Below are 63,521 nucleotides of genomic sequence, written 5' to 3'. Positions count from 1 at the left end.
GGTAGTAAATCTCACGCCAAGAGCTTCAAAATTAGTAAAATCTCACGCATTGTAAAAATAAATAGTTGTCCCTACTCCCACACTTCTTAGATTCTTGAGCGCTGTGGCTCAAATAATCATGAGTCAAAGTGAACATTGTAGTCGGCAAACAATAATTTCATCCCGGTACGCCTCTGTTCGACAGTGTCTCATGCCAAGCAATCCAAAAAGTTGACAGCCCTGATTTGGGGTGTATCGATTTTAACTGGAATAGCCCATGAGCATTCAGGTCAGAATGTAGTTAGACATTTTGTTTGCACTTCGCAGTTGTCCAGCTGATGATTTGTGTGAAGAAAATTAATCACAGCTGAGAACCAAAAATAAAACAGAACCAAAAATGGTATCATATTATAAGATTGTACATTGTGGCTTTTAAGCAGTAATTTTTGGTCAAAATTATTTGAATACATTTAAATATATATAACAAAAATGTCCATCTTCCATCAATCAATGTGAGATTGAATTTTGCTTCTACCCTGAAAGTATTGATGTCAAAGGGAGATGTTCACATGTGGAGACATATATAGTTTCCCATAGCACATGATAGCAAATATATAAAACAGTGCATTTTGTGACCAAAACTTGTACAACATTTGCTCATATATCCTGATTTTTTTGCTACTTCCTTTGTAATATGCTATCTACACAGGTGTTGGCCCTGATCATTTATTCGTATATCCGCCATTTTGGATTTTTGCCATTTTGTGCATTTTGAAACCAAAGACCAATTTTTTCTTCATTTTTTAAAGTTCGGCAGAGTGCAACACTATCGTAAGTGCAGTAGAATGCAATAGCTGCCATTTGCAATGTACATACTTTTAACTAATTACACTAGAAAAAACACCCAACTACATGTAAAGGTGATATCTTGGGGTTAGCTTAGTGGCCATCAGAAAAGTATACAGAACATCAACACTTTTCAATGAGCATGATGAGGGGATTGTGCTGCAAACAATAGGTATTTTACAAAAGGCAGCTATTTCATTCTACAGCACTTATGATAGTGTTGCACTCTGCCGACGACATGCCTCAGAAATAAGGTGTGTCAGGGGAACCCCAGAGATGTTGGCTTATTTCGAGGCCTGGTGACACTTGAGTGAAGTGCACTCACAATGTAGTCGGAGTTCTCCCCTACAATTTCATTGCCTACCATTAAGTGCACTCACAATGTAGTCAGAGTTCTCCCCTACAATTTCATTGCCTACCATTAATACCACCACAGTTTATATAGCCCCTATCTTATAATATTCACATAATAGTAGTCGTAATACTACATTACTTATAACTCTGTACATTATTAAATAACAAGCAAAATATATTGGTCGTCCATCTCTTTTCTGATTTGAAAAAGACTTTGAACAGTTAAAATGCCCTTCTACAATCCCGGTCAAAATTGGTGGAATATCAATTACAATTGAACACATGGTTTAAACAGCTTTACACAAGTGTTCCAACTACTTTTGATCACAATTGTAGTTATTCTCTATAACTTGATAGTTTAATAATGTTGTGATTTATACAGTGCCTTTCAAATCTGTCAAAGTGCTTTAAATTTAATCCGCTGTAGTTAGAAAATATCAGCTGCCATACAATGCCCAAGGCATGCTCATACCTTTGGGAGGTGTTCAATGGACAATACTCATAACAGCTGCCCATTTCACCCTGGGTAGAGAGTGGCAAATGAGGTAAAGCGCTTTGCCCAAGTGCACAAAACCACGGCATCCTCCAATTGTGAGCCCTGTACCACTGTGCCCTATAGAGGCTGTCAGCCTTTTCCACGGGAGCCGCCATCTTGTGGGTACTGCCGTTCTGCATGTCATGCGTTAGACATTACGCCCCAATTACGCGGAAGTCGCAGCGGGTGATGCACCTCTTCAGTCAAGTGTCAATGCGGTGATCTTAGCAACAACGCACTCCGTACCCACAAGATGGCGGTGTTTACGCCACGATGACTACCTCAATACAGTTTGTCCACTCAGAAGTACAAAGTGATAACGTGTGCGTACACAGCGCGTAAACAGTGCGCAGTGCTGTATCTCTGCTGCAGGTATGCATGCCTTCAAAGTTGACACAATGTGTGCGTCCGCATCGGTACTTTGTACTTCAGACTAGACAGACTGTAGTTTAAAGAATAGGCTGTTTACCTGCTCCTTGTAATGCATCACATAATACTGATTTGAAACTGTCATATTTCTCAGTGTTCCCAATTTCGAGAGATTTATGTCTCAAAAGACAACATCTCAGGTCTAATCACACAGAATTATGAGATTAACTGAAAATGTCAATTTCCGTGGACTATATACCAGTGGCGTGCGCAGCACATTGAAAGTGGTGGGGCCAGGTTGTTCAGTTCCCCCGAATGGAGTCTGATTAGGAGCAAATTTGGATGTTTTTAACGTTTTATCGCCGAATCCCCCGAATAACCAACAAGAGTGGGGCCATGGCCCCCCTGCCCCCCCCCCCTTTGCGCACGCCACTGCTATATACACCACATATCAAGAAAGAGATGGATGATCCCTAGAATATCATAACATTTCTATCATCTACAAGGCCTGTACTCCTGTCGGTAATCTATTCTTATACATGCCAGCCAATGATAACGCAGCACTGTAGATCATTTGTCTTCTAGAAACACCTGTAAAAGCTAAATGCCAGTCCGAGCGATGGACACCGGGGGTGCCCCTCTCAATGACCTCACCACAGGTCACAGCAAGTCCTGACCACCTCAAGTTGTAGTCAGGTGGTGTTTGTTCTTGCGCTTGCATGATGAATTCACTTGGTATAGGTGTGGCTTGGGTGAAGACTTCAAGGGATACGTTGTTGGAAGGATCTTGGAGAACAATGCAGCCTATGTCAAACCACCTGTGAGAATAATAGGAAAGATATTGTCTTTTGTGTACATTTTGTAACTACTTGTATTCATTTTTAAGAGTTAAAACTCTTGCATATTGTTTGAAACTTAATTGATGATCAAGGACTTAGTACACATTACAAAATTGGGATAAGCACAATTAAGGTCCTTAATTTGTATCATAAAATGATTGATTGGTTCATATTACAGATCTAATGCCCTGAAACTACACTAGGATCCACAACATGCTCATCTATAAGGGGCACAGTTCTTTAACCCCAACATATGTGTACATTCATTGAATGACCTTTGAAATTTTGGGTACTAAAACTCATACTCTGCAACTTGACATTGTGATGAGGCCATTGTGGTCCATTATAGTGCTACCTCAAAATAAGTTGGTTAAGTGACTTTGTGCATGAAAGAGGCAATATGTTAGTATTCACATGTCAATTGGAATTGTTTAAGACAGCTGTGCACTCTCAAACATGCATATAATAAAAGTGCCATAACTTGAAGAGCACAATACACACTTTATAATCTGGATAAATCTGGATTTTCTTTGCTAAGTATTTATAAAAAACATTACAAAGTTCATACATATCAAAAAAGCTCAAATTCTCGAAAGAATCAATGTTTAGAGTACACAGCCATGTTAAAGAGACTCAAAATAGTGCCCAAACCATTCAGCTCATATTAAGACTCTCTATTGTGTAAATGATAACAAACCATGTTAATTCAGAGACCTGCTGTTAGCTCACTTATTATTATTATTATTATTATTTCTATACAATAATACATACTTTTCCGGTAATATCTCAGCAATGAAACTCTCCACAGAAATAACAGGTTGCCTCTCCCCCACCAGACCATTTCTTCTCAGATTTTCTATTCTCTCCTCAGCTCCCTTGAGTCCCGCGGCATAACCTTCTGGTTGTGGCGCAATATTAGACTGCGCTGCCTGACCTACGACTGTGGCTTTGCCGAATATCTTCTGGAATGCGTCCCTGATTCCGCCTACTTTGACTTCTTTGTCGGAGGCTACTACAATGTATATGTCACCACCGGAATCTATAGCAAGCAAAGAAACAAAAGACTTCATAATGTAACAACAACACCATTTGCACTGTGGGTTCATAATGAAGTTACTCATTGTGGCACTTATTATTTGTGGTGAGTCTGATGTCCACATTTTTAATATTCATAACTTGGTTTCACTGAAAAACAATGTTTCTATCATCACCTTTTGATGTGAACTTATTCAAAGTAATGAAATTACGTAAGAAATACTGACACGTTCTGCAAACTAGAATTTTTGACTTCTAACACGGGGGGGGGGGGGGGGATATTTGAAAATTACATTGGTAGAGTATGGTAAATCTGCAATACTATATGCCCTGTTACAGCTTACTCAATTATTACGAATCATGAAATGCATGTAGGTGCATTGTCAATGGGTTGATATCAGGGAATTGTTTTGACAACTCATTAGAACAGCGGTAGAATGGCTATGAACACATATGGGTACCAAACGCACAATATGTCCTATACATGGATCCTGTGCTCGTCCTCAGGAGTAAAATTGACTTCCTGAGGACGAGCACAGGATCCATGTATAGGACATATTGTGCGTTTGGTACCCATATGTGTTCATAGCCATAATTCATAGATGCTCTAATGAACAAAGGTAAAACAATTACCACTGTTTGGCAGGGTTCCCGTTAAGGTTTTAAAAATGTGCGTCCGTAATGACGCAAGTTTGCTGACGAGGTTGCAAAAACTTGCGTCCAGACAGATTTTTGTGCGTCCATCTGAAATTCACGATTATGACGATACACACGTACCCCGGGTCTACACCTCATCAAATGTTGATTGTTAAAAATAAATAAAAGTGCATTTTCGCCGTGATATTCCATCTGCATTCGCTATGGTAATTTTTCTCATTTCTGTGTCAGTTTTGGTCCAAACGTGGTCAAAAACAGGTGCAAAAACATGAGCAAAGTCTGTCAATCTTGAACAAATTTTCGTTCGTATTTTACTTCCGTATTTCTTTTAAAAAAATTAACGTGGTGTTGATGCTACAAAGCTAAAACTAGCGCGCTGCCACAAATAATACGAAAAAGGGTTATCATTTGGATTTTGTCTTTAAAATTGCTTTTATTCATCGTAACAATAATACTAATAAAGGAAACCTAGATTATTTATGAGAAAATAAACTTAAAATATTAAAAATTGAATATTGTCAGGTTGTGATAAATAATTAAATAAACATTAACTGCACGTATTTTCGTAGAAGTTAGCGTCACGTGTTCAGTCCAGCAAGCTGGCTTGTAAACAAATCAATCGGGACTTCCCCAGGCCATCAAACATCGATCGTTCGGAAAGCATGCAAAAAGTGCACGATTTCCTGACGTTGCATTTAAAAATATTGCAGAATTTACTTCAATTCTTAGCAGGTGGGTCAACATTTTGGGGCTTTTATTATCTTAAAATATAAAGGAATAAAATTTCTTATTTTTATCATCAATTAATGATAAAATTTGAAGTTTTGTCTGCGTCCACATGATGTGACATGGACGCAAAATACTTGATTAGCCATGTGAACTTGCGTCCAAATTTGTAAAATACGCGTCTGGACGCAATGACGCACACTAACGGGAAGCCTGCTGTTTGGTAATGATTATACTAGAGATTATGCTTGTTCAAGTAACTTACGTATAATAGGAGCCATTCCAGGGTCCAAGGTTGTGATCATTGTATCAACAGAACTCTGCAACAACAACAAAACAATGATGGTAAAGCTATCAAAAGTGGCTAATTCATACAAACTGTTCTCTATGCGTAAGTCCATGTACATAGTTTGTATGGACCCTGCAACAGGTCTTCTGTCATCTAAGGAGTGCACCTGAAATACATGTAAGAGGCAGCAAGTCCACCATACTACTATTACTTCTACTACATGCCTCTCCTCAAATCACACAATAAATATCGTACTATCAAATGACCTTTTACTTGGATCACTCATCATGTTAGACATTTGCAAAAATCTACAAGTACATGTAATGACACTTCATGCCTAAACAAAATACAAGTTTGTTTCCTACATGTAGCTGCAAGGTATAGGGTCCACAACTTAGGTTCCCCCTAAATACTTTTCAAAATAAATCCAAAAATATTTGACGAAATGCACACCTGTCAAAAAGTAGCCTTATTTGTTTTACACATATAGACCAAATTATAGCATCACATGTCATTGCGTTCAGTCACAATGGTTCATTATGTGAATAAAGACAGTTTTCAACAGTGTTAACAGTTGCATCTGAGTCCATAGGAGTCAACTCTCAAACAATACAGTAAACCAGGTCTATTCATGTGTTTGTTAAAAAAAACCCTGACTGCTATGGACTCAGGAGCAACTTTTAAAATAGCCTCTTTTCTTACACAACCATTGTGACTGAATGCAATGATGTGTGATGCTATAAATTGGTCCATATGTCTAACACAAATAGGGCTACACATACATTTTGTAGAATATTTTTAGACTTATTCTTAGTTGTGGACCCTTTAATACAATCCATTATAATCATTTCAGCTTACGAGCGATTTCACTACATTCAGTTTCTGTTTGTTTTTGAGAATGGAAGAAAACAATGCCTATTGTTTCATCCTAGCATGCATACAGGTGAAACCAATGAAACAAATCTGTAGTGCTTTCCATTGTCATTGACATTTTCTTTCTACCATATTTTATGGTTAAATGCAAGAAGGAGGTTAAGCCTGTGGTTCTCAACAAGCTAAATCCAGCCTGCCAACAACTGATATGTGGCCCTTGACCAAGTCATGTAGAAAAAAGTGGTGTAGCTGGCCCTCAAGCCCTCAAGTTTGAAATGTTTTGGCCACCTTGCAGTCCTTTGAAAAATAAAGTTACCAACCCCTGTCATAAGTATTTTGTTTCTAAAACTTCTTGCATTCAACTAAAGAATTTTAATTCTTAAAATTTTAATTCTTAAAATACTTATATGAGCAACAAATATTGTCATGATGCAAAGTTTGATATAGTTTACCTTTGTTTTCTCCACTACTTTCTTCACAATACTGCTGCCCCATCCAAACAACAGACCACTACCACCTCCCCCAGTATGGTATTCCTGATTAGTGGACAGCTCTGTAGGATTTGCACCACTGTCAAATGGAACATTGATGGCTGAACTGCCTGGATAAGAACCCTGCTGCATTCCACCCTGGGGAAAAAATGTAAAGATTTGTTACAGAATACAATGATGATAGGCCTTCATGACTTAGGGCTCATATTGAAATTCCCTTACACAGGAAGGTGTGCACCATCCTGCAGCTTTCCTGTGCTAGCGTTCTTTTGTTAAAATCCTGGGCAGGGTGTATCACTGATGCATATAATCCATCCGTTTTATGACTGAGCTTTCCTGAGGTGCGCGCTTAGCGAGGGGAATCCTGCCTTCTTTCTGTGTGAAAACGTGGTAGGGTATTTCAATATGAGCCCTTAGGACCACAGGAACAAATTGGACTTTGATGGCTGCACTATCTGGATAGGATAAGGGTCCTTCCTTCCACCTGGACCCTAGGAAAAAGAAATGGAAAGAGTTTGTAATTGTTATAGATTACGATTTATCATAATGGAGGTGATCAAGCAAAATCAGTTGGAACTAGGAAATATGAAATTTTCAGTTTCTTATAGGAGAGTGAAAAGCATTTGCAAAGTTGCATTTTGCAGAAAACTCCACTGAAATTGAACAGCCAGTTCCAAAGATATGAGCAACTAAATAGTTTCCAAAACAAAAGGAAAAATATTGCCTTTGTTTGGTTATATCTTTGGCTATACCCTGGGAAGGCAAATAGAAAGAGTTTGTCATAGAATACGATTTCGCATATATATGTGATGTAAAGGGGAAAAGTGAGTTGCAAAGTGAGTTGCAAATTTTAGTTCCAGTATTAGATTTAATTTACAAAATAAAGGGGAAAAAGTTCATTTTGGCATTTGGGAGAGCAGCCAGGCAATTATGCTAAGGCCTGCTACGGCACCAAGGCAATCACATGCCAATGAATACATCTAAAGTTAAACATTTTGTGGGGCACCAAGGCAAAGGCATGGGGCACCCAAGGCAATTGCCTTTGGTGCCTATGGTTATTCTGTTCCCTAGATGTGACAAGCTAAATGACTTGCTTGTTACCAAAATTGATTTTGAGATACAGGATAAAATAATAATAGTGTATTTAACTTCTTCTGTATTTTATTGTTCTGAGCAACACTAACATTACCATATCTCTGGATCCGTAAGTCCAATTGTGATGACAATTTCATCAAAATAAAGCTCTGACACAGTATGAAATTATAAACTGCATTTTGATTTTCCCTGACAAAAGATTCATTCTGTTTGATCCCATCACATATGATTATTGATAAGTCTTCTGGACCTAGACCACTGGTGGAACAAATGGGACTTTGATGTTTGTACAACCTGGATAAGGACCGTGCAGGGCTAAGGATACATAACAGCGCCCCTCCAATTCCTGCAATAATTACGTGTGGAGCGCGCAAAAATTTGCACAAATGTCACTAATTAATTTTGGTTACAATGAAGTTAAATTTTGGTCGTAAATTGATCTTTCAAATGACTATCTGTGCTGAAATGACTTTCATCGCTTGGAGGGGCGCAGAATCGATGCTGAAGAATTGGTCAATTGGGTGCCCCCCCCCAAAGGTGTTACAAAGGGTATGTATCCCCCCGAGACGACACTTCTTGCTACATTTAATCGTGCGGTGAAAAAAACAATGCGATAACATACAAAAGGATTTCAAAAACATAAATGATTACAGGCAACTGCATCAAACTCTATTACAACTCTAATACAGATAAGCACTAGAAATTAAAAAAAATTTTAGCAGAGTTTTGAACACCCTGACAGATTTAAGGTAGTACTACACCCCTAATAAATTTTGTGACTAATTTTGCATTTTTCTCAAAAAATAACTACACACTGGTAACAAAAGTTATTTATTATAGGGGCAAGGAATCCAATTACTTCACTGAAATTTCAATGATTCAAGACAAGTGGTTCATTATATATGTTAAGAAATGAGGTACATTCTAGCGTTACCTCTTTTCTTATCATAAATAACGTACCGCTTGTCTTGAGTCACTGAAATTCCAGTGTAGTAACTAGATGCCTTGCCCCTATAATAATTAATATACATAACCTTTGTTACCAGTGTTTTATTATTTTTTGAGAAAAGTGCAAAAATAGTCACAACTTTATCAAGGGGTGTAGTACCACCTTAAAGGCAACTTATTACAAAGCAGAGTTGCAGCAAGAGAAAAGGTACAGTCACCATAAACCTTTGTTGAAGCTTGAGTAGTGAGCAGAATTGACTTGAAGATCTTAAAGTCTGTGATGAAATCTAATGATGAAGCACTTCAGACAGGAGAAAGACTGTGGCTTGCCCCAAAGACACAAAATGAATTTTGTATATTTGAATAAAGACAGTGTAGTGCACTCAGGTGATCGATGTGATCGCAGAACACCACCAAATTAGGCATGCGTTTAATAATTTACCATATTATATGCTAGGTCTACATGACTTGGTCCACTGTCAAATGGAACATTGATGGTTGTGCTGCCTGGATAAGGACCCAGCTGCATTGCACTTTGACCCTGGCAAAGAAAAAATGGGAGATTTCTGTAGAACGTATGATGACCTTGTACAATTCTGGAGGGTCTAGGCTATCTTTTAAATTGCAGAGTACTGCACATACTTGAAGATATAATAGATACATAAGGCTGTGGAAAAAGTTCTTAGGTTAGACTTGCATTCCGCTCTAAAGTAGGGGCAGTCACCGTAAAAATATGTTATGTTAGTGATTTTGTGTGATAGCAATGCAAGCTATATGAAACTTGAATATTAATAGTTCCTGCGACAGGCAGTTGTGATATCGCATTTTGGCCCGCCACTTGGGCTGAAAAGTCTGGCAGGTTGCAGGAATGGGCTGTTCCAGTTTAAATCAATATACCTCCCTATATAAAACATTTCAATCTTCTACACAGGGAATAATGTGAATTGCAAAAGGAGTTACGTGCATGATTCCATTTCAAATCTACACCCCCTGTGTGGCAAATATAAAGGTTATGTTATCCATAGGGGGTGTATGGATTTCAACTGGAATAGCCCAATGCTCACTCTCGCATTGGGAACAGACCTGCAACTATCTGGACATAGGACCTACCTGTACTGGGTACTGTGGTGCTCCAGGTACCATCCCTGGCACATCGTGAGCATGTCCATGACTGTGAGAGTGACCGTGATCATGGCTATGACCGTGATCATGACTATGACCATGGCCGTGATCATGGCTGTGGCCGTGAGGTTGGTACATAGGCACATTGGCTGGTTGCTGCTGAGGAGATGGCTCTAGTTCAGGCTCTTCAGCTGTCAGTGGTGATGGTGTAAAGATCTTGATCCCTTCTGTCTGACCAAGTGATGGGGGTGTGTATAACTGAGACTGAGGAGCTGCTGGCGGTGGCTGGCTGGAACTGGCTGGTGCTGGATCTATTGATCCTGGTGGTCCTGTGGGGAAGGTAGACAAAAACATGAAATGTCATCAGTTATACTGTGCATTTTTGTTAACAGGATTGAACAGGGATTATCATAGTTCAACTGTTATTTATTGATTAAATAAACCCCTTTTTAATAAGTACTTTCGAGGATTTGAAAGTCCACTTAGTCCCAGTCAAATACCATGAAATTAAGAATTCCAAAATGCGATTTTTTAAAAAATTTTATGGGAATGTCATCTTTAAAGGCCTCTATACTCAAAAGCATGTCTGGTGACTTGTTCCAGGTTTTGTTGGAGCTGGTCACATATTATTACTCCAGAATCCTTGAGACAAAACCACATCGTATCAACTACTCCCCATTCCAGAATAATACAGAACTAATTTTTTGGATTAAAAAATATTATCCTGTTTTGCCAAATGAAACATAGCTAAATCCTAATCCTTTAATTAGTACCTGGCTATAAAAGTCAAATTTTAATATTTTTGCAATTTCAGGGGAAATGGTCCAAAAACATGCAACTTTGCATGTTTTCTTACAATTGTAGTTACAAAATTGTAAGACTAAGTCTAAGCATACAAAATCTTAAGTATTGGCTAAGAATTTTTCATAATTTTTTATATTATATGTTATTTTTGCAAATTGGTTATGAAAAAGATTGGAAAATGTGTTTTACAAAAATTAGAATGCATAACTTGATTAGCTTTTGGTCAAGTCTTTGGGCTTGATTATCACAGAATAAAAAAAAGGTCGAAAAAAGCCCTAAAAATGCATGTTTTGGGCCTTTATTTCCAAATATTAAAATTTTACTTTCATTGCCAGTTAGGACTAACTAAAGGATTAGGATTTAGCTATGTTTCATTTGGCAAAATAGGTTAATATTTATTTAATCAAAAAAAATTACTTCTGTATTTTTCTGGAATGGGGAGTAGGTTAAAGTTCATAGAGTTGCCAGTTGCGCCTTGAGTTGCACTGCACATGAGCTCTGATTAAATGATCAACTTTCTCTTGCTATTGCTCTGGGATAGACAAGTATTTTACATCATTTTACTTGGATAAGCTCCAGGATCATTCTGAACCAGTTTTTGATAACTTATTTTTCTCATCTAATGAGGAATATTTGTGGACATTTTGATATAGTGGATATCATATTTCATCACACTACTACTAGTATATCTGTACTGTGCTACTGAGTATTGATTGTGTTTCACACCTACCAAACTTGTACTCTTCATGGCTGGTATATTATTGTCTACCATTGTTGTCTCCTTATTGATTGAGACTGTTACAATGTCTCCTCTTTCCTACACTAGAGAGGAGTTACTACAACTTAACTGTAATACATCTATCAACAGAGTTCCCCAAGATACCTATTACCAATTAAGGAACTTGGGTATATGTAGTGTTAAGCCTACAAAGCGTGGACATCGATGCGTTAAGCCAAACAGCAAACCTCCATTCCTACGCTAATTACAGAGCGAAGGCAAACCATCCCGAAACCATCATCCTAATCGAGGGGTAAACTTGTCAAATTTGAAACAACTGCCTAATTTGTACACGCCCCCCCCCATATGTGTCAATGCTTGTCTTTGGACCGTCCAATCTGCTGCAAATAAGACTACGCAGATTGCTGATTATATTCAAGAACATGATATTGATGTATTTATAATGACTGAAACCTGGCTTCATGATTATGATGCAGTCATCATTGGGGAACTCACCCCTCCGGCTATACTTACCTCAACGTACCTCGCCCCTCCGGTACCCGTGGTGGTGGAATCGGCGTTGTTTTCAAAACACCCCTTAAACTGCGTCAGATTCCACAAGAAATTCACACTACTTATTTTGAACATGTTTACATCACTGACTTTACCAAGCGCCTTACATTGGTTGTAATATACAGACCTCCTCCTTCTCGTGACAATGGCTTTCGTACATCTGACTTTTTAACTGAATTTGACTCCTTTGTTGATGATATATCTGTGTCTCCCAGAAAATTACTGCTTGTTGGCGATTTCAACATACACTGGGATGAACAAAACAAATGGGATGTTAAAAAGTATGTCTCCATCCTCTCCTCTGTTAACTTCCAACAGCATGTTGACAAACCAACCCACCGATCTGGACACATATTAGACCATGTTTTGTCATGTCCTGATGATGAATTAGTGAGTGATTTCCATGTCCATGAGATGCTTGTGACTGTTCACCACTGTGTCCTTTTTAGAATCAATCTTCCGAAACCTTTGCCACAAAGAATTACCCAGACTGTTCGCAATTACAAGAGTATTGATGCGAACAATTCTCTCACACATTGTCTAACAAACTGAAAACTGTTCCAGTAGTCGACAATGTTGACGATTTTGTACAACTGGTACAATTCATGTACAGTTGATGTCGTGAGACCAATTTGCCCCAGCTACTACTCGCACCGCGCTATAAGAAATCGCATGCCATGGTATAATGATAGTGTCCACGCTGCTCGCAGGGAAAGACGAAGAGCTGAAAGGAAGTGGCAAAAAACTCGCTCTGATGAAGATCGTGATCGGTTTTTGACCATAAACAGTTCAGTCAATGTGTGTATCTTAGAAGCAAAACAATCATATTTCACTGACAAACTTGCAGATGCTGACAATAAGACCGTTTTCAGCACTGTGAATCATCTCCTTAACAAGCAGGTGCGTCATCTTCCTGCTCATGATGACCCCAAGGTGCTAAGCAACAAATTTTCCAAATTCTTTGTCACAAAGATTCGTAAGATTCGTGATGACTTGCATGCAGGTGTTTGTGACCCAGCTACAAAATGTAATGATGTTCCATGTGATAATTGTCCCCAATTCGCTCAATTCCATCCTTTAACGGAGGATGAAGTGTTGCACGTGATCTCTAAGTCATCTAATGCCTCGTGTCTGCTTGACCCTGAACCAACATGGCTGCTTAAGGACCATATTCAATACCATCTCCCTGCACTGACAGCTATTGTCAATGCATCCTTAACATCCGGTGTGTTTCCTAAAGCTGCCCACTCTGCTGTTGTTTCACCACTAATTAAGAAACCTTCTCTTGATAAAGACAATCTCCAAAACTACAGACCAGTCAGCAACCTATCACACTTAGCTAAAGTCATAGAGAAATGTGCTTCTGCTCAACTTGTTGAGCACTTTAATACCAATGAACTCACTGATCCCCTCCAATCAGCATATAAAGCTATGCATAGCACAGAGAGTGCACTGATCAAAGTCACCAAAGACATTACTTCTGAGATTGATTCTAAGAAGGTTGTTTTAATGGTTCTGTTAGACATGAGCGTGCATTTGATACTGTCGATCACAAAATCTTGATAGACCGCCTCAATAAGCGTTTTGGAGTTTGTGGTGTGGCATTAGAGTGGTGCCGTTCTTATTTACAAGGATGGACAAGTCAAGTCAATATAGGTGGCCATCTATCTGATCCCGTCGTTGTTGAATTTGGAGTTCCTCAAGGATCGGTACTCGGTCCTTTGAAATTTACCATCTATACTACACCAGTTGGTGATATCGCACGCAAATATGGTATTCACTACCACTTGTACGCTGATGACACCCAGTTATATACGTCTTTCGATCCTCGTATCCCTGGTGAACTTGATTTAACTCTTGCCAATCTAACATCTTGCATTGATGAAATTCGATCTTGGATGGCCTCCAACTACCTCAAATTGAATGATTCCAAAACAGAATTCTTTGTTGCCGGCTCTGTCTACAGCCTCAGACTTCTCCCATCGCTTACTCTCACCATAGGTACATCCATGATCACACCATCTCAAGTAATCCGCAATCTTGGCGTATTTTATAACCAGACAATGACTTTCACTAATCACATAAATCACCTTCGCCAAACTATCAATTTTCAGATCAAGAATCTGTGGCGCATCCGTAGTTTCATCGACTTTAACACCTGTCATCATGTTGCACGAGCCTTAATAACATCAAGGCTTGACTACTGTAATGCTCTCTTTACTCATCTATCTGCCACAGACATCTGTCGACTTCAGCGTCTCCAAAATGCCGCCGCAAGAGCCATCTTTGCTGTCGGTCGGAGAGTTGATGCTGCCTCACTGTTGGTCAAATTGCACTGGCTCCCCATCTCTAACGCATTACTTTCAAGCTTCTGCTATATGTTTACAAATCTATGCATAATCTCGCTCCAGTGTACTTATCTGACTGTTTCATTCTATATGTTCCTGGCCGACCTCTCAGATCATCGGGTGATACCACTCGCTTGGCAATTCCCAAAGCAAGTATCACTGCCTTTGGTGAAAAGCGTTTTCACATCATTGCTGCCCAAGCCTGGAATGAACTCCCCATTACAATCAGATCAGCTCCATCCATTGATTCTTTCAAGAGACTGTTGAAATCATATTTATTCTGATGTATTTTGTATTATGTATTATGTTTTTTATGATATTTGTACACGCTATGGTACTTTTGTGTATAGCGTTCTAAATGCAGTGTATTATTATTATTATTATTATACCTGATGGTGGAGGCGCTGATGAAGCAGATACTGCCACTGGTGGTGGTGCTGCTGCAGCTGCTGTCGCTGGTGCTGCTGCTGCTGAAGATTGATCATCACTTACTTCCTCCATCATATTGACAATGGCTTCTTTGTGCACACTTGTTCACTGCAGGGATTCAAAAAATAAATAATTAAAGTGCCTTCCTTGAGTGCAATTTTTAAAACATCCAGCCCTCGAATTAAGGATCTGAAGGGCCACTGCAACTTTTTAGGGGAAGTTAATAATTGCCATGGATTTTGACTGAAAAGGCCAGGCAGCACGGCAGTTTGTAACATTTCAAGAGGGCATCATGGCAACTGTTGAAAATTTGAGAAGGACACCAAGGCAATTTATCAAAAGCGAAGAAAACACACACAAACAGTCTGATAGATGATTTTATAATGAAGGGGCAGAGCTGGGGCACCGATGCAAACTTCATTAAAGGGCACAGCAATCGATGCTGTGATCGATAAAGGACATATTTTGAGGGCATTACGGCAGTGGGGATGGGCACCCACGGCATTATGCCGTGGGTGCCATGGGTTAATTCGAGAGCTGATAACATCCATTGTTGTAGATAATTATTCATCTCTGAAAGTTAATGATCGAGAAATTAAAATAAGCAAAATAATAGATTCAGTTGATAGGAATTTAGGAAACGATTGGTTGGTGATTTGTATGTCAAGCGGTATACTTTTGCTGCAGGGCTCTATATCAATTGATCAGCTTGATGCTCGGAAAACAGAAGTAAACATTGAGCATGCGTGAGAATCGCTTTGGATTACCGAAGCATTTTTTGGGCAGGATTGGGTACCCGAAATTGAAAAAAAAGAATTTTTGCATCATGATGAAGTGTCGCAGCGTGGTATGACACAAATGAATTGATATAGGCCTACTGCATCTTTAGAAATGACGGGCGATTGTACATACATACTCATGCTACATACGCTTCGAGAAGCATCTTCCATGATGACGCAATTGCTGCTGCCGTCTACCTAGTCCGAATAATCAGACCCAGAACAAAATATTAATTTCTGACATGATCGTGTTCTGAGTCTGAACTGTTTCCATTCGAAATCTTGATGCCAAATTGGACAAAAGAAGCACATGGTCCTACATGTGTACTTCACAATTTTTTTTTATAATCCCCTATTTTTCATGTTGCGTGAATTCGTGAATCACTCTATTGTGGACCATCCTTTTGATACTAGAGTATTTGGACAAGCGGAACAGTTTTGACAGGCCCTTTGTCTACCTCTCTGTTTGTAAACAAACAAGAAGGTCGAAATTGTCCTCCTCGGCGAATACGAAAGGCAGCGTAATAGTACGGCACTACCGTCTACCGTGGGATAGATACCAATGCAGAAACCAAGAAATTCAGCACCAAAGCTAATGCTGGTTTCATGCGCTTCATCATGTCGCTTGCACTTGTCTGCAAGCGGAGCGGCACATCGCTGAGCGGCGCGACTCTGAAAGCCACTCTTGCCGCTCAGCACCACTCCAAAATCATATTTTGTTCTCATACATCAGAGTGCCGCGACACAAAGCGGTGGAGTGATCGATATATCGGCTTGCCGTAGTCCGAATAATCAGACCCAGAACAAAATATTAATTTCTGACATGATCCTGTTCTGGGTCTGAACAGTTGTAGTAACTACAAATTTCGAACGTTTGAGGACTTGTTCTCAAGTTGTAGAAGGTGCCATAGGGTGGCTAGAGTGTTAATTATTTTCATTATAAATGTCGCAAAATATTAATATTGACAATAACTAATAACCTGTTTCACCTCTCCATATATTCATACATTGCTCACCTGTGTTTTCATATCATATTTTGTGGTGAAAAATGAATACAAATGTGTAATTTGCAATCATTTTTGGAGCAACAATTTCTTCGAACCGATGGCTAAGTGTGTATGTGAATGCACATTAAACGCATACAAACACATACACAGCACCTGTTGGAACTCCCGGTCGGAGCCGGGAGTTTCAATTATTTGAACTGGGGTCTGAACTGTTTCCATATGAAATCTTGATGGCAAATTGGACAATAGAAGCACATGGTTCTATGTGACAGCTTTTTAATGCCTATTCACGTTACGTGAATCACGCTATTGTGGACCATCCTTCTGATACTTGAGTGTTAAAACGGGACGGTCTTTTGTCTACCTCTCTGTTTGTAAACAAACCAGGAGGTCGAAATCGTCCTCCTCGCCGAATACGAAAGTCAGCATGGTCAGCGTAATAGTATACGGCACTATAATAAAATTAGGCAATTCTTGGCCAAACTGGAACATGCGCGTTGCGTCCATGTAGTGTACTAAGCGTGTACGCAGTGTAAGGCGCGTACATACTTTCTTCTGTACCGCGCTATATTCGCGTGTGTTTATCGCGGAGCCACTAGCGTTCAAAGTGTTCCAGTTTGGCCAAGAATTACTCAATTTGATTATAGGCTTGCCGCTGGTCACCGCTAGCGTTTCTGAGGCGACTGCGCAGTGAAGTAAAATCATCTTCAGAGCGGCAAGCGGCAGGAAAACATGAAACCAGCATAAATCATAGCCACTGACTATTATGACTATACTAAAATGCAGTAAACCTTTGACGAGCGCGTATTGTAAGGATACATCGCGTATTTACTGCGTTGCACGCACTTGTCTCTGATTGGCTGCTAAGGCGATATGTTGTTGCTGAGTGGAAATTTATGAATGAACTGTCTGTGCGCCGTACGCGTTGTTAGCGCCGAATTTGCAACATCACGGTTAGTCCGGTGCTCTGACGATAACACTCCGATCGCCAGGCAATCTACGTTTGTAGTAGGCCAGTGGGACAACGAAAACGCTACGTGAACGAGCTACATCACGGTAGTCGCGATCGTCAAAGGTTTGCTGCATTTGACTATAGAATCATGCATATCAGAGAAGATAAATCAGCCATGTGCATGTCTTCCGAATTCTGTACCAAGTTTACAATCCAAGTTGTTAAACCACGTAACAAATTCTTTTTTTGACTATCAGAAAACGCAAACCCGTCAACAAAAACTATCAAAACTAGTTAACTCCTTATCCAAATAAATTGCATTATTACTTACCGAAATGTTTCTAAAATGAGATTCTTGTTCGATGTTCTACTTGCTTGTACTTGCTCGATACACGTACACGACGGCTGCTCGACAAAATGACGTCATTCATGCCACGTAACCCGACCTTTGACCGTAAACTTCGCCAGGGATTCCCTTTTGTTTTTGTTTTGTACAACTTCAAGAGGGGGATTCCCCTGCTATATGCTACAAAATTCTATCTCATGAGATCAATTTTTGAAGATCTACAGATCCCGGCTTGAGATGAACAATGACTTTGACCATGCATGGGAACTCTTGCATGTTTTTCTCAAAAAGAGACACAAGATATATTGCTGAAAAATAATGATGTGAAACTATTATAAATTTCAACAAAATGATGTGAAATGGCTATGAAATGAAATGATTAGTTTCCCGTCACATTTTTTCAGTGAAATATGAGGTCATGATTTCATTATTCATTATTTTGGAAAATTTCATTATTTTCAAAACTTTCAATTGCATGGCTATTACCTATTATTGTTTTTTTTTAATCTTTTCAATATTACCTATATTGTTGATGAAAGACCATCTAAAAACAGGTATTATTATATTAAACAGACATTTTGCAACACTGAGATTGAGAAAAGATTTGAATTTGTTTTTACTAGCGGTCACCCATCTTTCGCAGTTCGTAATAAATGCAATTTTACAAATGCATCGTTACCCTCCGAGGTATTGCGAACAATTTTACCCACAACTCCCTAATTTATAAGCTCTCTTTTATATACCGATTAATCAGTCATTTCATTTAATCATTTTAATCAACTTCTTTGTTTCCCCCAGACCCCGTGTTGTCCCATATCGTCCACTTCTTTCACTGCCCCGTCCCCCGCTCATATACCCTCTTCTCCGCTCTGCCTCTTATCTGTCCCTGGTCACCCATCGCAGATTGTTAAATAATATCGCCAACCCATGGCACCCATGCACTCTCCTCACTCATTTTGATTTGATAACAATTCTGATCCCCCAGGATAAAATGCTTACCCCCTCCCCCGGCCTGCTAAAAATTGATTCCCCTTTCACCCTGCTCAAAAATATCCCCCACGATGCCAAATTTTTGAGATCCCAATTTGCAAACGTTAAAATGGTCTAATGCGAGGGCAGTGAGCAGAAAAATTTGCATACTTGGTTCCCTACTGTTTTTCAACAGTTTATTTTATTTTATAAAGATGCACTATGAATTTAATTCAGCTTGCCAAAAATTGCTTTTGCCAAAATTTTCTTGCAATTGTATCCTCTCCAGGGATCATAATTAGTGCATAGCCCCTTACAGTATTGGTTAAATAATGGAACTAGGAGCAAATTGTTCTTGAACATTTCCTTCTGATTCACTGGGATTTTACAAGAACTTGGAGCAATTTCTGAAGAAACAGGAGCATTATTTTCAAATAGAAAATCCTTTTCTGCATATACTGTCAGCATACCAGCACTACTACATCAAGTGCAAAATTGGAATCAGGAGCAATTTCTTTTAGAAAATTGCTCCTGGTTCATGTGAATTTTTGCAAGGACCCAGAGTAATTGATGGCTTTATGAGGGCAAATTTGCTCCCTGCGCCCGCTTATTTCAAGGCTTGGGATGTGTGAAAAAAGAAGTTGTGGGTTTTGGTCTAGACCATGGATTTTCTTGGTCTAGACCACATACTTTCCAATCATGTGTCCCTTACAGACCAACTTAAAGTTTGTTTGCATATAATAGGTGAAAGAAATAAGACTCATAACTTATCCTTGTATTGATTAGAGGTTAATGACTGCACATCAGTTGTTTTGAGGGTATTGTGAAATATCTAAACATTGTGCTTTGGAACCGAGGATATTCCGAGATAATAAAAGTTATTATCTGTGATTGGATCGCACTTGCTGCGTATATTAATGAGGTTATGAATATAGAATGGTGTGGACGCAGTGGGATGCAGCACTTACGCTAGTTGCGAGTTGCATGAATGGCGCATACTATGTGAATTTACGCGAGCGCGAGTTGGGACTTTATTGATGCACGCAGTAACAAAAACCTTTATTTTCACCTATTATAAGCCGAACAAACTTTAGGCCCCATTTTTTCCACTGTTTGTCTTGATCCCAGATCTAGGTCAAAGGTCATATATAAAACAAATAAACAAATGAAGACACACCATGGTCTTGGAACAACTCCTGTCAAGTCAAGTATAGCAGCCTCAGGCCCCATGCTTGGCAGGTGAATGATAGCCTGGAGGACACTTCATAATTATCTGGGGAGTCTTGGTTGACCGTAAGTCAAAGGTCATAACAAAACAATATGAACATGTTTGAACACCTCTACCATGCCAAATATAACAGCCTCAACCCAGGGTCTATACACTGATCACCTTGTAATATGCAGGACTCATAACATCATGAATTGATATAGAATGGTGTCTACACAGCTGGGCGCCTATGCAAACTGCGCTTTGTGTATTGTGTGACTGATGCGCACTTTTGTGAATTTACTCGGGCGTAAGTTGGGACTTTTTGACTCACGCAGTGACATAAACAAAATAATTCTCGCCTATTCCCAGCTGATCAAAGTATAGCTTGACCAGTAATGCTGGTCTTGTTCAAGTCTTGGACAGAAAATCAATGCAAAATATGGTGGTGCATGCATTTCTAAAATTCTTAGTTCACAATTTGAAATAAAGCAACAAATCTGAACAATATTATTGTTAAGAGGAGCACTTTTGTTTTTCATTTATTTTATACACAGATTTGTTTCATTGAGTAACACAGTACATACAGCTAAACCAGAAAAATATAGAAAAGGAATGTATTAATACAAATAATGATGTCAGATGATGCGCTGAGGTATGTCTGATGCCTGAAACACTGCAAATTAAGTTATACTGATGATACATCAAGTACTTAAATGAACTTAATACTTTGATTTGTGTGCAAACGTATTATACCCAAATATTAGCGACTCAAAATTGCATCATACATAACACCAAATAGTAAATCATTTACAACTCTTAATTGCCACAGGCAAGTGAAGTGTCAACCCTTTTGAGAATACAAGAATGTCATTAGTACCTTAGGCTTCCATTGCCACATCAGTGGTAGCACCCCCCATTTTTCCAGGAGGGGGGGGGGGCATTGGTGGGAAAGTGATTTTGGGGGAGTTTCAACATGTGTCTAAAAATGAACATTTTAGCACAAAATCAGGCATGAGACTGCTCTTTCCTTTAAAGAAAATGAAAATGTGTGTGAAATTGGGCAAAAAGTACAAAAAAACAGGTTGAAATTAAAAAGTTGCAAAAAATGTGACTATAAAAAAACGGAATTCAGTTTTAAACCTGAAAATTCTCGCGTCTGACAAAATAGTGGAATATTTAACCATGGGGGGGGGGGTCAGAACTTGGTCCAATCCCATGGGAAGGGGGGTACAGATGCTCCATGGTGCCACCTCAGTAATATACATGTTTCTTGCATTCTTCTACAATCTGGCCAAACTGTTTCAAAAGTTGTAAAGAAACTATAGTCCTTTCATTTGGAAATTGCAAGATATTTGACACAGTCTTTTAGTATGTTACAATGCACGATCCCTAGTGCCTCATACCTAGAACATCAAAATCAATATAACACTATATCACATGAAATATATCCTAACTTCCGGTCACTACTCCATTGTCTGCATATAATTAACATAATCATACCAAAAAATAGTAATACTATATCCTAATTTCAGGTCACTACTCCATGTCTGCATATAAACGACAAAAACCTCCATCCATTGTGGCTAAAAATAGCTTTTGATAACCACACCGTTGCATCAAAACAACAAACTTATCATATTTGGGTGTGCGTCACATAGAACCTACGTTAAGTTTCCTATAAAATTACTATTATTCAATGGGCCATTCCATTTATAATCCACAGTCCACACACACACCCTTGTGGAAGATAATATTGCTGTCTCAATCCCAGATGCGCTGTATGTTCGAACCAGCTGGTAATGCTGGCAAGTAAGTTATTCAATAAATTCCAGTAAAAAATGTTCAAAACATCCAGCATCAGTAGACTCAACATAGAAAATGTATTCAATTCCAAACACCTTCTACACCTTTTCCACTTTATCAGGATGAAAATGTGGAATTATTCAAACAGACTGTTAAATTTGGTTGGAACCGAGTCTTCCTCAGTGGTGGTATGGATTACAAATTAAATTAGCCCAGTTTTACATAATTTGTAAAATTATTTTAATGGGAACTGAAGGAAGTGTGAAACCTTGATGATCTTCATTGTTTTGTATAAAACTCAGAGCATTGCCACAGTGTTTGGTAAAGCATTTCAATTTTTGCTGCCAAAATGATTTACTTCACCTATTGAATAACAATTATTATGATTTTAAAATATACTTCCTTCTACCCACAATAGATCCCTCTCTACCTTAGACGTCGTCTACACAAGGCATTATATTATAGTCTTAATATATATTCACATGGGATTCATGGGAGAGGAAATGTTGCTACATACAAACACAGCAGGTGGGCAAAATAAAGTGGGGACTTCTACTTGCTACATACAAACACTGCAGGTGGGTAAAATAAAGACAATGCTGTACATGTGTTGCTACCAAGTAAAATAAGTCTGTGTCTCAATTCTGTCCCATAACACACAGACGCACACAAAATCCAACAACAACTCATGTTGACTTATATAGTTATTATTATTATTGTTTAACCTTGGGAGGGTACGGTCACCAAGCACCACCTACGCTCCGATAAATTGCGAATTATTCATTCTCTTGATAATTTGGCTAAGTTGGCTTTCACCAAAGAGATTATACGGGAGAGTACAAACCCCATGCGTAACGCTATGGGAAATCTGCCATTTTGGATTTTCATTCTTGGGAACCAAAATAGTACACTTCCAAAATTTGTATGGTATAGGAGTAAATGATTGACATTGCAAAGGTTTGCCTATGTATAGCTGGACATTGGGCTATATGTACTCCATTTGAAATCTATACCCCCTATGGAAGACATGACTTTAATATTCCACACAGGGTATGTGAATTTCAAATGGGTTACCTGAATGGGTGACTCCAATTTGAAATTGCAATCTACACCCACTGTGTGGGAGATTAAAGTCTTCCATAGGAGGTGTATGGATTTCACTTGGAACATTTTCATGCCCAGTGCTAAAGAACTCACAAATATTGATGTACTATTTCAGGCATACTTGAAAATTCACCTTTCAGGACAAAGCCATTCATTTTGCATGCTAGATATTTTCGAGATGCAGCTAACTCACTTGAACTTGGAAGGTTGATAATTATTTTCATCTACCTCAACAGTACATCATTTGTTTAATTTGTAACAAAACATCGACCACACAAATACAAAGCAAGTTCCTAAACAAGAAATTGTGGATAAATTCAAATTAACCTGTTATACTAATGTCTGATCAACTGGGTAACATACAAAGCAGCACCACATTTGTACTATTTCAATGCAAAGCTTTCAAATTATTTGAAAGCTGTGATTAGGCCAACTTAAGTTTTTCTCAAAGCCCTTCCCAAAATTGAGAACCTACTGCAGCATGTGGTTTTTATTAAGGCTTCATTTTTAATTTTTATCAAACTGGCACAAGCTGCTTAGTAAGAATACACCAGGAATACGCACACATAATTCCACTGTGTTCAAGATGACAAATTTATTGAGATTTACAACTTATTCTCTTTGTACATTTGATGATGTCAGATGTGAGATTTGTGTGTGGTGGATATTTGAAAAAAAAGCCAGAGTAAAAAAATGAAATTTACTCAATCCAGCAGGAATAATGCACTTTGAGACAAACTATTAATTTAAGATGGCCTTTCAATTCAAGATGTAAGTAGAAACACAGCTAGCTACGTATCAAGTGAAAACCTAGAATTAAAAAAAAACTGGCTCATATTCTCAAGAAGTATTTTGTTTGGATTGAAGCTAAACATCATCATGTACAATTTTTGCATTAATTTTTGAATACATGTAGGAATAATAAAGTGTTACTTTGCCTGACTGGTCTCCTTGGAATGAGCTATGCCAGTTGAATTCCATACAACCCCTTTGGAAGACTTCACCTTAATCTCCCACACAGGGGGTGTAGATTTCAAATGGAATCACCAATTCAGGTATCCCCATTTGAAATTCACACTCTCTGTGTGGGAGCTAAAGTCTTGTCTCCCACAGGGGCTGTATGGATTTCAATTAGAATAATCTAAAAGGCAACAAAATCACAGTGACTCAGCCATTCTGTTTGGAAGTACGGCAAAATGATGAGAAAAAAACGTTCTAAGCATTCCTTGAGAATATGGACCTGCATGTTTAAGGCATCTATCGGCTTATCAACAAGAGCATACATGTGGGATAAGCAAAATACATCAGTACCTGTGGCATATAGGATGCTAACTATTATGCAATACATGGTAAGAATAGGGAGTAAGGCTGTTTATAACCAGATTTTTATCTACAGCATGGATGACAAAGACTAATTACTCAATTACGGGTGTCATTTTGGCATTTGAATTGAAATGTTAAAGATTCGCCTTGTTGTTCTACTTTAAATGATGTCGCCTGTGTTATACGAAATGATAATGTACGAGAGCGGCTAAAACAATACCTTTATTCTCTAATGCTTATGGTTCATATACCCAATTTTCATTGTACATGTACCATGGGGAGAGTGGAAGTCTGAATTTAATCTACAGATGTTCCCAATTAAATTCAGACTGTTTTTCGAGTGTCAATCCAATACCCCAATAATTTACCACCACTGGAGATTGAATCTGGGACACCATGCATCAAAGACAAGTACCCTAAGCCAAATATTAACAAAATGACACATGTAACCATGTATTACTTGGATATTTCTACAGATATGGATTGACATGGTATTAATGCATACTGAAACAATTATTATCAATATTGTGAGAACTGGCATGATTTTAATTAAGTTCAGCGACTATATAAATGAATTGGAAGAAAAACAAAAGGAATTTATGAAACATCCGATGCTCATTAAAACCCAAAATGTGCTATTCCAGTTGAAATCCATACACACCTATGGTACACATAAGCTTATTCTCCACACGGATGTGAATTTTAATTGAGGTTACCTAAATTGGCGATTCCATTTGAAATTGACACCTTTCAGTGTGGCAGATTTAGATCATATCTTCCAACAGGGGGTGTATGGATTTCAACTGGACTAGCTCAATGGAGTTCTGTTGATTGAAGTAAGTAACATAAAATGCTGAATGTCAAGATAACATCTCGACATAAAGGTTGTATTACCAGTTATTCACCTTTATGGTAACTCCCAGAAACTGTCGCAAAGAAACCATGACTAAATAGCGCACTATTGTTTTCTCACATCATCGTTCATGCGCAGTTTATCTTTGCTCACACGGAACTGGTCCAGTGTGCAGAGTAACAAGCGTGCATCAACGATAATGTAACGATAATTTTGGGAATTACCAAAATGATCAACTGGATGCACATCAACAATTTACATATGGCAGCCATTCACAACACAATTTTAAAACACTTGTGCTGATTATAACATCAAATTGTAATTTTGTTTTAATTGATAGCTGCTTCATTGTTTTTACATGGCATCTGTATATAGCTTCTTCCTTGTTAGTCATATTCAATGGTTCATACACACAAAACGTATGTATAGAAACTAATTACAACTAATTGATATTTCACATCTGCTTTTTAAAGTGTCCCATACACGTATATATATTTCTTATACATCTGACAAAAATACAAAATCTGTGGTTACAATTCACCAAGTGCTCATTTGTCCATAACCATTTATTTTTCTCTCATTTTTTTAATAATATGCTAGCTTGTTTTTATGTACATAAAAAGTTGTATTTTATTGAGTGAAATGATAGTCGACACAACATAATTTACACCAAAGTTACAATCTGGACATTTTCTTTACTTATAAATTCATACTTTTTTGCCTACTTTATACACCTCAACATCAGTGTCATAGCTAGCCATCTGCCTATCTGTCACTAAGACTGAAGCAATAATTGGATTGGACATTGGATTGACCCAGTATAGGTGTCATCGGTATAATATTGGATCGATAGAAATTGGTACCAAAAATATGTTCCATTTACTAGGATCATTTGTGGTTGATTAAAAAAATTAATTACAATTTTGTATCTGAAATGGACAAACTATAATTTTGTTAACTTTATAATCTTAAAGAAAAGCAATGTTTACAAAACCAATGTCTTTATTCTTTAATAGATTATGAAGTGAACATAAATTATAACTTTGCCAATTTTAGATACAAAATTATAATTTTGTTCAAATTTTTTTTTTAATCAGTCCAAGTTCAGGGTCATTCCAAATCAGCCGAAAAAATTAATGAAAAAAAATTGTAAAAGAATAAATGAATAAATATCCGATTGGATTTGATATCAGCCGATATTATGAGATCGGTGGACAAAGTAATTTCGGTTTAGCTCTATCTTACACAATCAGTATGCTTAACAAGCAGTATGCTTAACAAGCAGTATACTTATGGGATGTGCAACATTAATGCATTTGACAAAGGCAGAATTATGTTATAGCTGTTGAGAAGTTTTACTGAACTCGGTGTACATCTTTTCCTGAATGAAGGCCATAGCATCGCATATTTGAACTCACAGAACCCAAGTTAATATTTGCAAGATCAAATTTTGATAGGCAAATGAATCAAATGACGGGTAAACCACAATTTCTAGCTAAAACACTGCTCACCATATAGGTATAATTCAGTCTGTATAACAAAAGGATATTAGATTTGTCAAAAAAAAAAAAGATATTGTCCTCCTGTTTTGTTTTGTTTTAATTTTGTAAGAAAGATCATTCTCTTTATAAACTGGTAGTGGTATGGGGTTCATCAGAAAGAACTGAAATCAAGGAAAATGTTTAGACCGCGTTTTAATGACGCCAGACAAAAGTCATAGGATTTGTTACATCAATCTGTACAAAGGACTATTAAATCAGTTGAAATCCATACCCCCCTATGGGAGACCTTAATCTCCCACACAGGGAGTATGAATATGAACGGGCTACTAACCAAATAGGTGACTCCATTAGAAATCTACACTCCCTATGTGAGAGATAAAGTCATGTCTTCCATACAGGGTGTATGGATTTCAACTGGAATAGCCCAATTTTGTGGGAACATAATAGAGTTCCAGTATTCAGCATATATAAAATAATATTTAAAACTAGTGGATAATATTTATTTTGGTTATATCTTCAGTGACTTGATAACAAAGTAGCCTAATTTATTTAAAGACAGGAATGACTCTTTAAGGATTTTTAGTCCTTCATATATCCCAACCTTTCTGATATCTGCAAAGCTATTCCAGTTGAAATTCGTACACCCTACAGAAGACACAGCCTGCAATCTTCTACACAGGGTGTGTGAATTTCAAATGGGGTTACCTAAATAGGTGACTCTGTTTGAAATCTACACCCCCTGTGTGGGAGATTAAGGTCATGTCTTCTACAGGGGGTGCCTGGATTTCAAATGGAATAGCCATTATCCCTACACAAACATATGGGTCAATATAATAGCAATTTATTCTTTGTCAATATTGTTACTATTAAATTGTTACTGATGTGGTCCATTATACAAAGTGCCCAGTTTTGTCAGAGTTAACCTTGTAAAAGTTCATTTTTCTCGATGAAAATTTGAGTATTCCTCATCAAAATTCTCCAACCAAAGATATGCAAGAATTAATATTCAAGCAAACTGGTCTAAGAAGCAAATGGACAAGAATTTGATGATTCTCATCTAACATTATTGAGGGAATCATATTGGTCTCCTCAAAAGTGTGATAAAATTGAACTTTGCATTAGTTTGATAAGTATCTCAGGCTCAGCAGGATTTAATTTGTCTACACTTCACTCATGATTTGTATCATTAATTTTTACTACATAATAACCAAACTCACATCGCATCTGAAGTTCCTGACATAGTCCTTGAACTTTACAATGACACATTTGTAATGCCTGGTATAGAGGCCTTGCATGTGACGTATCATCCCGTAAATATGGTGGACTACTCAAATGCATTCAACAAAAGCATGATTGCAATCTACCGTAACAGTTCGTCTCACACACATAACACTACGATCAAATAGGTTGTTGACAACATTTGATTGAATGGACTGCACTCCGCCATAACTACGGTGAAGGACACCGGCTCAAATCCTTTGTTTGGAGCCAATCGATAATTTCATGCAGGGCCTCTATTGTTCATTGTAACAAAATTATGTAGTCTCTCAATACATAGTGATTGTCTGCATCATCAAGCTGACAATACTTCAGTTGCTTCCTAATGATCCAGATCAATCTTGCCAAAATGAATGAGAAAGATTTCAACTTCTTCAATCTAGCAACTAAAGTATTTGACTTATCTCCAACCCCATTGTATTGCATTTGGAGATGTATGACAAGTTTACCATCCACAATTAATTCACAAACACTTGTTTTGCATATTGAGTACTCAAATTACCAAAGTTACAATGAATTCAGACACTATAATAAAAGTTGGAAATAAAAAAACTAATTTGCATTTAACGATCCTGTCAATCAAACTCGCCACAGCCTGTGACTTGTAAGTAGTGGGTATAAAGGAGGGTAAAACCTGGTGCCATCATCAGAGAAAAGGAATCACAGAAAATGGCTGACAATGGCATACTTTTACAAGATAACTTTTCTAGGCATAGTTTGATATTGAGTGAAGGAAATTTCCTATTACTAAGACACAACATTTGAGACAGTTTGAAGGTTAAAACTAACCATAGAGTATGCTGTTTTTCCTCTGTGTTCAGAAATTTTAATCATCCCTACAAATCACAAACATACATCTCAGTTTGATTTACAGGTGATGTTTGACACAAACTAGTTTCTTATCTCACAATTTTTATTATAAATCGGGTTTTACCACTTGTGCTACATTTCTCAGTTTTCACAGCTCCACAAGCTGAGTGTCACGGTGCTTGTGAAATTCCAATAAACATTGCATGTGGATTAATTTTACAGACACATGTAGCTCTATATAATTTAAAGCGGCCCTTGGACTGACTGAACACAATGTTTTGCAAACATATGGTGTTGTTGTAAAACACCTGACAAATACAATTTGAGCATGGATACAGCTTGTCACTGGTTTTAATATGCATGTGCAAGAGACTAGATATGCGTAGTAAAATTTCGCATAACACACTTGAATATGTTACAACACTACAACCACATGGTGTAGGGCACGCATAATATCGTTATTACAATTTTTGTTAGCTATGGCCAACCATAGCATGCCAAATTGTTACAATACCAATTAATAATACATACAACGTTTATGTAGTATTTGTGTCCATTAATGAAGTTTTTTCCCTTTAAAATATAAAATTTAAAAGCTCTGTAGTCGACTATTATTTCCTATTACAACATGATGACGGCAAGGTCTGGTCTTCATGCTATCGCTTTAGCCTCTGGTAGGAAGCCCTCCCAGTAGCCAATTAACTGTAAGGAAACAATGAAAGACAAGAAGGTGTTAAAGACTATCAAATAATAGCAGTGTAACAAGGAAGTGATAATGCTGGTTTCATTCATATTTTCCTGAGGCTTGCCACTTTGATGATGATTTTGCTTCACTGTGCCGTGTCGCCAGAAAGCGCAAGTGGTAACCAGTGGCAAACAATATATCGATCACTCCACCATTTTGCCCAAAGTGGCAGATCGGTAGAAGTTGAATTCAAGTCAGCTTGGGAGCAGTGCCACTCTGACGTATGAGAACAGGATATGATTTTTGGCCACTGAAGCTAAGCAGTGTACCATGGGTGACTACCGCTTACAGAGACTTGCACACATGGCTCATTGGCATACAGTAGGAAACCAGTAAGGTGTGGAGGCTGATGCAGGTGTGATGTACAGTTATCACATGCTGCCCATGTAAGCATGAGAGTTCATAGTAGGATATGAGGAGAGTAACCATGTCCACAATCACATGCCCATTAAATATTCAGTGCACAACAGGTGAGCCTCATAATATCCTGGATTGATATAGAATGATGTCCACACAGTTGGGCACAGCACCTACACATGATGTGCTTCAAGTATGTGTTACTGACCAGGCATGAGAATGGCTTTTTTAACAAAAGTCTGAAAAACATGTGAATTCAGGTTTAGAAGGCCCAAACCGGCTAAAAAAAATACAAAGGCGTAAATTTGGACAAAAAAATAGCCTGAAATATATATCTAGTACTGATCACACGGGGTGTCTACATTGTCATTAATTGATATATGAATCTGTAGAACAGATTGAAAACAAGGTATTTTCGTAAAAATTTTATATTTTAAGAGTGCATCAAATTAATTTATTTTAAGAGTTTTCTTAGGGCATCAAATTGCCCAAAATTAAAGTTTCTGATGATACAATTCTTTCATGGACACCCTGCCAATGATCCACACAAACACATCAATACAATATTAGTTTTGTGATGATAAAAGTGTTTTCATACCTGTTGTTGGTGATGCATCAGAGCCTCCAGGTATTTGATAATTACTGATCGGAAGTCTCGTACTCGATTTTCCTGTGGATTAAAGAAAAAGCAATAGATATCAATTTTCTTGCTTGTGATGAATGTACATCCCTACTTACAATCACCTCTGAACCGGGGCGCTGTTTAAGACTACATGCAAATGCAAGTTAACTTACAGACTTTCATCAGTTAATCAGGGGCAAATTATTACACAATTTTTTATGACATTAACTTCCAACCTGGTACTGTTTTTTTTATATCCCTGATAGGGATGCACTCTTGAATGTTTTTTGATTTATTTGCAACCCATTGCACATATTTAGAATCTGGGAAGAGTCCCTAATTCTCAGGAGATCCCTGATCGGAATGTAAAGTATATCATACAAATGTCCAAGTTGGAAGGTGATTACAAACATACATGTGTCACTCCCTCCTCACACACATATACATCACATCTGCATTGTTCAGAGGTACTGGTGTTTGACATGCCATATCATGTATCACGAAAATACACAGAATAACATACCCTATCACTCGCCATATCCCAAAACTAATTTAAGATAGGCATATAGCAGGGGTTCTAAAATATCTTTGCGATGATGATGATGATGATGATGATGATGTGATGTTTGCTGCACAGCTCGAGGGCCAATCACCATTGGTCTGCAGGTCACCTATTGAGAGCCCCTGACATAGAGTAACTGAATGAGTTTGAACACTTTCTTCTTTGTGAAATTAGCTTACCTCAAATCTATTGACTTCTTTACGCAGTGTCTTTGAGATGGCTTCAAAATCTTCTTGGCCTTTCTCTACTTTACCTTCCCACTGAAAACAATAAAAATGAAAAGTAGAATCATATCTATAACACATCCTTTGCAAGCACTCTATGTTGATGCAATTAAAACTGAGCACAAAGGGTCTCAACTTTACACTGTGGATGATCATACATAGGTGGGTGTCAACATCAAACTCAGCTGGGACATATCTTCAATACGAAAGTCAAAATTTCATATGATGGTCGGCTTTTCATCCCAGCTACATACACTATAATAAGTACATATCATTAGATTTATAAAGTTGACTCCAAGGACTGTTAAATGTCAAAAATGTCAATTTTTAATAATTTGTCATAAAATTTGTATTATATATTGCAAATTTCAAAAAATTAATTTCAATTATTTGATGCAGGCTTCCGGTAGTAATGATTATCACTTTATACCACTTTTTTGTTCACTATCTATCCAAAATATCTTAGGCTTTAAATTTTACTGGGGTAATGATGTCTTTATACTAAAATTTGTTTTGATGAGGGAAAATGGAAGATGAAGCTATCGATCTGGTCACACACCTTTTAGTAGCACAACTTTAGGTAAGTGGTAACATGATTTTCTTCCCGAGCCACTCCAAGCAATCGCAGAGATGCCAACATTAACATCCAGAAAATAGGGAGGATTCAAACAAAAAATAGGGAGGTTTTCAAAATTACATGCAACTTCAAGGGCACAAAATTTGCCAGAGATAGGGAGGTTGCCAAATTTGGGTGTCAAAATGGACAAAAATGTTTACAAAAATAGGGAGCCTCCCTCTAAAATAGGGAGGGTTGGCATCTCTGCAATCGTAAGTAGCCCAATTAAGTTTTAATTATTCCTACCTCTTTGATCTCTTCTTGTGCCATGTACACCTTATCTGGTTTGCCTTGTGTCTTAAATTTGGCCTCATTTTCTCTCTTCTTAACCAGCATGGCCTGGGCATTCGTCCATGTGTGGTAAGCCTTTTCCCGCTCACGGAATGCTTCCTATTTGAAAACAACATGTATTGAAATGAAATGTCAGGTATATACATATGCAACTTCCAACCAAGCGTAAGTAGTCAATTTCATAAATAAAACTAATTATTAAAGTTTCCATCCAAATATGCTATGGTGGTAAAGTTGAGGACATCATATAATTGTGATAATTGCATATTACTGAATAGAATCCAATACATGGATTTATAATGCAGGACTTATCATCCACCAAGTTTATCTCCAGACTGTGCAACTTTGCTCATTTACGACACTGCTGGGAATTGAACCTGGACTGCAGTGGTGACAGGCGAGTGCCCCGACCATTTATACCAGCCAGTCTTCCAAAGACATGTTCAAGTATTGTTTCTATAAAGTATGTTCCAGGAACTAACACTCTATAGAGAGACAAAATATTTTAAAATTTTCATGGGATCGGGCCATCAAGACGATACCAAGCCATCTATCACATGACCAGTTCAGCAGGTCAGTTGCCTTATAAAGTCTGGTGGTTCCAGAGGCAACATAGCAAAGTTGCAAAAAGTAAGTTCCAGTATTAGATTTAATTCCAAAGCTCTACAAAATATTGTTGTTTGACCTAATCAGGGTTAGGGATAAGGTTCAAGTTAGGGATAGGGTTAAGGTTAGGCTAGGGTTAGGATCACAGGGTTATGTTTAGAGCAAGGTTTAGGGTTAAGTTTAGGGCTTAGATTAGGGTTAGGGCGAAGATCAGGATAAGGGTAAAGATTATGGTTTATAACTAAGTTATTGGGTTTTTGCACTAATAGTCAGACTATCCACCTGTAGCCAATAAATAATCACATTAAATTTAGTATTTCTATGTTTTTTGATTATCTCACCCTAACAGCAGCAATCAAGCCAATGTAATCTTTGAGTAACTCTGAGAAGACATAGAAATCGGTGTTGGCCTGTTCTACATGTAAGTTTTCAATCTTTTCTTCTGTTTCAGCTAGCTGTGAGATGGCTCTTGATAAGGCTGTGTGTTCCTCTGAGTTGCCTAGCATGGCTGCACTCTTAGCAAATAACTGTGTGGAACCAGCAAGTTCTGAAAAACAAAGCGAGATATATGTTTATGAATGGTGTTATTCATTCAAATAGTATATCATTGATTCTTAACTTCAATCTGATCTACTGGACCATCCATTGTAGCTTGACCATGGGGTAACATCACCAACAAGGCGGTTCTTAAACCATGCGTCTCGACACCTTTCGTGACCGCCTCCTTTTGCGATTACTTCTGGTTACATACGTAACAAAATAGGCATTACAGTCTGAGATAGGTTGTCCAAAGATATGGATAGTGTACACCACGCATAGTATATGTGACATTATCTGGTCCATGGGGGCCAAAGGCGGCAAATTTGAAATTGAGACAAAATTTGAAGACAAAAATATGGAATAAAAGAGTCCAAATCTGAGAGTTTATTTTAGAGGAGTTGCTGCTTACCTTTCCTATGTGTAACCATGTTTTCAACACTGCTATGAAGTTTTCTAAGTTGTTGGTCCAAACTCTCAATATGTTGGTGCTTCTCCTCAAACCACTTTGCAAACAAACACAAAAACAAGCAATTTAAAAACATGTTCATGTATTGAGCATATTATTATCTTAAAAAAAAAAAGAAAAAAGGAAGGTTTTATTTCAAACTCTAATGGTGACCCGCAGGTCAAATTGCTAGAATTGTACATTAAACACACCTAAACAGACACAATGCAATTTGCAGGCAGCAGCTTAATCAGCGCCAATATTGCAACATTGAAACAAACAACTATACTAACATCCAATCCAACCCAACCCCATCCCCAGTAGGCAATGAGGATAAAGTGCCTTGCCCAAGGACACAACACGTTGGCACGAAAGCGGGGCTCGAACTCGCAACCTATGGATTATGAGTCGGGCGCCTTATCCACTCGGCCACACATGCTCCACTATCTTCAATCCAGTCCAGATGGACTTTCCATTGGGCAGAATGGAATTCATTTGGAATACAATTTGAAGAGTTGGATTTGTAGGATTGATTCCGATGACAAAGCTTTTCAAGTGTATCTTTTCTTAGCTTTCATGCCATGGTATGCCATCTTGGTCACAGAAGTTTTGTATCAACTTGTTTCTGTAACTTTCAAAAAAAGAAATTTTAACAGATTTTAATATCCAAAATTATCGTAAATTATCCAAATTATTGTCATAATTTGCTGCTTTATTGTCAGATTTGATACACTTGTCACACCTGTCTTTTGAGAGGGTCAAGAGTGATTGATCCTCTACAGCTCCTCAAGGGTAGATGAGGTATTGTTTGTCAAAGAAGCAAAAAAAAATTGATTTTCATTATCTAAATCAATATATTACTGACTAACTCTTAAAACTTTAAGCGCTCATATTGAAATACCCTACCACGTTTTCACACAGAAAGAAGCCAGGATTCCCCTCGCTAAGCGCGCGCCTCAGGAAAGCTCGGTCATAAAATGGATTATATGCATCAGTGATACACCCTGCCCAGGATTTTAACAAAAGAAGGCTAGCACAGGAAAGCTGCAGGATGGCGCACACCTTTCTGTGTAAGGGAATTTCAATATGAGCCCTAATAGCAACTGATCCAAATAGCTCTTTGAATGACCTTCTTGAGGAGATCAGAGAAGCATTTTACAGCTCTTTACCACAATTCAAAAGACAGTGCCTCACAAGCTGTTCTCACTCACAAAATTTTCAGTATATTATTTCCCAAATCACATCTTAAGACACACCTTGGGTACATTTACACTACCCAACACGGACATATTACCATCCTGTGTAATCACCTACCTGATCTGATTCATTCATCTTGCCAGTCATTTTGGAGGCAGTGTCGACTACTCTGTTCAAGACACGCATCATACCCGCACCGCTCAGAGCCGATGTATTGGTGGCTTTAGGCAGCTATAATGGTAAATCAAAAATGATGTAACAATTTCGGTCAACATTTGTCACTGTACAAACAAATTGCAAAGGGAAGAAAAAACACTAGATACACAGGGTGTCTCATAATGTTCAGTACCCATGAACAGAGGTGTAAGTGAGGTAACGATCCACTCCCTGAAAAACATGCGAGCCAAAGGCGAGCACCTCGCCAAATTTCCGTAAGTGCAAGGGGCTTGTCCGGGAATAGGCTGCAGGGTATCACCCCCTCAAAAAATTGGCTCTTTTTATGACGAATTATCATCATCCAATCCCGGGAATGTTTTTTTTTACATTTCCGATTTTTTTTTTTTTTTTTTTTTGCCACATTTCCGGAATTCCGTGAATTTCCGTAAGACTTACACCTCAGCATGAACCTATCTGTGTGACAGCTTTACAGATATTGTGAAATGCACTTGCCCATCAACTTTTGCCCATCATCTTTGCCGCAAGAACATAAAATTGCACACAAAATTGAAATTCAATGTTGTACTGAATACTGATACTGGCATGTCTTTGAAAAGGTTGTGCTTTGCACAGATACTAATCTTTTTGGGACAGCCTGTATTATTTCTTTGGATTTTTTTTAAACACATCTTGAGTTCTGAGAACCAAGAGATTCACATAATTTATTGTTAAAAAAAATTCCAGAGGTGTTACAAATCACATTACTCCAAATGTTAGTGTGATGCAGGTGTTATTCAAAGATACTGTAACCACTGGTATAAGCCCCCCCCGATGGGCAATTTCACTTCAAAAATGGGGGTGGGCTTATAACCGAGGTGGGGCTAGTAGTTGAATTTAAAAATAAGAAAAATCTTCCCCATTTGTATATTGCCCTATGTATCAGTAATTTCTATCATCTTTGTCAATTTAGTTAAAAATATTAGTTAAAAATTAAAATTAATTGAAAGAAAAGCATTGATATGATTTAAAAACTTAGCCAAAATGACTACCAGAGAGCACTCTTGTTCCCTGAATGGTTTGAAAAATAAGGGGTGGGCTTATAGTCGAAGGTGAGCTTAAACCCAAGTGTTTACGATAATACCCAAGTGTTACCCACTCAAAATTATTGTGTTTGTAATGCTATGGTAAAGCAACCATTTCAACCAACTGTCTCCAAAATGCTACCCTACTCCTGATCAAAATCTCAGATAGCCAGTTGTCACTTACATTTTCTACCTCAAGGAATTCACGGAAGTCACCATCCTTCCTCAAGATTGGGTGGGCTGCTGTACGATTCAGGAATCTCTCTAATGAGGCACGCCTCTTCTCAATGAAATCCATGGAATTGGTATCTTCTTGGCTTTTGGACATCTTGACTTTGGTCATACCTACAGAAAGAGAAAACAAGCATTATAAGAATTAAAGTTTCTGTAGATGAACTATACTTGTGAACTAAATTTAATTCTAAAGACACAGTTGAAGCGTTTTAGGTTATAATTCAAATAAGTACTGTCTTGTCTTGTAGATGGTTTTTAACCTAATTAATACAAAAAGAGAAAATAATATTGCTGTTTTCCAGCAAAATTGTCAAAAATACAAGCAATATTAATGGATCTGGAAATGAATGGACATGTTTGAAAACATGGATTCCCAGATGACAATTAGATGACAATTAGACATCTTCAGTACACTCCACATATTTTGTTAACCCCATGAGAACTACCTGCCGATTGGCCAAAATGAATATTGTGTCCAATTTTGAACCAATCAAGATCATCTGCAAATGCAAGTTTGACCATAAATAGTTTAAAGCCTAGTCATAACTGGCAATTGAAATGAGCATTTCAAGTTATCAACCAATCAGAAATGCTGTTAGATGACCAGCAGTGTCCAGGGGTTAACATCTTTCTGATAGGCTACCATAGTTATGGGAGTATATTAAGAATACAAGCTGGGATGCGCGTGGCACCAGACAGAATCCTGGTGATATGGGTGGCAATTACTGAGGAAGACTGGCATGATTATGGGATTGAAAAATGTGGAGATTGTAAAAATTGCGAGCTGGCAGAATAAAAATGAGGACACCTCACATCCCTGTGTAAGATAATGAACAAATAATCACCACAAACAACAAATCATGTACCTCTGTACCATTACTTTTTCTGATGTATGGTACCAGTAAGTTTTTAAAACTAACTTTCACATGTGAACAACAAATTAAATACTTGCTGCACTCAAATGCACTCCCCCACCTACCCACACCTGCACAATCACCACTCACTAACTAACATAACACCTGTATACATACTCCAGGCCCAGACTCTAATACTACGCTTAGAATTCCACACATAAAACACAACAGCAGGGTCATAGCTGAGCCAAGTTGAGTGCCAGCTAATTTTACTATCCAATTTGAGTGATGGCTCAGGACACAATTATTTTAACAAAATGAGGGATTTGAGAATAGGCTAGGGGTACAACCTTGCACAACAGGTAACAGCTATTTCATAACCAAGTTGGTCTAGAGTGCATTCAATTTGAAAAAGTTTTTCATCCTAGTATCACACTTACCTACTACACTCTTTTCTGGAGCTGGAGGTACAATGCGTCCTTTTGATGCATGTCCTGTTACTAGTTTCTGATGGAGTCCTAAGAAGTCACTGAATCTACGCATTACAGACATGTCTGCTTTCTTAAATGCTGGATCTGAAGTCTGCAAATAAACAGGTGTAATAACAATTTTGTCAATCTTGCATTAGAGTGGACATAATTATAATGTATAGCTGGATATTTTAGCGGCGGTATTATTTTTTCACGATTTGAACTGTTTTGAGCAGTTTGCGATTTCTTTCATTCATGGTTTCAAACATCTACACATTGAATTCTATGGGTTAGAAATATTTGTAGTTCTGTATCATACCTTGCAAATAAACACCTTACAAAAATATCCTCTGTGGTACCTAAAAAGTCTCAGCAAACTTAAACATGAATCACTGATCATGATGGCTCACAATGACAGCGGCTGCACTATGAGCAAAGTAGCCCAATGAGCTATGCCATACACCCCCTATGGAAGACATGACCTTAATCTCCCACACAGGGGTGTATATTTCAAATAGTCACCCATTCAAGAAATTCACACTCCTCGTGTGGGAGATTAATGTCATGTCTTCCATAGGGGGAGTTTGGATTTCAACAGGAATAGCCCAATCAGCCTGCCTATATCTATAATCATCTCTCCCTGGTTTTGTACAGATATTAAAACCAGGACAAGCAGCAGTTACATTCTTTATTCAAGAACATTTCAAGCTAGCTCAATTTTCCATGAAAAAAACCCTTTTTTTTAGGATGTAGCAGCAAAAAAACGATGCAGGCGGAGACAAGAAACTAATATTTTTTACTTGGCCTAAGATTACAAAAACATTGGATAAAACTTACTGTTGTTGATACTTTGTATGCTACATATGCTCCCATGCCATCACCTGAATGGAAGAAGAAAAATAACAGTATCAGCACTATCAGGTTATAAGTCAAATTTCCCATAGCCAGGTATACACCAATCTAAGAACCGTTTACTGTATTTGGCCCTCTATTGAAGGAACCACAGATGTACCAGTGCGGGGGAGTTAATTGTTCAATCAATTCATGATTGTGTATTGAAAATCACTGTTGTGTACAATTTTGTATAGCACACGAACAAGTATGTTGGTGGAACCTCCCGACCTTGGGATACCGCAGTTGTACGTCGGGGACACCGCAGTAATGGCATAGTCGGATCGGTGTTTATATCTGGAATAAGTGTGTTATAAGACTGAGAGCTTCATGGTTAGAGAAGACTTGCATTATCCACTTACTGAATTACCCTGGTTAAAAGAAGGAATAAAATAAACAGACTTACCAATTCTCTGTGGATCTGTGATGGATATTTCCATATCAAAAGTGTCTCTTCTCTCTTCTTCATCATCGTCATCATCTTCTTCAGGTTCTTCCTAAAAGTTTGCAAATAGTAACAGTTGTTAGCTGGTTCTTGCTCCAATTATTTCACTGGCAACATAAAATGAGACATTTAGCCACAAATGTACAAATTCACAACCATTCATGCCCTAATCGTGGAAACAGTGGTGTCTGTTCCTCCATTATTCGATGACTCTACCATACTCTGACCTTATCCTTCTCCAGATTGTTCTCCAATTCTGTACTCAAATATGTCTCCCCTATATTTTCTTTCTTAATTAATGACTTGTCACATATCTATCCTTCAGTCAGTAAATTTAATCCAAATCTTTCCCAAAAGAGTAAAATTACTCTTAAATCTGGTGAATTTTTTGAGAGGTGAGACCCGTTAAAACATCAGTAATTTGCAATTCGCGAAATAAAGCGTCCATGAAATTATTGTGTTTTACAGTATTCTCTGACAGACTGAATAACAAAAGAATAGACACCCCTGAGTGGAAACATAAACAAACATGCAACAAGAAAACAAACCTCTCGTTTGTATACTTACAAACACACCTTAAATCACTAACCCTAACCACTAATTGCCAGCGCAGTTCATCAGAGGCAAATGCCCCTCAGCGTTTGGGGGAAATTGTCCCCATTTGTATCATCAGATCATACACACACCAGGAGACCATGGTAAATTTGAGCCAAAGATATTTCTCCACCGTTACATGATGCAGTCAAAGCAAACTGAGTGATATTGTCACCCAAAATCAATCCGCAAATGACTCATTTAGACTGTATACATCGCCTCACATATTCAAATGAAAGATGAAAACACTTCAAGCAATATTGTAACATTTTCACTAAAATTTCACTGTCAGATACGTCCCTTTTTAATTTTAAGCTTAACAAATGTGGTAAAACAAAGAAAATGGCCATTTAATTCCAGCGCCTACATGGATGTCGGTAATGTGTGTACCAGTCGGTCCGTCGCTCGGTCGAGCGTGACAAAGGTTGATCGCCTTAATGGGTAATGAATATCATAAACACCTATCAAGTCATTTTATTTTAAAAAATTTGTCACAAATACACCACATAAAGCCTTGCTTTGCAGACCATGTTAGTTCATTATTATAGTCCATTACAATCATGTAAAAAAATCAGGATTTAGAAGAAAAAAGGGCATCTTGCTCAGCAAATGTGACAATATTGCTTTAAAGTAAACTTAGCTTGATTTGTCCTGCCTGAATACAACATAAATCCTTCCAATTAAAGTAAAGCAACCATTTCCCTGTGCATGGCAATTTTGCAAAATTGGCAAAAAGACAAATTTGCTTAATTCTTGTGCTCCCAGTCCCAGATGTCTTTTTTCCTCATATACTCTTACACAAATGAAGCAATTTCATGAAAATTTCACACCATAAATTATATGAATTCTTTCTGAATTGTGAACATTTCATGCCTCTGAAATGTATGCTTTACTGTAATCGTGCATATTCAGACTAAACAGTAAAAAGGGAACTTCCATCAAAAATGGAGGGGGGATGGATTCAAACCACTGACTACTTCCACAACACTGTCTAGCAAACAATCTGGCATCGTCTTTACCCTGCCTCTAGGCCACCTCACCTGTCTCCAATGTACCTTTTTCTTGGCAGCTGATACCTCAGTGTCTCCTGAAGCAGACACTGTCGCCGGTTCCGGTTCCTTGACCTCACTCTTGATCTCCTTAGAAGTCTCTTCTTTCAATGGTTCTGGTTCTGGTATCTGTTCTGGTTCTAACTTGGCTGCCGGGGATTCATCATCTAGGGACACTTCTGTTCCTCCACCTGTGAGGAAAATAATGTTGTGACATAAACAATTGGAACACCACCTGCCACTTTCAATGGTTACTGGCTGTACATAAGTATGGTGTTATATGCAGCAAGTGTGACAGAACAATGTACATATCAATTGGATGAAAGACTGACAAGTGGATTGATTGATTTAAAAGTCAGTAAAAATGAAATTTAGATTAACAAACTTCACCCTAATTTCACCCTATAGACAAATTCAATTTCACACATTCATATTTCCTTCACTTCAATGGCATATAGACAGGGTCCATTCCACCTTATGTAAAATAATGCAGGCTTTGCACAGATTTTAAACTGCATTTCATCACCTGTGTGTTACACATAGACAAAAGAATGATGAAAGTTTACAACACAATATAACACAAGTCAATTTTTAAGCAGCTTCTATTTACCAAATTGGGCAATCAGTCACAACACCAGTTTTGGTGCGGACAGATGAGTCCCAGTAATGATGGCCGAATGAATTCTGACCATCACTTGGCTTGTTGAATTCGACTATAATTTGATCTATTTATTGATATTTGCATACAGATTTAGCACTAGCCATTTCCGAAAATTGGGAGACCAGGAATGGTCCACAGACTCTTTATTACATGGGAAGCTGGTTTTGGGGATCCAAGTGGCCAAAATTGGGGTCTTGGACTCTCTCAAAGTGTTTTAAAGATGAGAATAAAGACTAAATAAAGGTTTTGTTTGCAAAAAGGAGAGCGCAGCGACTTATAGTGCGCTTCACACAGGAAACAATGCATAGACGTTGATCCACAAAGCCTCAGCACACTTTACAGGTTGTTGCTGACTACTACTTAACCCATATCATTCTATAATCCATTAAACAACACAGGGACTTGCAGCTAAGAAGCACACACCCTAGACATTCTACAATTCTAACCTTTGTGCATCATAGTGATACTATTTTTGGCTAAAAACCTGATCTTCAGCTTTCTGATACTTCAACCAATGTAATATGTACCTACGTCACTCCCAAACATGAGGTGAACTTAAGTAACATGATGGTATGTATTTTCCCAATGTGAGTAAGAGAGTCATCATTTCAAAGATAGGAGAATAAGAGCAGGAAAAGTTCACCATCCCAGTCAAAGAGATAAAACATTTGTATCTATATTTACCTGAAAATAAATCATCTGACTTTTCTTCCTCTGCATCTAGCTTGGCTGGTTCATCTTCAGGTGTTTGCTGCATAATATGAAAAAAAAGAGAATAATTATGGTGGAGGCTTTTTTCAGTGTCTAAAATGTACTAGGCCTATCCAGACTTTGAATTAATTTTTTAACTTGGGGTGCACTTTTGCACCCCATTTTGAAAGTTGTGGTGCAATTTCATCTGATGTAGAGCAATTTGAAATGTAGTCTCAGATAATCAACACATAAAATACAATGTGGAATCGCAATTTTGTACCACACTTTCAAAGTTGTATCGCATCAGACATTATTTAGAATGCTTATTTAGAATGCTGGGCCTATCATGTGCAGGCTCAGAAATACTTTTTCATACTTCATTTTTTAAGCAACTGAACAATGGTGAATTATTGTCACAGAGGTATGAGTGTGTTGGTGTTGGTGTTGACGGGGAAGTCCTTTTTTGGTCTGTATGCCAGCGCGCTCGCCTTTTAATCCCGGGATCATGGGTTTGAGTCCCGGCAGGACCGGAAATGGCTTGAGAAGGCGCAGGATATTTCCGTGAGGGGTTTGTGACATAAATGGTGGCGGCGGTGGTCCCTGGTGTTTCCATCGGAAAGGGTTAGGCATTCACAAAATGGCTGGCCGAAGTATTCCTTGTATCAAGGACGACCAGTTTGAGGAAGTAAGGCGTGAGGATCCACCTTACGAGGAGGGGGAGCATGTCACAGAGGTATAAGTGCGTTAGTGTTATAGACCTGACGGGGAAGTCCTCTTTTGGTCTATACGCTAGCGTGCTCGCCTTTTAATCCCAAGACCGGAAGTGACTCGAGAAGGCGCAGGATATTTCCATGAGGGGTTTGTGACATTATATTTTTGTTACGAGTCGTACTTGACTCAAGGCCAAAATCACCTTTTTCCCGAACTCACACGAATGCACAACACAAATACACTGTTTGTTTAAGCTAACAAAATCTAAGTCTTTAATTGAAAGCGGAGTATGATTGGTACATATAATAACAATATCGCATATACAATAAAATCACACAATGACAGTTTTACTATATCAGTACTTAACCAGCTGTCTTGTTGTTGGTGATCCTAGAGTTCTTGCAATGTTCTGGACGACTGATGTATTACATTGTATATCCTTATTCACTTGTCCTCATGAAGTCCAGTGTATTCTTGCGTTTATAAATATCCTTGCGTATGAAATCCTCACACGAAAATGATGCTGCTTTCTTCTATTGCTTATCTTCTTGCGCTGCTCTCTCCTCAATATATCTCTTTGCGCTGCTTTCTCCAAAAATGTTGTTTCTTTCACCAATCACTCTTTTTCCAGGGAACAGGTTTCGTTAACACAGCTCCGCTGTTCTTTGACAGATGCGTGGCCTTCACAAACCCAGCAAACTCCAGCAATTTGACAGAAGAACTTTTAATCCTTTGATGAGGAAGAGCACTTTTGTGTGCTCGCTGTCTTCTTCGTTGCTGTATTATAATTAGCTCAATTATTGGCTATATAAACTGGTTAAAATGTACTTCTTTTTTGAAGCACGAAGACCATCACACACATGTGGAATATCTCAATCTCCCCATGGCATTCTGTAAAGTCCCAACAAAACCTCCAGCTTTTTATATCAGTACTCATGCAAAAAATCCCATCATCTATTAATAAACCATTACTTCAATCACATTTTCACAACATTGCTGCAATCTTGGGATTTCCCAATATTAATTATACACATTCACCTTTCACATTACATCACTTCCTGGGGGGTTTTCCTGATGGTGCAATAATGAACTGGGGCTTTCCAAGTTCCAAACATAGATCTGACTTTGTTTACAATAATTTGGGGGATTTCCAACACGACTTTCCACACCATTACCTTGCACGTACAAGGGGGTTTCCCATCTCATGAAATACTTTCAGTTTGTAAACAAAGTTATAATTAAATTAAATCAAATTACTCAGGGCACATCACACCCTCCCCCTTAAAAGAAGAAAGTTCGAATGTAATGAAAACTTTCTTAAATGTTTTCTTCTTTTACATCAACTTCAACATATTATCAACTTTGAGTATTTAACTCATCATACACAGTGACTACTTGTCACACACAACTTCCCTTTTAAAGGAAATTTTTGTTTGTCAAGTTTTATGCAATTCTGGACAGGGCATCAGCCATTACATTGTCTTTTCCCTTAATATGTTTGATGTCCAGATTGTACTCTTGCAAGGTCAAACTCCACCTCACCAGTCTTTGGTTTTTGTTCTTCATCCTGTTGATGAAGGTGAGGGGTTGTGATCTGTGAAAACAAGCACAGGGTATACTGTGGTACCCAAATACACATCAAAATGTAGCAGTGCTAATAGCAATGCTAGACACTCCTTCTCAATTGTGGAGTAATTTCTCTGGTGCTTGTTGAATTTCCTTGAGAAGTAACAAATGGGGTGATCTATTTGATCTTCACCCTCTTGCATCACAACACCTCCACAGCCTATGTCACTGGCATCAACAGTCAACTTGAACTGCTTCTGAAAATCAGGTGCAGTAAGCACTGGTGAACTCATGAGTATCGATTTGACTTTGTGAAAAGCATTTTCACACTGTTCTGACCAAATGAATTTTGCATCTTTCTTCAACAAATCAGTCAAAGGACTTGCTATCTCTGAAAAGTTTGGGCAGAACTTTCTATAATAGCCAACCATTCCTAGAAATCTCATGAGTGCCTTCTTGTTTACAGGTGTGGGGTATTGCTCAATTGCTTCAACTTTGGCTTTGATAGGTTTCACCTGACCTTGACCTACAACATATCCCAAGTATGTGACTGTGGCATGGCAAAACTCACTTTTCGCCAGCCCATTCGGGGCTGGATCTGTTTCAGGTTTGGGGTCAGTTTACTCAAGAGATTATATTTTAGTGGTATTGGAATGATTTTTTTTTTTTTTTACTTTTTGTGGTTAAATTTTTTTTAAATATTTTAATTGATTTGTTAGGAAAAGTAAGTATGTTTTGCCGTTTCAACGAAGCAGCAGTGAGTATTACCAAAGTTATGTTTGAATTAATATGACTTTAAAAGTTTAGGTATAGGCCTAAAATGTAACAATAATAGTTAATATACAGCATCATATGGTCAGCAGAAGAAAAGTATGTCATTTCAGTGTCTTTGACCCGGGGTCCTTGACCACTGAACAGCGTGATATCACAGATGTGGTGATATCATGTTGATAACAGATCTAAGAATCAAAATCTTCATCATATGGACCATATTGATGTCAAAGTAATTATCTATCCTATCCTGTGTCGTTTTATGGATAAAAATGACTCAAAATGCTATTGATGAAATAGTTGCTATCATGAACATCAGTTTTGCCTTTTCAACGGGAAAAATCCGATGCAAAATAAAGTTTTTAGGGCCTAGCTATAATATGGGCATAATTTATGCATGTAGGCCTATAGTATTGAACAATGTACCCATTTGACATGCACTTATAGATAAATAAATTGTCTTACTTTATTAATTTAATAACTTCTATGTTATAAATAAAATGACACATAACGTAAGTGAAGCTACTTTCTATCTTTTTTATTTGATTCATAAACTTACAGTCAAAACACACAAGAGTGAAGATTGCAGTGAGTAATCAGTCCTTTATAAATGTTCTTGCCACCATCTATATCATATAGTAAACTATACATTGCGAATTAATATCAAATTATTTTAAAATAAAAAATGTACATGTAAGGTGAGTTTATATTATGTTATATGGCGAATTTAAGGAGTATTTCGTGATCCTAGCATCCTCTTTTTATGACATTTTCAGTAGATATCCACAAAAAAGCTTATTCTAAAAATTTCAGTTGATTCCGATTTTGCCTTTACGAGTTATGCATGGTTATGTGTAGACAATGTGTTGCAATTTCGTTCTGATATACCACTACGAAATTCAAATTTCACGATTACTTGCTAACGAATTAATCTGCAAGAAATATTTTGTACATAAACATTATGTAGCCAGAGGTTTCCAGTGATATAAAAATCTCAACTTTTTTTGAGAAAAGTTAGGGGATGATGCTGTGGATCACGAAATGCCCTTTTAGGCCACTAACAGTAAATTTTGAGTTTCCCGTCACATAATTTCTGAAAACAAGTGGGGTAACTTTTTCATTATTCATTAGTCATTATTTTTCTACCTTTCATTACATGACCAACATGCATGTAAAATGTGTTGTTATTTGCCGCTCACTCACTTGAAGATGGATGTTTAGCCCAAATGAGATTCAAAAATATATTAAAAAGAGTCTGGCAAGGTTGACAGCAAAATGTATGTTTTGATTTTGATTTTTCCACAAAAAATACATATTTTTTTTGCAAATATAACCAGTTTTTATCAGTATTTTTAGGAAAATCACAATAATGAATTCAAGTGAGGGTCAGAAAATGAAGTGAGGGCGGGTGACGGGAAACTCAAAATCGACTTTCCTTGGCCTTAACTAAAACCTGCAGTCAGTGCAGTGTAGTATTTGTGACGTGGTATATCGAAAGCAGACACTTTTGGGCAGGATCGTAAATGGAGAAATAGCCAAAAATCTACCCGGTGTGATTTTTTTCACGATTTGGGTTTATGATGTTATTAATGTTTAAAATATTGTCTGATCGTTTCAGACCGGAATATAACTGGCATGTTGTATTTTTGAGACATTTTTCAAGGTAATTCCTATACTCTCAACATTGTCAATAATATTTTTAATGGCAGCTTATCTATTATTAATATTAAAGGCCCATTCAGTGATTTGCTCATCCGGACGATCGTAAAAATCATCAAAATTTTGGTACCGTACCTTTGTTATTACATAGATGTGCTAAGTCTGCGAATGGTTCAGCCAAAAGCCGTGTAGGCCTATTTAAGACAAAATAAGACATTTTACACGAATCTGTATTTTTAGATACTGACAGTATCTAAAATTAGCTAAAAGTATTTGAATGGCGGGGCTTGAACTTCGTCAGTACTGCTGTTTTCTTCATTTTTTGCCAAATTTGGCATTTCAAAAATACCAAATGACAATTTGAATGACTTAGGCCTATCCTTCTCTTTTAAGCAATTTATATTTTTAAAGGCAGCTTATCTATTATTAATATTAAAGGCCCATTCAGTGATTTGCTCATCCGGACGATCGTAAAAATCATCAAAATTTTGGTACCGTACCTTTGTTATTACATAGATGTGCTAAGTCTGCGAATGGTTCAGCCAAGAGCCGTGTAGGCCTATTTAAGACAAAATAAGACATTTTACGAATCTGTATTTTTAGATACTGACAGTATCAAAAATACCAAATGACAATTTGAATGACTTAGGCCTATCCTTCTCTTTTAAGCAATTTATAAACAATTTTAATTTTTTTTACTCTTGCACTGGGATCACTGAATGGGTCTTTAAGAAATGTGGCGTATCATGTCAAAAACAGACATCTTTTGGACAGCTTATAAATTTGGAGGCTTTCACATAAAGAGCTATTTTGCTCCACAACGCCGTTTTCCCCAATAAAATCGGACATTCCTAAGCGAAGAAATTGAGTTCGTAAGTTATGGTATTAAAAATTGAAAATTGAAATATCGTGGGTAAAAAGCTGAAAAGACAAATAAAACCAGAACAGAACAATTTAGAGAACAATAATGAATTAATAATAATGAACAATAATGAATTAAAGAGTTGACAGGAGATTAGGAGTTAATGTTTTCTGCAGTTTCAGTGTACATCTTCTCACCGTTGATGGTTTGGTGGACTGTCATGTAACATGGATGTAGTAAGCCGTGATCCTAAAAATGCCTTTCACATTGACCAAAACTAATTACAAGACCTCTTCTACATTGAGGCTGGCTTTCCCTTTTAAAGGGAATTTTTATTACCAGATTGACTGTCAACTGTACTTCCCGGCTGTACTTCAGACAGCTTCTTAAACAATTGATGGAGTTGTTCCATGTGTTGTTCCCAAGTTTGACTGTAAACAATCAAATCATCTACATACGCTTCACATCCCTCTATGTCTGCCACAATTTGGTTCACCATTCTCTGAAATGTTGCTGGGGCGTTTTTCAACCCGAATGGCATAACTTTGTATTGGTAAAGACCAAAAGGTGTACAAAAAGCAGAAATCTCTTTGGCACGGTCTGTGAGTGGAACCTGCCAGTACCCTTTCAAAAGATCAAATTTGCTAACAAATTTTGCATTCCCAATTTTGTCTATGCAATCATCAATTCTTGGAATTGGGTACGAGTCTTTCTTTGAATTAACATTTGCAGCTCTCATGTCTGCGACCAATCGGTATGAACCATCAGGCTTGGGAACAAGAATACATGGTGAACTCCACTCACTACTACTTGGTTCTATGATATCATTGTCTAGCATATAATTGATCTCATTTTTGAGATGTTCCATTTTCAATGGATTGACTCTATAAGGATGCTGCTTGATTGGTTTTGTATCACCAACATCTACATCATGAAATGCAGCATTTGTTCTACTTGGCGTATCAGGAAATATATTGTCAAATTTGTGAATCAAATTTGCAATTTGACTTTGTTGATCTTGAGAAAGATGACCTAACTTTGAGTCCAAATTAGTGAGCACATCAGAATTGTTCAATTTTACATTATACTCTTTGTGCTCCAGCTCTTTATCCTGGTCAAATGTGACATCAGAATTGTCATCTTTACTCTTGTCTACATTGGCGATTTTGTCTACATCGGCATGTTTGTCTACATTATCAGCATGTTTTACTGTACACACAGGTTTTGGAATGCCACTGTCACTTCTTTCAACATACTCTTTGAGCATATTTATGTGGCATAACTGCCTGCTCTTGCGTCTACCAGGAGTCTTGATAATATAATCTACTTCACCCACTTTTGACTCTACTTCACATGGGCCATGATATCTGGCTTGTAATGGGTGTCCTGGAATTGGAAACAGTACTAGAACTTTGTCACCTGCTTTGAACACTCTCTCTTTGGCATGTTTATCATACCATTGTTTCATTTTGGCCTGACCCTGTTTCAAGTTTTCTTTGGCGATATCAGTTACTCTGTTAAGCCTATGCTTAAAATTGGAGACATAATCCAACAAATTGATATCTGATTTCTCATTGAGCCACTTTTCTTTCAACAACTTTAAGGGTCCGCGTACTGTGTGTCCAAACACTAACTCAAAAGGACTAAATCCTAAAGTTTCCTGAACAGCTTCCCTAGCAGCAAACAACAACAAGTGTACTCCCTCATCCCAGTCCCTCTGAAATTCCAAACAGTATGTTCTGATCATGTTTTTCAATGTTTGGTGGAACCTTTCTAGTGCACCTTGTGATTCTGGATGGTAAGCACTTGAGGTATACTGTTCTATACCTAATTGATACATGACCTGCTGAAATACTCCAGAAGTAAAGTTTGATCCTTGATCTGACTGTATGGACTTGGGGAGCCCCACAAATGTGAAGAACTTGGTTAAAGCTTTCACTATAGTCACTGCTTTAATATTTCTCAAAGGTATGGCTTCAGGAAAGCGTGTTGGCCGCGCACATAATTGTCAGAAGGTATTGATTACCTGACTTAGTCTTTGGTAGGGGGCCTACACAATCAATAATAACCCTACTAAATGGTTCATCAAAGGCTGGAATTGGCTTCAATGGAGCAGGAGGTATTTTCTGATTTGGCTTCCCTACTACTTGGCATATGTGACATGTTTTGCAATATTCAGAAACATCTTTTCTGAGAGTGGGCCACCAGAAATGTCTCAGAATTCTTTCATGAGTTTTCTTAACACCCAAATGCCCTGCCATGGGACTATCATGTGCTATGTTAATAACTTCAGTGTGGTAGACTTTTGGTACCACAATTTGGTGCACTACCTTCCACTCTTCATCGGCAGGTACATCAGGGGGCGCCATTTTCTCATTAGCACATCATCTTGTTTGTAAAAACAGACAGAATTTTGTTCTGCTTCTTCTAGGGTCAATGCCCTTTGATTGATCTCTTTGAGTTCTGGGTCATTTTGTTGCTCCAGAATTAGCTTGTCATGACTTAATGGGTCTCTCAATGTTTCCCCAATTTGTTCATGCTCAGAGGCTGTGTCATTTTGAGGGGTATTTTTATCCCCTGGAGAAGGAAGTTTATCTTCTTTCTCATTCAACTTTGACACAAAAGTGTCTTCCAAATTGTAGCCTAAGTCATCAATTTGGTTGTCCTCAATTGTTTCTAATGAGGCTCTTTTACTCATTGCCCGTGTCACTGCACATGCAGGAAATATCTCCTCTTCCTCACTATTATCATCCTGTATACAGGGCTTATCTGTGACTATTGGGTCAGGAAAAACCTTCCCCCCTGCCAAGTCATTTCCTAGCAACATAGACACTCCTTTGACTGGTAATTCATGTCTAACTCCTATGGTTACAGGACCAGAAACTAAGTCAGATTTCAAGTTAATTTTGTGGAGAGGTACACTAATTATTTCCATCCCAATACCCTGGATCAAAGCATTACCAGCTGAACTATCCTCATTAAAGGGCAAAGTTCCTTCCAGAATCATAGACCGTGCACAACACGTATCTCGCACAATCTTAATGGGCTTTGGACTACCATTATCACCAAGTGATACTACTCCCTCTAACACAAATGGTTCAAATTCTTCACACACCTTGTCTGTCTCACCTCCCTTTTGTGGGAATTCTTGTTTCTTGATTTGACTGACTTGTTTCTTTGACTCAAGTGACACTGCACATCCCACAGTATTACTAGCAGTTTGCTGCTGTTTTTGTGCATCTTGTCTGCCTTTTAAGAAATAACACTGGGTCATCGTATGCCCTGGTCTCTTACAATGAGTACAAGTTACTTTGGCTTTAAATTCAGTTCCAAATTTTGCTCTGTTACCTGAACTCCTGGGGTCCCTCTACCACCAGCACTATGCTGTGAATTAGACTGAGGTTTCACTTCTTGTGTACCACCCTGATTTGCTCTTGGTTGATTATGGCTGAACCTGTTTGAATAACTTCTGTTATGACTAAATTTACTCCCATTCAATTTGTGAGTTAAGCCATAGTCGTCCGCCATTGTCGCCGCTTCGTTTAGCGTCTTAATTTTGCTAGCGCTTTCATCCAAATGGGTTTTAATGTCAACGTGGACACATTTCTTGAACTCTTCTATAAGAACTAATTGCTTAAGTTGGCGAAATCATCTTTGACTTCTTTTGACCCAAGCCATCTGTCAAACATTTGTTCTTTTACTCTAGCAAATTCTACATGGGTTTGATCTGCTTGCTTTCTTGAATCTCTGAACTTTTGTCTGTATGCTTCAGGCACCAGTTCATAGGCCTTAAGGACTGCCTGTTTAACTTCTTCATAATCATTACACTTCTCTATTGGTAGAGCTGAGTAAGTTTCCTGGCCTTCCCCACAAAACTACTTTGTAACAGTAGGGTCCAATGCTCTGGAGGCCATTTCAAATTTGTAGCTACCTTTTCAAAATGTTGAAAGTACTCGTCAACTTCTTTCTCTTTGAATTTAGGCACAAGCTTTACATACTTTGTAACATCAAACCCTGACTTTGAGGAGAAACTTGATGAGTATTTGTCACCTAGCTTTGCCAACTTCTCTTGTTCAAACTTGTACTTTTCCTCAATTTCTTTTTCTTTCAAATGTGCTTCTATTTGCAGCTTTGTTTGTTTTTCTTGTTCTTCAAGTTCCAACTTTTGGTGTTCAAGCGCCATCTTGTCTTGGCGAGCTTTGTCTTCCATAGCTAGTTTTTGTTTTTCAATGTCTAGCCTTTCTCGTTTTTCTTTATTTTCATTCTCTAACTTGATCATTTCCAGTTTTTCTTTTTGGTCCATTTCTATTTTCTTTTGGTCCATTTCCATTTTCCTTAGTTCTAATTGAATTTCCAACTCTTTCAATTTAAATGCTGAGTCCCCACCAATTTCAGTTTCTACGTCAAGTTTCTCTGCCAAATAGGATTCATCAAAATGTCCTCCCGACCAAAACATCAATCAATGCATTTTTGATTATTTGCTTTCTTGTAGCTTGCTTTACTTTCAAGTTATAATGTTTGGCAAATGCTAATAAATCAGGCTTCTTCAACTCATCAAACTTCTCCCAATTTATAGTTTCAAGAAACTCTTCTGCTTTAAACTCTGCCATACTGTACTTTCACGTTCAAGACTTTAGTAAATTAATGTTAACTTTTTTACAGTGTATTTCCCGGACGAGCCCCCAATTTTTGTTACGAGTCGTACTTGACTCAAGGCCAAAATCACCTTTTCCCGAACTCACACGAATGCACAACACAAATACACTGTTTGTTTAAGCTAACAAAATCTAAGTCTTTAATTGAAAGCGGAGTATGATTGGTACATATAATAACAATATCGCATATACAATAAAATCACACAATGACAGTTTTACTATATCAGTACTTAACCAGCTGTCTTGTTGTTGGTGATCCTAGAGTTCTTGCAATGTTCTGGACGACTGATGTATTACATTGTATATCCTTATTCACTTGTCCCACGAAGTCCAGTGTATTCTTGCGTTTATAAATATCCTTGCGTATGAAATCCTCACACGAAAATGATGCTGCTTTCTTCTGTTGCTTATCTTCTTGCGCTGCTCTCTCCATAATATATCTCTTTGCGCTGCTTTCTCCAAAAATGGTGTTTCTTTCACCAATCACTCTTTTTCCAGGGAACAGGTTTCGTTAACACAGCTCCGCTGTTCTTTGACAGATTCGTGGCCTTCACAAACCCAGCAAACTCCAGCAATTTGTCAGATGAACTTTTGATCCTTTGATGAGGAAGAGCACTTTTTTTTTTTCGCTGTCTTCTTCGTTGCTGTATTATAATTAGCTCAATTATTGGCTATATAAACTGGTTAAAATGTACTTCTTTTTTGAAGCACGAAGACCATCACACACATGTGGAATATCTCAATCTCCCATGGCATTCTGTAAAGTCCCAACAAAAACCTCCAGCTTTTTATATCAGTACTCATTCAAAAAATCCCATCATCTATTAATAAACCATTACTTCAATCACATTTTCACAACATTGCTGCAATCTTGGGATTTCCCAATATTAATTATACACATTCACCTTTCACATTACATCACTTCCTGGGGGGTTTTCCTGATGGTGCAATAATGAACTGGGGCTTTCCAAGTTCCAAACATAGCTCTGACTTTGTTTACAATAATTTGGGGGAATTCCAAAACGACTTTCCACACCATTACCTTGCACGTACAAGGGGGTTTCCCATCTCATGAAATACTTTCAGTTTGTAAACAAAGTTATAATTAAATTAAATCAAATTACTCAGGGCACATCACAGTATAATTTGCTTAGTTAAGGGGGTACTACACCCCTGGCCAATTTTGTGCCTATTTTTGCATTTTTCTCATTTTTGCGCATTGGTGGTAAGTAAGATATGTATATTATAGGGGCAAGGACTAGAACTACTGCACTGAAAATTCAGCAACTCAAGGCAAGTAGTTATTGATTTGTTGATCAAATATTGGTTTTCCCTCATTTTTGACTGTAACTCCACAACTGTTGTCTGTACTGAAATAAAATTTCCAGTGCAGTAGTTGTAGTCCTTGCCACTATACATATCTTACTTTTCACCAATACGCTATATATTTTTGAGAAAAATGCAAAAATAGGCACAAAATTGGGCAGGGGTGTACATAGTACCCCCTTAAATCATTAATAATTTGTACAATAATACTAATATGAGAGGGCATAACTGAACCCCAAAAAATGGTGAATTATGGTATAATTTGCTTAAATCATTAATAATTTGTACAATTATACTTATTTGAGAGAGCATTTTAACTATAACAGCAAAAATAGCCATCACTTGTGTGCCAATCTTTCTTTTGCCATCTTAGATGACTAAATCAGACTGTATGAGGGCAGTATTTTTTTTCAATCATTGTGCAGTGGTATTCTGAGTAAGACCCAACACTTGTGCTGACAGCCAATTTGGTCACTTCTCACTCACTATTCAAAATGGGATACCAATTACAGTCCCCGAAATGGTCTACTTTTTAGTTGGCGTCAATTTAGTGATAGTAATGGGCGTCAACATTTAGTGATAGTTAAAAATGCGATCCCCCAATCCTTTGGTTACCTTGGGACGAATTTATAGAAAGTCTCTGTGTCTGAAAATCCCCGGTACAAACATCAAAAATGTCGCATTGTTCAGTCCCGGGAATGAATATTTCATCCGCATCACTGTTTAGCCAGCAGCTATTGAATGTCATGAAAAACATGAATATGCATATCTCTGACCCCTGTAAGGTCAAGCACGTCGCATCAATTCCAACCACTCCGATGTGCCAATTGAGACCATGTGATCGGGTTCATGAATACTTAATGAGCAGCTTGATACTGACATCATGATACGCATGCGTGATAGTGATATTTGTGAATCTGAGGCGACTAAGAACTTCCATTTTGGTCAACTCGTGCGTTCTACTCGCTAGATACAGCGGTTTGGAAATTTTCTTTTGCTTGACATAAATCTGTCAATAACGGGTAATAGTAGGGTTTCAATTTTTTATTAATGATGTCAAATGTTGTTTTGAGGAATGACAAAGTTGATTTTGGAAACTTGAATGTTTATTTCAACTGTGATGTAGGATCGCAAGGTGAGTGAATTCTTGAAGAGGTTTCCTTAGTTTGAGTGATAGTAGGATACAGGCAGCGGCGTAGCTGGGATTTTTTCCAGGGGGAGGGCAAGCCTGTCTGGGCGCAGGCCATGCATTTTAAAAGCCATGAAAAGTGCGATCGCAGCGATAGAGCCCACCTGTAAATCACTTTACCGAAAAGTGCGATTTATAGCGCACCTTGTCACCTGAAGGAGTTTCCAAAGTTGCAGCCTTCAAATTCATCCCCGTAATATTCTTCACATGCATAAAATATGTAACGAAAATAGTACTGATGACCATGTTCCTATAACGTAATTAAAAAAAGTCACATGTTTTACTGTCAGGTCGTAGTTCACAAGCAGGTCAACAATGAAAAGGGCAATTTGCGATTCGCTGATAACCACGGTGTTTCCATGCCGTAGGGTTTCCAAGTCTAGTGAAAACTGAAGCTCCATTGCGCATGGTACCAACACACATGATTGGCACTTGTTCGCGGCAAATTTTGACGACTTTCTAGTGAATTTGAAAGTGGCGATTTCGAACTGATTTTTCGGAAACTACTCTCCAAATATCTAACTAACAGAGTTTAACGGTGAGTTAAATTGTGCACACGGTGAATAAATGTAGTTTTTTGTACATAAAAATGTTTGGTTAGATGAGATTGGAGGGTGCCTTGCATAAAAAGTGAGTGAAGTGGCACTTTGTGTAGTACTTAATTTGGTGACTTTTGCAATGGGTGAATATAGTAAACATGTTTTACTGGCGTGGTTTGCATAGTAATTGTTGGGGAGGGGCTATGGGGTTTATGATTATGTATGAAATAATAAATAATTTTATGTATTTAAGCAGTGTATTTATGTTTTATTTAGGCCCTTGGTTTTTTTTCTTTCCTTTTTCTTTCCTTTTTTCCTTTTCTTTCTCCTTCCTTTTTTCTCCTTTTCTTTTTTTCTTTCTTTTTCTTTCTTTCTCCCTTCCCTGTCTTTCTGTACATTGTAGTCCCACATTCAACACCAATGCTTCTTATCTGAATATCAAGTGCAATAATTCAAATAGCCCACCTAAACTTCTTACCGAGTGCAAATGATAGCACACCTAAAATCCTCACCGAGTGCAATTAACAGCACACCTGTAGCTCGCCTGACTATTTCCAGGAGTGCGATTTGTAGCACACCTGCTGTTTTTTAAAATTCATGCCCTGCGGGCGGGGGCCCAAATCCACCATATTTCCTTGCACTTGGGAGGGGGGCACTGGGCAGGGTCCCAAATAGACAATTTATGTCAGGCTTATTTCAAATAATCGTATGGTATTGCATATCGTATGGATTCCCCATCTCTCTGCCCCTCCTCTCCCTCTCTCTCCTCTCTTTTTTCCTCTTTCTCCCTCCTTTTTCCTTGCACTAGGGGGCGGGGGCCCAAATAGGCAATTTTTGCCGGGGAAATTACCCCCCTCCCCACCACCGGCTGCTACGCCACTGCACTGGATACAGAGACATAGGCTAAAATAGTACTTTGACCTGCTCTGACATCTCAATTCATGCAGATTTTACAGATGTGATCTCAAAACAAATGATTTTAAGGCCAGTGTAATGGGAGAGAACATGGACCTTTTCAAGCATCATTATTTCTGAATTGTATGTCAAAAGTATATAAAACTATACATTTTTGGAAAGGAAATGAGTCAAGGAATCCCATGGTGACCAGCCCTCGAATTAACCCACGGCACCGACGGCATATTGCCGTGGGTGCCCACCCCCATTGCCGCAATGCCCTCAAAATATGTCCTTTACGACGGCAGTCACTTGCCGTGCCCCTAAATGAAGTTGCCGTGGGTGCCCTAGCCGGCCAGCCCTGTCCCTTCATTATAAAATCATTAACAAGTACTGGTTAAATCCCCGCAAAATTGTGGAAAATTAAATCGAAAATCTTGAACACGATCGCTATTTTGAGCATCGTAACCCAGCTATCAATCACAGTATACACAATAGTTTGTTGTGAATTAATTTACCCCTACGTAAGCATACATATTCAGCCAATCACATCGGCTTTTATACATTATCTGGTTGCTAGAAATCTGACATTCTGACTTCATTTTCTCGATTGGTCAGAGAAATACCTCCAACGTACTATCGACCAATCAGAAACGCTGTTAGTAACTAAGACTCCTCGACCTCGTGTCGTGAACAGAATCTGAGCGCTGGGCAAATCAATTGTTCTCTCGATTATCAAACATTGACTTCCCATTGCAAACCGATGGCGATACCCTTCCGGTCTCGTCTTATCTTGTACATGTGAGCCCATCTCTAGATATGTTTTGCACGAAATAGTTTTTATCCGGCGAATTTTATCAATATTATTACCAAAGTTACAACTGTTTCATCGCTGTTTCGAGTCAGTTTTGCAGCTTTTGCAGCTCAGAACTAGGGATCGCAAAATTTAACTTAAATTAAAGCAGGTTTTTTAAGCAATCAGGTTAGTTTTAGTGTTTAAGTTGAGAGTTGAATTTTACTTTGGTGTCAAATTCAGCTGACGGTCGGTAATGCATCTATTCGCTTTTGAAAAATTGCCTTGGTGCCCTTCTCAAATTTTCAACAGTTGCCTTGATGCCCTTTTGAAATATTACAAATTGCCGTGCTGCCTTGCCTTTTCAGTGAAAATCCACGGCAATTATCAACTTGCCCTAAAAAAGTTGCCGTGCCCCTTCAGATCCTTAATTCGAGGGCTGATGGTGACGTCAGATTTGTTCAAAAATCTCGAGTTTTGAAAAAATCACAAAAATTCACTTTTTTACCCCAATTTTTTTGTGACAACTTAGAAAAAAATCCGTTTGGAGTAAAAAAAATTCAGTTAGCTTTTCATAAAGAAGAGACATGAACTTAGGGAAGGTTTTTTATTTTTTTTAAATTCGTCTCTTTTTTCAAAATATTGAAAAAAACATGTGAAAAAAGCAATTTTGTCACAGAATGGTGTATATTTTTGTTTAAAACAAATATTTTGACAAAATGAGAAAACCTTCCCTAGGCTTTGTTGTACCGTACTCTAAACGATAGTGCAAAAAGTTTACCTTTTGCTTGCATATTTTTCGAGTTATCTTGTCACAAAAATCGTGCAATATTGTCAAAAGTGAACTATGAGAAATCGATGTTTTAGTAACAAAATGTCAAAATTATGCACAAAACGTCCTTATATTTTAAAATGGTAAGACTTTCACGCTTGTAAAAGCTATATCTGGTGCAAGGGTCGCGCTAGGCTGCATTTTTGCATCCTGGACCCACCAAAACCCGAATCTCACGCATGAATATTGCAAAAGCAGTGAGTTATTGCGTCCCGTCGTACGCAACAAAAATTCCCACATGTTGTTTTCTATATCCAGGTTTCATAAAACTAGGCTAAAAAGTTTCCTCAACTTGCAATATATGCACATCATTTTCGAAGCAACTGAACCCCTGAAATACCAAATTATGGCCTAATTTACTTCAATAATTAATATTATGCACAGTAATACTGCTTTGTGAGTGAAAATTTTGACAGCAAAACAGCTGTGATATCGCGAAAATACGGCGAGATCTCTGGCTGCCATTGTATGTTTACTGCCAACTACAGACAATAGAGGGCAGTATTAAAAGTAGGCCTATTATTGGGCAGCCAGTGGCGGGCGGTAAATATTAGGTAATTAGGTATACTAATTTGATTGAAATAAAAAAATTAAATAAAAAAAAGAAAAAAAGAAAGGAAAAAAAAGTAAGAAAGAAGAAAAGAAAAGAAAGAAAAAAAAAAAAAAAAAAGAAAAGAAAGAAAAAAAAAGAAAGTAAAGAAAGAAAAAAGAATGAAAGAAAAAATACAATAATATTTAATAAACCCCTGCCCCCACCCCCCCAAATAGTATGGTATCACACAAATAGATTGAATTGGCTAGACAATTATGAATAGTTGGGACCCCCGATATTTCTTTAGGGACCCCCCATTTTTGCATTTTCTATTAGCTTTTGGACCTAGTGCTACCCTTGATCTGGTGCATGGTCTAAATATGCATCTTTTTGCACCAATAAAGCTATGTCTGCTTTCAGTGCGCCAAAATGCAAAATAATTAAAAAATCTAAGTGGCATTTTGACTGCAAATTTTTGTTTTGTTTACACCACATTTGCTGGCGTGAACAACAAACCGAATGCGCCTAGACTGCGTTGGACATACGCAGCAGAGTTGCGCCAGCGTCACATAAAAGCGAATCGCAGCGTAATCAAAATATTTCGCATTCGCGCATTTCTGACTCATTATTTCCCGCCAATTTACTAAGCTCATAAGCTGTCTTGAGCCATGTGATTTTTTAGAGTTGAAAAGAGTGAAACAAATCAAGCAAAAATACAAGTAAATATTAGCAAGTTGTATTTTATCAGTTTCAAGTGAAAGAATAGGCCTACATCTTAGTGTTGATAAATATCAAGAAATCTCAAATTCAGGCATGAACAAATGTGTCTTCCATTACTCTGGCCTTAAGGGTATATGAACTTGGGACTTATTCAAAGTGACATGTAAAGGCCAAATTAGGACATAATTTGGTATTTGAACCCAGTGACCCTTTCTGCAAAAGCGAGCGAGTGGTATAAAGTCAGCTTCACACCTGTGATTTATGAAGCGCATGATGCATCTGACATTTTTTGTGAAATTTGCAATTCTCAGCAACGGGATTCCATGAAATTGACAATATGTGTAAGTTATTCTGCAGGATCGGTATTAATTAATATTTGTTTTATTTTGTGAGTAGTGCAAGTTGAAGTGAGTGAGTTTGTGGTTTTGTAAATTATGTACAAGAAGAGTGTTCTCAGGAAGCTGAAAGTGACAGGCCGTCCTCGAAGTATATCGACTGTATAAACCGAGTTTGGCGAGTAGCTGGACATAGTCCATACATACTGTGTTTACGGTACCTCAAACGTTCAAAGTGAAAGTCAAACAGGTTGTAGGTATCCCAGGCAAACCTTAGTTAACACATTTGCTAGTCAGCCAAATTCGCCGAAAATGTCAATGCATATTTACATAGAAATTTAAAACAACTGGCGAAGAAGGAAACCTACATAAATATGTTTTCTATACTTCACTTGACCCAAATATATGATTTTTTATGGTGATAAGACAATCGCACATGTGGAATTTTAGAGGGATTTTGATAGCAGTTCCATTAAAAAAAACTGCTATCATAATGAGACTAAGATCTAGAAACACCCCCGAAATGCCGTTTTGGGGAATTTTGCTAATCTTTTTGATGAAAGTCAATCTTTGACAAGATGTAACTTTGCTACGGAAAGTACTATAAAAAAAAGGTTTTCAGTTTTGGCTTTGTTTACTCAAGGGCTTTAATTTTATAAAATGATGCAGTTTGATGGCAAATTTGAATTCACCTATAGCCAAAATATTAAATTCTCGATCATGAGAGCCAACTTGGAATGCGCACAGTTATTTGCGCCCGAGCGTATTTCATAAATACCGATGCTTACGGGCGCAAACACAGCTTTTGAGAATTGACGAATCACACGATCGTTGCTAGGCAAGGTCGAGGTTCGGTCATGCAGGTCGCGCGATCGTGTTATTCTATGAAAAGTACGCTGACGCAGAAGGTACTTCCTCTCATGATCGAGAAATTGTTATTTTGGCTATAGCATACCGTATTTAGTCAAATAGTTGCCCCCCCCCTCAAATAAACGCCCCCACCACTTTTTTCAACCAAGATGTTTCAAAAATTCGATATTTCCATGCTATCTTGTGTAGTAAGCTTACCAAGTTGCTCACATGGTCATGAGTAGCAGCAATAAATGGCGAAAATCTGCATCCGAACCGGAAGTGAACCAAAAGTCAGTGTCAAAAGGTCATAGTTCATCATTTTAGCGTGACTTTTAAGCTTACCTAATGATTTTAACGGGAATTTTCGTGCTAAAAATGACCTCTAATAAACGCTAGAGTTGGGCGACTAAGTCGCCAATAGTCGTTAGTCGCGACTATTACTGATAGTCGCGACTACGACTATTGAAAACAAAAAGTCGACTAATGCAAGTATATTTTTGTGTTAAAAAATTACTTTAAAAGTGCCAGTTATTCGCACCAAAACCAACCAAATACTAACATATAAACTGCGAAAAATGTGAAAAAATGTTAGTCATTGTCTTACCAATAGTAACACTAACCAACAAGTAATCATAATGTCCATAAGTCATCATTAAATTGGTGTTATTGACTTGTTGTCAAACTGCTTTCCCACAAGATAAAAGCCGTTAAAAAAAATTACTTAGAACTGTCAAACATCTCATTATGATTATAATTTATGCAGCGATAACAGGTGTAGCAGCGTCATAGTTATAGCGTGCATGTACAGACCCAGGTTGGGTGTTTGTACCAACTACTGAAGGTATGAGATTATTTCAACTTTGGAAAGAAACAGCGAGAACTTCCGAGAAGTGTTTTCCAAAAGGGAAAATTTAGGAAAATATTATTAGATTAGAAGTACTTTTCACGTAATTTCAAAAAGCTATGCTTATTGTGGTAACAGAATATTTAGAAAGCAACAGGAAAATAAACAAATTAGCTGACAAACAGTCGTAATGTTGCAATGCCACCCCTGTAGCGACAAATGCAGTAGTCTAGATGAGGCCATGTGACGTAGGTCGGAGGTGAAAGTTAATCGTACATGCACGTTGCAACACATTCATGAGCATACCATGGAAAATATGCACTGCCGCGTCGGCATGTTTACATATTTTCATGCACAGCAAAACATGGAAACGAACGAAGATCGCTATTGGAATATTGAAGGTTTGAGAAATTATATGAAGTTTCTTGTGCTGTTGCTGGAAAGTGGCAAGTGAATTTAATTGAACAGAAAAGTTAGGCCTATATTACAGCATTTTACAGTCAAATATTTGCATCTTAAACGTGCGATACAGTGTAGCAATTTGTATCGCAACAGTGCTGGTTTGTGTAGCAAACTGTGATGCGATGCCGGCAATCACGGGTCCTGTATAAATCATGCATTATAAATACTAAATTGCCACCAATCTTTCACCCGATTTTTCAGTCCAATTTTAACCACAGATAGTCGCGACTATAGTCGTAGTCGCGACTATTTGCTGCCGACTAGTCGACTAGGAAAAAAGTGATAGTCGCCCAACTCTAGTAAACGCCCCAACTTGGGAAAATGTAACGCCCCCGGGGGCGTTTATTCGACGAAATACGGTACCTACAGGTTGTTAATTATTTACATGATCATTGGGCATTCCTTTACTTTAGCCTTTAGGGGGTTTTATTTTTACATGTAATAGCTGCCTTCTGCACTGGTTAGGGTTAGGGCTAGGGATATAACACTGTACTTCCACAAGGCAGCTATAACAAGAATAATTTCAATAAAAACCCCTAGGCTAAAGTAAAGAAAGGCCGATTATTGATTGTCATACATTGTCATGATTGTCATATCACTGAATATTAATATTTTGCAACATTTATAACATGTATAATGAAAATAAACATTGACACAGGAGACACCCTATGGCACTTCCCACAAATTCCCCACTTCCGTGTTTACGCTTCCTGCACGCTCTCAAAATATAAGCAAGTGCAGTTCTTCTACATGACTCTGACAAAAACTTGAGTAACTCACTGAGCTGAGTCAGTGCACAGTGATGGCAATTCTGAATTCGATCGGTGTACGTGTAAGCTTACCGTGCCCGTGGCTACGCCCCCCTTTCATTCATTTATTTTACACAAAATAAAGCATTTGAATACTTAAGATTGATTCCTATACAAGAGTACACTTCAAAAATTATCCCTTTATCGAGCAAATGATAATTACCTCTGCAATTTCGCCGTTTTTCTGGTCGTCTTGATCGTCTTCGAACAGCGGAGGTGGTTCCCTGTCTGCACTCGCCATCTTGATTCACGTGAGATTAAAAAAATGTAGCCCAGTTGAAACTTGACATTTTGTCATATTATGCTATACATTTTCTCTCAAACCTTATTTAATAGTTAAAATAAATATAAAAACTTTACCTTGTTCTATTGTTGTGATATATATTGAAATATTTATGTAAAATCTTTGGATTTTTGATCCAGCTATTTAATAACGACAAGGAAGTTTACAGCATCATTCATTCGATTTCCGCAAATTACATTTTTGTACGGAGTTTTGCATGCAGTTTTGAACTCGCTCGTTGTAGTTGATGTTATCAATCAATCAATCCCGTCATGGGCGATATCGGCGATGTCAGATTGAGCTATTTTGGGTGACAAATTTTATTAGGTCCAGGATTTTATAGGGTTCGGGGCGCGACAGCGGCGCAACAGCGGCGCAACAGCGGCGCACCATTACTTTCAGGTAGCATGGAAATTTTTTGAAAAAAAAAAAAAACTAAAAAAACTTCGCCCACTAGTAAGACGAAAAAAAATCGCCCACTAGTGAGACTAAAATTGAAATAATAATGAAAAACAAAAATCGCCTCAACGTGAGTATAAAAGAAAAATCCCCACCCAACTCTGCAAATAGGTAGGCCTATACATAAA

At 37.8% G+C, this 63,521-nt stretch overlaps 2 protein-coding genes across 3 annotated transcripts; both read right to left on the bottom strand.

Moving 5' to 3' along the window:
• Nucleotides 1-689: 689 nt before the first annotated feature.
• Nucleotides 690-18,201, bottom strand: LOC140171312 (protein PRRC1-like). The gene is made up of 7 exons (XM_072194548.1): nt 18,100-18,201; nt 14,991-15,138; nt 10,147-10,487; nt 6,955-7,131; nt 5,606-5,660; nt 3,694-3,961; nt 690-2,901 (listed from the first exon to the last, which is right to left on the bottom strand). The coding sequence occupies exons 2-7, from the start codon at nt 15,103-15,105 to the stop codon at nt 2,583-2,585; spliced, it is 1,275 nt and encodes a 424-aa protein (XP_072050649.1). The 5' UTR covers nt 15,106-15,138; nt 18,100-18,201; the 3' UTR covers nt 690-2,582.
• Nucleotides 18,202-20,800: 2,599 nt separating this feature from the next.
• Nucleotides 20,801-62,946, bottom strand: LOC140171311 (sorting nexin-2-like). 2 transcript variants are annotated; one of them, XM_072194545.1, is made up of 14 exons: nt 62,815-62,946; nt 42,292-42,358; nt 40,938-41,137; nt 39,265-39,355; nt 38,805-38,848; nt 37,938-38,079; nt 36,594-36,754; nt 35,289-35,402; nt 33,939-34,032; nt 33,331-33,536; nt 32,339-32,482; nt 31,432-31,512; nt 30,667-30,738; nt 20,801-29,668 (listed from the first exon to the last, which is right to left on the bottom strand). In XM_072194545.1, exons 1-14 carry the CDS (start codon nt 62,890-62,892, stop codon nt 29,618-29,620), a joined length of 1,545 nt encoding a protein of 514 aa, XP_072050646.1. In that variant the 5' UTR covers nt 62,893-62,946; the 3' UTR covers nt 20,801-29,617. The 2 variants fall into 2 exon arrangements, with proteins under 2 accessions (XP_072050646.1, XP_072050647.1); XM_072194546.1 differs by having other exon boundaries at nt 40,953-41,137; nt 62,815-62,945.
• Nucleotides 62,947-63,521: the final 575 nt, after the last annotated feature.

This window comes from Amphiura filiformis, chromosome 15 (assembly GCF_039555335.1).
Source record: "Amphiura filiformis chromosome 15, Afil_fr2py, whole genome shotgun sequence".
NCBI classification, from domain to species: Eukaryota; Metazoa; Echinodermata; class Ophiuroidea; order Amphilepidida; family Amphiuridae; genus Amphiura; species Amphiura filiformis.
The sequence above is the reverse complement of the archived record's forward strand: the minus strand, read 5'-3'. Positions and strand labels throughout refer to the sequence as shown.

Bases quoted from the DNA above. Each gene is read 5' to 3' on its own strand.
- LOC140171312 (XM_072194548.1), bottom strand. From the start codon at position 15,105: ATGATGGAGGAAGTAAGTGATGATCAATCTTCAGCAGCAGCAGCACCA. The intron at 7,132-10,146 runs GTAGGTCCTATG...TTTTTTCCCCAG, and splicing joins CACCACAGTACCCAGTACAG to GGTGGAATGCAGCAGGGTTC. The intron at 3,962-5,605 runs GTAAGTTACTTG...TGCTTGCTATAG, and splicing joins TGGAATGGCTCCTATTATAC to ATTCCGGTGGTGACATATAC.
- LOC140171311 (XM_072194545.1), bottom strand. From the start codon at position 62,892: ATGGCGAGTGCAGACAGGGAACCACCTCCGCTGTTCGAAGACGATCAA. The intron at 31,513-32,338 runs GTAGGAATAATT...TATTGTTTTCAG, and splicing joins CACAAGAAGAGATCAAAGAG to TGGGAAGGTAAAGTAGAGAA. The intron at 29,669-30,666 runs GTATGAAAACAC...GTTTCCTTACAG, and splicing joins TGATGCATCACCAACAACAG to TTAATTGGCTACTGGGAGGG.